Raw genomic sequence first — 72,089 nt, 5'->3', positions numbered from 1 at the left:
CAAAATACAAGCATTCAGATTCAAAGTGGGATTTAGTGTAATTAGGCAGGTCATTCTATAACAGTAGTTTCTTCTGCAGACAATCAAACATATATTGCTTGAGGGGGCTAATAGACTTTAAAATAGGTTTTAAAATATTTAAAGATGCTTTTATTCTAGCCAAAATAAAAATAAAAAAGCCTTTCTCCAGATGAAAAAGATATTATAGGAAATACTGTTAAAATTCCTTGCTCTGTTAAACATCATTTGGGAAATATTTATTTTTAAAAATTCTCTGGAGCGCTAATAATTTTGACTTTAACAGTAATCGTTTTGAATAATCGTGATTACAATTATGACCAAAATAATCGAGATTATGATTTTTCCCAAAATCGAGCAGCCCTAATTCAATGTTAACAACACTACACTGATAGCTATTACTGCTGCATGCTGTACTGTAAGAATCAACAATGTTTTATTAAAGCATGAATAAGGAAGAGCATCTTAAGTTATGTATCTGTTATATAAGAGATTTGGTCATCTTTACTATAACTAGTGTATTTATTTTGGTTGCAAACACCTAGTTTAAAACTATTCACAATATCCTTCATAGGTTGTCTTTGTAGACTATTTTTTAATTACAGCAATTACAGAAATGCAGTTTGGTTAAGACCTTATTGTTTTGGAGTAACAATAACTTGAATTAAAAAGGAAAATGCTGTACTATACTGTGCATGCTGTACTGCAATAATCAACAATGTTATGACAATTTGAAATCCTGTGGGGAGAACCTCATAAGTTATAATATCTAAGTTTTGTTTTTTTTTCATTTTTACTATATTAGTATTTTTATTTTGGTTGCAAACACCTACTTCAAAGCTTTTCACATTGTGTTTCATGTTTATGTTGTCATTGTATACCATTTATTTAGCAACATTTTTGGTGGTTTGTGGTCATTTTTACTATTACTAATGCTAGTTTTATTTTGGTTGCAAAGACCTAATTCTACACTTTTCACTTTATTTTTCATATGTTGTCATTGTATACAATTTATTAACAGGGCTCAACAATAAGGACTGCCCGGTGGCCCGGGGCCAGCGTGAAGGACACTCGGGACAGTAGACAGGATTGTTACTGGCCCCTATCGGCCAGTAACGATGAGCACGTTTTATTTTTTTTTTTTTGTAACCTGGTAACAACCAGTAAAGCGAAAAGATGGCAACATGCCAGCAAAATTAAACAATGAGGCTAAAAAAACATCTGTTTCTAAAGCCTTAGAAGCAGACAATTACATGGGTACAAAATTAAGAAACTGAAAAAAAGAACAAAACAAAAAAAACAGTTGTCAGTTTGGCAAGCCATTTTTATAAAAATTATTTAGAATTGCATTAAAATACCAGCACATTTTTCATACTGCTCTTTCATTTGCATAAAATCTTGACTTTTGCTCATCATACATGTATTAACATATTTAAAATGTTTAAATTCTAGATTCACAGGCATAATTTTGCCACTATTTAAAATATGTGGCTAAGAAATAGCTATTAACTTTTTAGTTTTTTTGGTGGGGCCAGTGAAAATTTTGGCAGGGCAAGTAAAAATCTTAACCAATGGCCCGATTGGACCTGTATAAAAAATCCTTAGCGTTGAACCCTGATTAATTCAATTTTTTGTTGGTCAGTAATATATTAATAAAAAATAAGTACAGTTTGATTAAGACCCTATTGTTTTACAGTAACAATAAGTTGAATTGAAGAGGAAATATTAAATGATGCACTGTAAAAAAAATGCCACAAAATTCATTCATGTTGTCTCAACACAAATAGATTAAGTAAAACTTAATTGTTCATACAAATTTAAGTGGATTGAACATAATACAATTAAGTTGTTCCAAAAGAATCTGAAGAATTGAGTTGCGTTAGCTCATTTTAACTGAGTAGTTTGAAAAAAAAATATTAAAAAGTGTATAAGGGTAAAATTTAATTAAACTGAGTTTTTCTATCAATAGAAAGATAGATAGATAGATAGATAGATAGATAGATAGATAGATAGATAGATAGATAGATAGATAGATAGATAGATAGATAGATAAATCATTTTTAAAAACTGCATTCAATTCCCTCAATTCTGATATTCAGAACGCACCTTTATATTATTTAACGACTGAGGCCAGTAATTACAAAAATATTTGACTAGAAAAGCATTACATGCATAACAATATAAATATTAATGCGTAACATTTAAAATCCTTATCAAGTAAAAGATTCAAATCAGATTGCTTGAAAAGGCCTAGCCTGCATGTCTGTGTGCTGCTAACTGCAAGCATTTTCATCAAATTCACCAAAGACTGAACAGCAAAATTAACCCCCAATGTAGATAATACAGCAAAAGCACAGCAATGCATTTTACAGTCAATATACACACTGATATCTTCCAAACTATGAATATCAACACATCCTGATGCAACATAACTATGTAAATTTTGAAGTTTTTTTAAATTATTATCTGCAGCTCGTGTTTAAATGTGAACTAAACCCACATGCAGAACTCTGAACATCACACTGATTGTGAATGACTGAGGGGTTTCTTTTATTTGTATCTCAAGAATACCAAGCAGTCGACCTAAAATCATCTTATAATGCCCCTAAAATAAGAAATCAATACTTCAAGCATGCGCTGATGACAAAAAAAATCAATGTCTGTGTAGTTAACTCGCTATATTTGAGACACAACCATCTGCTTTTGCGCAAGCAGAGGCTCAGGGTGATGGATGCAGATAATCAGGCCTCCGGTTGTTTATGTTAAGTTTATTTTAAACAAACGATGTGCAAACCACAAAAGATACGAAGCCACTTTACACTCACCCCTCTCCATACTCGGACCGTGCAAGCGAAAGCGTTTGTGGTTTTGCAGATGATGGCCCCTTCTGATAGGCCTCTGCATGCACTTTACACCATTTAGCTTCACAACAAAAGACAAGTAAACAACATCACACCTGTTTTGGGTCTCCTTCGGCCTTCTCTAGCGTAGAGCAGTGTAAATCCTGGATAATGATGATTTAGGGTGTTATTTCTTAACCAGATTTGTGCGGACAACTGTGTGTATGCGTTTGAATGTGTGTGTATGTGTGTGTGTGTGCGCGAACAGATGCGAGAACTTCCGCAAACCTGCAGTGAGGAGGATTTCAAAATAAAAGCCCACTCTCAGACGTCGCTTGGTGCTTTCCAAAAATCAAATTAACTTTGTAACTATTAGAATTATCATATAAGTATAAGTACATATAAGTAGTTAATAGTTACAATAAAAAACAACAACATCATGCATGCGTTGTGACCCCTGGAGTAATGACGTTGTATTAACTTTTACGGCAGTCACATCTAAATGACGTTGAGTTGTTTTTTTATCCCAATGGTTGAGTTAAAATATTTGGTGCTTTGTTGGGTTATTTTTAACCTTTATTTGGTTATTTATTAATAGCCTAACTTGTAAGGTTAAATGTTTGGTGCTTTGTTGGGTTATTTTGAACCTTTATTGCATTATACAGATCACAACTGAACATGGTGGATGATCCAAAATAAATCCAAAATAAATCAAGAATAAACTAGGGCCTATTGGTGTGTGTGCGCCATTGCATGCAATGTATAACCACCTCAGAGCATATTGGGGGTCACAAGTCACTGGTATTGCTATGGCTTGGCAAAAAAGTTTGGGAACCCCTGCTTTATACGATAATGTATTTCTTTTTTTAAAAAATAAACTCTCTTGATACTATAACAAAACTTGAAACAAGCTTTCAAATTATGAATTTGATTATTCAAAAAATTGGGAATACACTACATAATATATATATATATATATATATATATATATAGAGAGAGAGAGAGAGAGAGAGAGAGAGAGAGAGAGAGAGAGAGAGAGAGAGAGAGAGAGAGAGAGAGAGAGAGATAATCTGCTGGTTTTAAACATACAAAATAATAATAAATACAGTTATGTAACAACCATAACATTACCATTATGTCTCAGGACATCTTTGATTAACTTTTTATTACCTACACCAAATATTGACTAATGAAGGTACACTTATAACAACCATTTATTTTTTTATGAAAATAATCCACTGAAAAAAGGTTTTAAAACCAAACAGAGTCCTCTGTCGACTTCGGTGGGACTATAATCTGATGTAAGAGAAGTCTTCTTTCACTACTGTATTGTTTTTAAACAGAGAAAACGTTATACAGGGAACTTTATTCTAAATCTTGGAACTTATTTGTGAAATAAAAATGAGCAATAAAAAGGTGTGAAGCACCAGAAGCGGACCATATTAAATTAATTTTACTATATTTTGGCCATTGTTGATTTCCAGGAATTTTCATATTTTTTTTTTTTTACCAAAGAGACTAGAATAATTCTGAGGAATTCATTATAATAATTATTATTATGTTTTAATTATTATTTTTTATTGAAATGGCCAAATTGTGACTGAGGACAGTTGCATGTGCTGGCAAGTTAGTTTTTTGGCAAATAAATGACAGTAGGCCACAGTTTTTTTTTAACTTTAAAACTTTAACAGATTGCTATTTTTTCCTAATGATATATGATGTAATAAATTTGTATTTTAAAAATTAGTCTTCTCTTAATTTTAAAAATAAAAGCCGATGGCTTTTTTTTGCATGTTGGTTTTTTATGTAAAACTAAACTACTATTTTTTATCTTCTTCAGAATAATAATAAATAAAGTTATGTAACAACCATAACATTACCATTATGTCTTAGAACATCTTTGATTAACTTTTTATTACCTACACCAAATGTTAACTAATAAATGTACACTTATAACAACCATTTATTTGTTAGACTACTTTATTGTCAAACTATGTTGCATACAAATGCATTCAACAGACTTATATGACAGTGTATTGCTGTAAGGGACAAATAAAACACGGGACAGGTGTTTAGAAAGAGTATAGTTTATTTTGTTTGACCTGCAAACTTATCTAAACAAGTTAAACTTTCAGAAAACATCACAGAAACATTATAATGCGCGCGCTCATCAATTTAACCCGCGGATGTCTTCAACTGTTGTCTTCAATAATCCTTCTTTGCTCAACACAGCTGAAAAACAAAGCAAAACATTACAACAGCCAGACACACAGTTAAAACATTACAGTTGCCATAGTTTCTATTTTAAACTATAGTAAACTAAAGTTTGAAACTATAGTTTAAAATAGACGATGAGTGGGCCTCGCTGCTCCCATCCACCATAACCCTTGCAGCGGGGTCCCACTACCGGCCTCCCGTGTTTCGCTGAGGGTCCTCAGGGCTTGTTTGTTCCCTGCCTAGGGCTCAAAAGCGCCTCACCCCAGGGAGTGCTCGAGTAAACCGTGCGCCAGGCCGTGCCACTACAACACAGACGGGCCCGAGTGAAGCTTCATGAAGCGGACTTCGTGAGATTGGCGTGGCTCCACTTGTACCGTCGGTATTGAACTCACCTTGGTCAAGTACAAACAGCAACACCGAGCGAACTGACCACACTGAGAGAACCGACGAGCTTTATAGGAGAGCGGATGCAAATGTTTACAATGCGACGTCACTGCTGTGAGTCTCGTTGTCATGGTGAGCGCTGGAGAGCACCTCTGATTGGAGCACACAGGCTCGGGAATTTCCGTCTAGGCTGTGGACAAAAACATATTAAATATATTGAATATATATTTTTACATTGTTGGTGCTGTGTAATATTCTGGGATGGAGTAGAATATGGAGACAGATGAATATAATTAAAGACAGATGCGGGACATTAGAAAAGAAAGTGAGCCCGGCTAGAACACACTGCTCTCTGACCAGTGACTGACAAACTCCTAGTGGTGGTGGTAAGCTTCTTATTACCCAAGAACGCCATCTAGCGGTCATATAACCTAATAGCATGTTACTTGCTACTAACCACCCCCATGACCAAATGGTCCAGCATTTGGACCATTATGAGGCTCATCTTATGAGGCTCACTTCATTCCTTTTATTCTGATCAGATATCAGATCGTTCAAACCACTTCAGAAGGTGATCTGGGATGCATTCCAGATGAAACTGGAATTTTGTCATTTTTTAGACAAAATTAATACAAACAAAATAAATTATGACCTGAAGAAAATCTGACCTGCGCCTAAAACACCTGTAGGTGCGCTTTTACAGCCAAAATTCTACTAAAACATGTTTACTATAAGCATAAAACATGTTCTAACCTGTCAGGCCTTTAGCCTGGGGGTTCAGAAGACCCACCCCTCACTGACAAAGGTCCAGAATTTGTCCTATACATGAGCTCATTTGTCCTATTTTGACTGCCATGCCATCATAAATAATGAAAATAATCACTCGAAAAAGGTTTTAAGATCAAACGGAGTCCTCTGTCGGCTGTTGCTTCGGTGGAACTATAATCTGATGTAAGAAAAGTATTCGATCTTATTTTTATTTTTTTTTAAAGAAAAATGAGCACTAAAAAGATGTGAAGCACCAGAAGCGGACCATATTAAATTCATTTAAATATATTTTGGCTATTGTTCATATCTGGGAATTTTCAAATGTACTTTTTTCTCCAAAGAGACTAGAAAATTCTGAAGAATTTATAATAATAATAATAATAATAATCATAATCATAATCATAATAATAATAACAACAATAACAATAATAATAATAATAATGATAATAATAATAATAATAATTATTATTATTATTATGATTATGATTATTATTATTATTATTATTATTATTATTATTATTATTATTATTATTATTATGTTTTAATTATTATTTTTTTATTGAAATGGCCATATTGTGACTGAGGACAGTTGAATGTGCTGGCCAGTTTGTTTTTTGTTTAATAAATTTTTTTTTTTCAGTTTTTTTTTTTACTTTAAAATTTTAACAGATTGCTATTTTTTCCTAATGATATATGATGTAATAAATTTGTATTTTAAAAATGTGTCTTGTTTTAATTTTTTTATTATGATATTTTATTATTATATAATAATAAATAATTATTTTATTTGTTATTGCTATTTTTTAGGAAATATTTTTAGTAAATCAAAAAGTGTTATGATGACATCTGACTAGTTATTCCAGCAAAAAAATCACTAAAATGCAGAACTTAAATCTCATAGGTAAATAGAAACTGAGGCGTATAACTGCAAAAAGGTCCACTTTAAAAAAAAAAAAAGAACCACCCCTTTCACCAGGCTGCCTACAGGCCTGTATCACATACAGAATAAATAACACACACCATAGACACACACATATATTATGCCAAAACAAAATTTAATTTGGAAGCGATTAATCTTTGCCCAGCACTAACTTTAATATTTAATGTGAGCACCGTTTACTAACTGCTATTTACTCTGATTTTCTGAAAAATAAGAGTAACAGATGCGTTAAAACGAGGACACAGAAGAAAAAGTATGACTCGAAAATATGTACAGATGCCTCTAAGAGTTTAAATAGAGTAGGTGTCCTTTACAGTTCCAGAATTTCAAATATCAGTAGGGAAAAGGATTAGTGACGAAGTCTCGGTGTATACAGGAGAAATGATTGCACTTTTATTAGCAATACAATGGGTAGATGAGATAAGACCTTTGAAATCAGTCATCTGTTCAGACTCAAGTTCTTCACTGGCAAGTTTACGATATAGTAATTTAGAAAGTAGACCAGACATTTTATTATAAATAATGCAAACATTGTATAGAACTCAAATGATGGGAATAACTGTAATATTTTTATGCATATTGGTGTTCAAGGAAATTGCAGATAAGGAAGCAAAACAAGCTGTTAAAAATAATGAAGTCAGTCTGTAAGTATAGTGCTACCCTACAAAGGTTTTTTTTTTAACAAAAGTTTATTTCTGAAGATTTTGATGTAAATTTCTCCTGTGATCACCAAACTGAAGATCTGTCTCATCTGTTTTGGAATGAATATTTTGGAAAAATGTATTAGGTATATTTAGTGGCATAATTCCTGATGTTATGTTAAAATATGAAAATGTTATTTTAGGATATAATCATCAAAATGAACATCCAGATGCTTTTTTATTTAATCTTATTATATTTTTGGCCAAATATTTTATACACAAGTGTAAATTTTGTAAGCATAAACCTTTCTTTCAGATTTTTCTTGAAGATCTAAATATTTATATGTCTTTGATTCCCGAATGTACGAACAAAAAAGCTGTAAAAACTGTAAATCTGTTTAAAAGATACATTTCTGTTTTGATCCCTGGCATGTAACGTAATGTAAATGTTTCAGTTTGTTAATAAAAAAGAGTGAAGTCAAGAGTATTATTAAGAAAAGAATGAAGGAAAGGTGGCAAAAACAATGGGATGATGAAAAAAGGGCCGGTGGTTTTACAAAATTCAAAAGAAAGTAGGAGAAATGAGAAGTGTAGGAAAAAACAGGAGAGAGGAGATAATAATATCTAGGATGAGATTTGGACACACAAAATTAAATAGTACACTTTTTAAAATGGGTAAACATGGTACAGGACAATGTGAGTTCTGTGGGCAAGAAGAGACGGTAGAACATGTTATACAGTACACTGCATGAAGTATGAAGACGAAAGGAGAGAACTTGGTAAGAATTTAGAAGAGATAAGAGTTGAATTCAAATTAGATGACGTTCTACAAAATAACTCAGGAAATACATGTTTTACCTGTTTATTGCAATAGCTAAAAAAATCTCATTTATGGGAGAGGATTTAATCAAAGAAAGCGGTAGGTGAGGGTTAAGTCATAGTGATCCACACTCCATACCAGTTGGTGGCGGAAATACACCATTTTGTTGTTTGTCAATCGCCATTGAATTGAAGAAGAAGAAGGCACGACTCGGAAGTGCATTGAGCGGAAGTGGTTTTTTTCTCGCTCCTCGTGTCGCTCTTCCTTTCCGCCTGCTCGAGTGCGCCATTCACACACACGCTGCGAAGGTAACGCTAGAAAACATGTTTTAAAGCTTTTATTTCCCTGTTTCCCTCACCAAAGTATATAAAAACGGCTGTTAACAACCTTATCTGCGTGTTTTAACCTAAAAATTGTAGATATGTGTGGTCAAAATGATGAGTTTGAGCGTCTTTATGAGCCGTCCATGAGCCGCTGTCTTTCCCGAAGAAGACCAAGAGCGAACCCGCATGCCTGAGTGCTGAGATAGCTTGTTTGTTTTGTATTATTTAAAGGAATTAGTTGAGTTATATGCATATTTTTGGTCTTCCGCTTGAGTTTAAATGCACAAAATAAATAATTTGTTGGCATTTAGTAATGTCATATAGACGTCAGATTGTAATGTATTTTAATCTCCCTCCATGTAACTTATGCTTCGTTTATAATAGACTTTTGAGTTTTGCTTAACTTTTAGGTTACCGCTAATATAAAAAGCAATTAGACAGTCTTGATCTTTTGTTGTTGCACTGATATATTTTTTGGGAATAGCCAAAATCCATTGTATGGGTCTAAATATATTCGATTATTTGATGCATAAAAAGTATTATAATTTAAAGTAGTGGCATCAAGTTCTTTCCCTAAATTGATCTAAACTGAATAATGACTAACGTAAGTAATGTATATTGCTAAGAATAGGATTTTGACAACTTTAAAGGTGCTTTTTCTCAATAATTTTTTAACCCTCAGATTCAAAATTTTCAAGTTGTCGTAAACGCTCTCCTATTTTAACAAACTACATGAATGGAAAGCATTTTTCTAAATATGAATCTGCATTTCCAAATATGAACTTTTTTACTTTTGTGATCTATTTGCTCTATCTAGCTAATGACTATAAAAGTATTGTTTACAGTCTATCCAATAATGCTAATGTTGTTTTGAAGTCAAACTCTCAGTACATGCGATTTCAGACTGAATATTCAATTTAGCATGCTAAGCATTATAGGGGCCGCTTCACAAGTTGTCACTAAACAAATGAGCGAATATAAACCCAACTGTACCTCAATTTGATCAGTGACAACTTGTGACATGCTCCATATATTGTATAGTGAAATCATATTAGCAGCCAATGACTGAGTACAACATTGATCACAGTCTGTTAAATAATTCTAATGTTGTTTTGAAGTCATACATGCATGTGTTTTCAGACTGAATATTCAAAGTAGTGTGGTTATCAATTAATAGAGGAAAGTTGGTTTTATATTGAGACATTCGTTCAGTGATGACTTGTGGCATGATCACTATATTGTTTATCATGGCACTTTGAAGATTTGGTCTGAAATCACATGTGACTATGACTTCAAAACAACATTAGCACTGTTTATTTGACTGTGAGCTATGTTGTACTTTAATAGTCATTGGCTGCCAATATTATTTCTCTATGTAGAATTAGCAAAAGATACTTAACTGAAATTATATTATTGAGAAAGTCTGAATGGGTGAGTATATTAACTTTATCTCAATTCGTGAATTATGGTCACAGATGTTTGTGAGGGCTTGTGTTAATGTCTTCTTACAGAAATATTCTTTATTTTCCTCTAAAGATGGCTGAAGATTGGGAGGCTGCACCAGCTGTTGCTGAAACCCCAGAGATCAAACTCTTTGGCAAGTGGAGCACAGATGATGTACAGATCAATGACATCTCCCTGCAGGTATGGTGGACAAATGTGATATGAAGTTTTGTCAAGTTTGATTAGGTGTGATAAGTTTGAAAATCGCCTTTTAAAGTACAATTTGTTGAACACTTAGATGAGATATTTATGCATTAATACTTTAATCCTTAAAAATAAGTCAAACTGTTTTAGATTTTTCTCATGCATTTATTGTTGTTTATGTCCTTATTGTTTTGAACTGTTTATTATAGATAAGTGTTTAAACTTAGAGTTATTTCTCTAAACAGGTAATTCTGTTTTGTCAGTTTCATTTGTTTTTGCAGTGAAATGATCTTGCTTAAGAGGCAATTAACTCAAAATAGTCTCATGCATACTTATTGCATTTTATAACATTAAAAATACAATCATTGTTTAAATACAAATTGTATGTTATGCAAGTCAATGAAGATACTGGATAACCTGTTTGTTAGTATTGTTTGAGATTAGGGCTGGGCGATCAAAAATCATATCCTGGTATTTTTAGGAGGAATGACGGTATACGATATCTATGCAGTAGTTTCCCATAAATGGTTACTTGAGAGTTAAAACTTAATTAAACGTTTTTTTGAGCAAAATATAATTCAAACACGGGCTTCCCTCCCTGCTTACAAATAAACAATTGCACAAAAATAACAGCTGCACAGAATTTTTAATAAATAAAGCACAGTGCAGGTTTTTCTCCTGCTGAAAAGTGTTGCACAACATTTTAAATTATAAAAAAATTGTTTGATAAATACAGTTTTTTTTCATGCTTAACACTATACAGAGTGTTCTTTATGTGCGTAAAACAAAGTAAACAGAACCATAGAAAACAGCTACATTGTCAGAGCAAAAAAAGAAACACTTAAATAGTAACACTACAAAAATATTGTAGGATGGAAAAGAACCACAATAAATGTAAATATGAAACAGTATTTTGTGTCACATACAGTGTTATAAGTAATCCTGTATGCCAACAGTTGTGTGATTTATAAACAACAATTAAATCAGCTGTATATGTGCTTTTATTTACGCATTTACATGTATGTATTGTGCACAATTATTAAACAGGGCACATATGGAAAATATCGAAAGAAGTCTTTTTAATCCATTTAAAAACCCGACACATTTTCTTTTGATTTGACTAAACTTGTGTTACTAGTAAATATTAAATAAGTAGATGAAAATGAGCAGACTAAAGATATGAGAAGTAACAAAATAGTTTGAGTATTGTGATGAAATGCTGGTTAAGCATATAAATGTAAACAGTCATTATAACAGAGCAGAACGCAGAGCTAGATGTGTTATAGCGTAAATGTAAAGAAGAGACCATCGTGTAATAGATACTGAACTTATAATCAGTAAATATGAGGTTTCACTTTCAAAATGCGGTATAAATTCCTTCCATTTTGGCGATTTAATTCTTCTGAACACATTCAGGTGCTGCTTTTCAATGTGACAAGGCTTTTATGTTCGTTCTTGCTGTCATTTGCGGATGAAATGATCGATGAAAGGTTTCTGATAAATCGATGTGACATCTGCAGGCTCTGTGTGACGTGTGTGCATGCGAGGCGAGTCAGATTTATCCGGGAGTCAGATTTCGATATGACACCGGCACTGCGTGTTCCTCCATGTCGAGTCACTGATGGGTCGTTCTTGAACGATTCGTTCATTTTGAACAAATCTTTTGTAAGACTCATGGAGTGAATCATTCATTTGTGCATGTGCACATTTGTGCAGTTGGAGCTCGCGTGCTACCTTGGAGTGGTCTGTTTCACGCAAAATGCGCACCTGTGTCCTCAAACCATATCAATATGAACGATATTGGATAATACCGCATCGTGTTGGGGAATTATATCAATATATAGCCCAGCCCTATTTGAGATTATTTTAAATGATTAGCTTTGGATAAATGCATTACGCTGACTGACAAAGCATGATCAAATGTCCTACATTATAACAGTCATCTAAATTAAAAATATGAATAGATTACAGAGCAAACAGGGTCGGTGTAATTGGGTTTGTCAAAAAAAAAAAAAAAAGTAAAATCTTTACAAAGCAAATCCTAGATGTCTACACTTATTCATATTAAAACATTTTGGATGCTCAAAAGTAACTAAATTATCAATTGAATAGTGTAGAGTGTAGGAAATAAATGTGGGTCGTTGATCATGTTGATGAGTTTATAGTCTGTAGAAATTTGTGCATAACTCTACATCGGTCTCTCTTTTAATAGGATTACATTGCCGTGAAGGAGAAATACGCCAAATACCTCCCTCATTCCAGCGGCAGATACGCAGCCAAGCGTTTCCGTAAGGCTCAGTGTCCCATTGTGGAGCGCGTCACTAACTCCATGATGATGCACGGACGCAACAACGGCAAGAAACTGCTGACCGTTCGCATCGTCAAGCACGCTTTTGAGATCATCCACCTGCTCACTGGCGAGGTGAGAGATTTACTGTGGTAGAGTTTACATAATTGATGCGGTGTATAATGGCCTCATAAATGTTTTGTGGATTGAAAGTTTTGGAACTTTTTTTCTGTAATGTTTTATATCTTAACCATTTGTTTTTCCCTTTCAGAATCCTCTGCAGATTCTGGTAAACGCCATCATCAACAGTGGCCCTCGTGAGGACTCCACCCGTATCGGACGTGCTGGAACCGTGAGGAGACAGGCTGTTGATGTGTCCCCCCTGCGCAGAGTCAACCAGGTGCAATATTTATTTGATTATTTTTCTTTTTCTAAATCTTGTAGTGCTCTTTAGCACTGTAAAAATGCAGTGTTCCACACAATTAATTGATGTTTTCACAATACAAATCAATTATCTTAACTGTTAATATTAAATGGGTTTCCCAGTGTTGGGTTGCACCTTAAAGGGCGTCCGCTGCGTAAAACATATGCTAGATCAGTTGGCAGTTCATTCTGATGTGGTGACCCCTGATTAATAAAAGGACTACGCCCAGAAGAAAATGAATGAATAATAAATGCCTTGAACATAAAACAATTAAGTTGTCTAAAAAAAGCTCAAGAATAGTTTCAGCTTGTTTTAAATCATTTGAACAAGCAGGATTTTTTCTTGAATGAAGTGGAAGTTTAAATAAAGAGACAAAAAAGGTTTAAATAGCTAAAGTTTAATATTCCAAATCTTATGTTAGGTGTACTAGTTCTACATTTACTGTAAGATCTGAATGTGTTTCTCAAAAGCATTGTAAACCTAAATTCATTGTGTTGACCATTGGTGGCTGTGTTTTTCTTTTATTTATTTAGGAGTTACTGTGTTTTGGGGAAATGCAGCAGTAAAGTAATTTTCATTAAAGGGTTTTTGTTTGCAAATTTTTGTTACATTGTGAATTTGGAGGCTTTTGGTAACCTAGCAAAAAGTAGTTAAGCAATTTTATTAAAGTCAGCCTAAGAAAATATACTACTCAGAGGAGTTGTGTCTGTTACTGCGCCAGACAAACAAGCAAAGCTAAATTTTCAATTAGCGAAAAAAAAAATCGCTTTCAAGTGGTTTAAATCTGTTTGAAGAAACCAATTTCAACTTTTCAGTATTTCAGCACTTTAAAATGTTCCTTCAACGAGGATTGTATTAACTTGCATGAACTAAGATTGAACAATAGTTGTATAGCATTTATTATTTATTGTTCAACATTTTCTGATGCATAATTACAATTTAATGTTGTGTTTGTCAAATGCACTGAGGTAACAAGAACTACTGACGGTTATTAATTAATGTTATTAAAGATGAATAAATGCTGTCATGTATATTTCATTGTTTATGTTAGTAAGTGGGCATGGGACAATAACTGCTCTTGGGTAAACAGCCATTCGGGAAAGTCAAGGTTTTAAAACCGCCAATATTTTCGGCTATATCGTCCCTATGGTATATATAAGACTTATTTACTTTTTTTAGGACTACAGTATCTCCAGTAAAAAAGATGCCAAAAATGCTTTTAAAATTGTAAAGAAATATGTGTTTTAAAAACTAATGAAGACAGATGCAGAAGTCAATAATTAATTTGAATGATTTTGCTTGACATGTTTAGTGTTCCCAAGTATTTTAAATGTTTTCAAAAGAAAATATATTGTGTTCAAAGGTGGAAAAAAAGTTTAGTTTTTTACCCAGACATTTAAAAAGAATATATTTTAGAGCAATAATCACAATACTGTGAAACCATGATTTTTATCCAAGGTTGTCATACCGTCAGAATCATATACTGGCCCTTGCCTAGTAGTAAGTACATCGAATCTAATTGTAAAATTTTGCTATGTGGTTTACATTTTTCGATTAAGTGTTTGCTTAGAATAATGAAAAGTTAAAATTGTAGGAGCCTATAAACTTGCAACTGCATAAAAGTGCTGATTTCTGAGAAAGTCATCAAAATGTACTTGCATTATAGATTTGGGAGCATATGAAATCAAAACCTACCAAAAAGACAACAACACTCAGTCATATGTGACATGCAGACTGTCAGTTGTTTGCAATTCTGACTTGTTGTTCTAAATTGTGAGGAACAAGTCAAATCTGTGAGAGTGGTGAATCACAGTTAAACATTTCCCCCTGACAGAAACAAGTTTAGTGTGAAAGAGGTGGCTTATTGTGTGTTGTGTTTTCAGGCCATCTGGCTGCTCTGCACTGGTGCAAGAGAAGCTGCTTTCAGGAACATCAAGACCATCGCAGAGTGTCTTGCTGACGAGCTCATCAACGCTGCCAAGGTGAGAGAGATCATCTGATTGGAGCTTTTCACTCTTACTATCTTAACACATTTATTTGTTTATTTATTTGGTTTCTGTTGTAACGTTCTCTCTGTTTATTGCAGGGTTCCTCCAACTCTTACGCCATCAAGAAGAAAGATGAGCTGGAGAGAGTGGCCAAGTCTAACCGCTAATCTCCATTTTGTATAAAATCGGATTACATTAAAAGAGGAAGAGTTAAACCTATTTCTGTCTTCTGGTTTTTATTCTAATTAAGGCAGTGCTTATGTAAGTTACTGTAGATCAACATAAGGTTTATTTCAGATGAATCCTAAGTGCTATGAAGTATTTAACTGCAGGGTTAGTTCATCCAAAACTCAATATTGTTATTTGCTTATCCACTCGTCTCAAACCTGTTTGAGCTTTTTTTCCTCTGCTGAACACACAAGGTGCTTCGAGAAATGCTAAAAACTTGTAACCAATGGCTTTCCTAGTTTTTTCTACTTAAGTCAATGGTTAGTTATCTTAGTTTTAAAAATAGCTTATTTTATGCACAAAAGAAACTCATTAGGTTTTAAACCACTTTAGGGTGACTAAATGAAGCATAAACTCCTTGTAGGTTAATTGGCTGCTAGCATAAAACCGGTTCCCTCGATAAAATCCTGATAGATTTTCCCATATAGGCTTTTCCAAGAAGCTCTGTGTCCCATCATTGGTTATTACACTTGCACGTTTTGTTCAGCCGGATAATCCTAATGAAAATACAACTTTTAGCACTTTTATATCTTTAATACAAACGCAAGAACTGAAAGGCTAACAGTAGGATATAAACGAACTACAGTTCCTTCAGGACGTTGCCTGTGACATCAGCACTAACCGGCTACAGATTTACTTAGACCATATTTTTAAAAAATATGTTTGACATGTCAAAGATTTAATTTGAGTTTATTATATTAAAATACACTGTTATAAACAAATAAATACGCAAAAACGCATCTGTATAGACCTATGTGCCTCAATACTATCTAAAGAGACTTGCTGCACTGGTAAGCTGCATCTTCATACAATCATTTAATAAAAAAAAAAAAGATCAACAAATTAAACTACCTTGACAGTCTTTACAAGTGAAGGTATTATGTACACACATTATGATGTCACAATTAGAAATGCTACAAACTATAAAACACTATTCATGAAAATGCTTAAATAACCGACAAATCCAAATGCTCAATGCAATAACCGATTTAAATACATCAAGAGTGTGATGTAACTGTTTTATGTCGTAGAATAAAACATGAAAGTATCTTGAGTTTGTGTTGGCCACAAACCTTATTTAAGCCTTTTAACCGAAATCCCATTCAAAACCCCATTGATTTTGGGACGAGGGATCTGAAACTGCTAAAATGCTAACTTCTGTGTTATTGCATACAAATTATTGTCATAGTTCCTGTGCTCTCTTCATGGTTCTCAAACTCAATTCCTGGAGGGCCGCAGCTCTGCACAATTTTGCTCCAACTCTGATCAAGCACAACTGATCCAAAGCGTCTCAAACACCTTGATTGTTTGGATCAGCTGTGTTTGATTAGGGTTGGAGCGAAATTGCAAAGCTGCCGCCCTTCAGGATTCGAGTTTGAGACGCATGCATTAATTTAATACTCATTGAATGCTGTGCAGTACATTTTAAGCTGTTGTGTTATCCAAATATGGCAGCATGAAGCCTGGATATGTTTTTCTTTTTTAAATGTTACTGCTTATATGCTTTTTCTGGCATGAGAAAATCCTGCAAGTAGTTAACAATTTTTTTTCCTGAAACCTGCTGTCACAAGACACCAAGTCATTTGACGTTCCATCCTCTGCCCGGCACGTCTCTCATTAGCCAAACATTTTTTTTCAAATTAAATTACTGCTGCTCTTCTAGTCTTGCCAGGTGACCGATTTTACGCTTATTAATCATGAAACCTTTTATAACACGCACAAAGGTAAGCCAGCCTTTTTTAAATGTCTATAATAAATATAACTTGTTCCTCTCTGCATTATTTAATAAAACAGTAATTGGACATTCAGAAACCTAAGCCAATGGATTTTGTCCTCGGAGTAGTAGCAATAAACTGCTGAAGCCTGACTTTGATTATGGTTCAGGGTGGAGACATTTTGATGTTTATTAGGAAGGGTTAGAGGAACCGATGATGAGCTACACCTTACATCTGACCTGAGGACAAGACCGCTCGTGATCGGATGTGCAAATCAGAGTATTCTGACATTGTAAATTGTTTTAGACCAAGAAACACAATAGAAAATGGCTAATGTTTTGAGATGCATTCTCTTCCTTTATCTTCTACCATCAGTGGGTAAGTAAAAACAACAAAAAGGACAACATTGTCATTGTATTTTTTTGTTAAAGAAGTTTTTCTTGTACAAATTGAGTATGAAATATAAGTGAAGTGCATTTCAGGAAAATTCCCAGTTATGTATGCACAAATGTGCATAGATATGAGATGTTTGTGAAGTCAAAAGTATAATGAATGCAGAAAATTATTGTTGGGTGTTTAAAAAATCAGGGTTATTCCACAAAATAACTTCAATGGTATTTGTCTCAAAATTAACTAATAGTATCTGAATAAAAATAAACCTTTTTGGTATTTCAATCAATTGTCACTTTATGCCTTAAATATTTTTTTTAATGTAAAACAAATTGCAAGATCCCGTGGAAAAATTAATTTATTTTTTATTGTTACTGTTGTCTCTTTTCATTAATTACATTTGTTAACATTTCTTAAGGGGATGCATTAAACAAACCTCTAAGTGTGATACACCTTGCATACTTATGAAGCATTTTACAGAAGTAGATAAAGCTAATAGAAATGTGAACACCTGATTGTCTAAAACTAACTTGAGCTTTGCAGCTAAACTTCCTGCGAACAGAGATGGGTTGAAACTGAACAGAATATTTGAGAAGTTGAGAAGTCTTATGCTTTAATGTTGTGCAGAGAATTCGAAGAAAGAGGATGTTTTTTTTCTTCACTCTCCTATTGGTGAAGTTTTTTTCCCTCTCCGCTGTCGCCACTGGCTTGCATGATTCAGGATCTGAAAAGCTACTCGTCAATGAATTTGCTCTTCAGTGTTTGGACTCAATAATGACTTCAAACCTCACTGAACTGAGCTAAACTGAACTGAACTTAAACACTAAACTGAACTACCCTGATCCAGTTACTATGACCATTTATGGGAAGCTGCTTTGACACAATCTACATTGTAAAAGCGCTATACAAATAAAGCTGAATTGAATTGATGTATGTATGTATGGGTGTGGCCAATGGAGCACTGGAGAATGATTGACAAGTGACTAATTCCACCAAGCTCCACCTGTTAATATCAGCTGTGTATAAATTTGAATCAGGAAATGCAGGGGGGTTGCATATAAATAAATTACTATTTTGACGTTAAAGAAAACTCTCTGCTCACCTTGTTTTTAGAAGATGCATAAAATTGATTATATATTCCAACAAATCAAAAGTCAAAGTCAGAATTTTGTAATGTCATTTTTTTCATATGTACATAACCTTTATTAGCTAATGCAATTTTGATTTAATGTGTTTATAGTATGTGTGTGCATATATTTTATTATTTACTTATTTATGTTTATGTTCTGTTATTCTGCCCCTTACAGTTCCTCTATTGTGTTATACCTGTGTTTTTCCTTCAATCTCACCACTGGACTGCCTCAAGTTCCCCACTAAATGTTCACTGGGCCAAGTCTGTCTCTCCAGCAAAGCTGTTGCCCGGCGAGGTGTGTAAATATCCTTAATATCTTTAAAACCTTGACCAATGATTGTCATATTCCTGGCTTTTTGTTTTTTAAAGCAGTCAAATTTTTAAGTTCATGTGGTCATGAGGAGTTGAAGAGTAGTTTTTTTATGTATTGTATTATATCCTTAAGATGTCACTGTATACACAAAAAAAAAAATCTTATTTTGTGATTCAGATTTTTCCTTTTATTTGCACATTTGAATTGCATTTTGGGACTTTTATCTCTGCTCAGTCGACTTTTGATGTTGAAAATTGAATGTGCAATTTAACGGTAACTTTTATTGACATTTTAGTAGTTTAAACAATATATTGTATTATATATAGAGTACTGAGATGGTAAAATAACAGGGAAAAGTACTGGCTGTTTGTTGCCTGGTTTTTGTACCATAATTTGCAATACCAACTCTGACAATATATCACATAAATCACAAAAGTAACTTTTTCTAACTTTTCAACACTGAAGGTTTTAGGAGGAAAGGTCAAGGTACAATTATGCTATTCTAAAGCACACATACATAAACATTGATGACAAAACATGAATAACAAAATATATATTTTTAATGTTCAAGTTTTTTTTATTGCAAAGAGATGCCCCAGCAAGCATTTTTTTTTGTTTAAAAAGATGTCAAAACATTATTATCTTGGCTAAAACAAAGCACAATTTGGGCTGTCAGTGAAAATCTAATAGACGTCTATTAGATTTTCACTGACAGCCCAAGTTTAGCCAAACTGTCTACATTTAGATGTCCAGTTGTCTATTAACAATATTGTTTGCTGGGACAATTTACAGTAGCTGTTCGACTTTTGTTTACTGCAATTTCTCCAAATTAAATTCACTAATCAGGGTAAGAAAGCTAAAAACAATTCCTCATGATAATACCAGAGCAACACATGACTTTACATGATACATTATACTCAATCCTTTTAGACCAAAAGCCAACAAATGTACATTTTTGATTATTTATGTCATTGTCTTCATAATACATATATTTTTAACAATGTTAAAGTTGTCATTGAAAGAAAGAAATATTATTAAAAAAGTGTATTCAACTAGAGTTTTAAAGGTTTTGACACATTAAAATATGTCGCTAAGAAATAATTACATTTGATTTTTATCTTTTTTTGTACAAACCGACCAGGCCATTAAAAATGATGAGTAGTGTCTACACTTTATAAGTCTAAAATATTAAATTCAAACTAGTCTTAAAAGACTCCAAGGCCCCGTTTACACTAATATGTTTTAGCTTTAAAATGACATTTTAGAATGAAAACGATCTGTCCACACTGGCATTTTAGTTAGCGTTTCTGAACAACTCCCTGTCCACACCATACAGCTGAAAACGCATCACATGATCACACTCTGGCATGCACTGTAGTGTACGGGCACTTCTGAGCTCCAAGCAGTCAGTGGGTACTTTTAAGGTCATCTCACCAGATGTCTCTGTTTTCCTCCATCCACACTAACACAGAGCAGCAGCGTTTTAAAATGAAAACAGACTCTTCAGCGTTTTTAAAAAGCTCAGTTTTAGGAGCTCGAAAACTCCAGTGTAATGTGAACGGAGGGCGTAACTAGCAAAACTCATTTTGAAACTAAAACATTAGTGTAAACGGACCCTAAAAAGCTTTAAAACGTCTTACATTTGACTTTATTAAACCTGCAGAAACCCTGCTTTTTCACTAAACAGTACATTGATAATCCTTTATTACACTGCTAACAATTTCCTGTAGAATCTACAGTAACTTACTAGCAACAGTTCACTACTATAAATTAATTACAGCAAGAATACCATATTTGCCTTTACAGCACCATTTATCTTGCTGTATATGCATTTACAGTATTGTATATCTTCACCGTAAAATATACAGTACACTGTCAAAAGTGAAAACTGAAACAAATTACTTTGACTTGTTACAATTAAATGAATTAAGTTTGAAAAACCTAATTCATGACAATCTTCAGTAGTAAATTAAGTTAGTTCTTTTGGGTGTAACAAGTAATTTATCTTTAATAGCGGACAATATATTTGCACTTGCCACAAAACATAAAAGTATTATTATTAATGTATTAACGTGAGAAGGAAATTGTGTACTGTAATAAAAGTACTATTACTATTATTATTATATTACCATGGAAAATGATTTGTACTGTGTGTACTGTTCTGTTCTTGTTCTCTTAAATAAAGTATTAAAACATGCTACACCTAAAAGAACTAGCTTAATGTATTAGTGAAAAGGTCAAACTTCATTCATTTAATTGTAACAAGTGGAAGTAATTTGTTTGTTTTCGCTTTTTACAGTGTAATTTTCACAATGCAACTTTAAAATACAGTAGCTTACTGCATTACTGTCCTACAGTAAAATACATATTACAGTTAAATACTGTGTCATTTACAAAACAACAGTGTACAGCAGGTAAAAGTGTTCTTCTGGTGCAAATTATTATCAATTAATATAGTCAAAAAGTTGACTTGAACAATGTTCTTTACATTTGTTTATCTATTTATTTCTTTTTTTAAACAGGGGATTTGGAGATACATTTTTATGAAAAGAGTTGTGCTCTTCCAGCTCTGTGTGGATTAACAGGAGAGAAGTTCATCCAGGGCTTAAACTTCACCTTTCGCAGTGACTGCTGTGATACTCTACTGTGCAACCACAGCACAGCTAATTCTGCTTTCATCTGGCCCAGCATTCTGCTCTCACTTCTTTTCACATTGTTTTATTCACAGTAAGCATGATTAAAGGACTCAAATTGAAAAGAAAAGAAACAAGGCGGAATTAACAACCACAAAACCTTTGGGGGGAAATGTTAATTAAAATAAGACTGCTTTGTAGGCTAAATTAATCAGTGCATTCATATTCTGTTGAGAGATTAAAGGGATAGTTCACCCCAAAATAAATAAATGAATAAATAAATAAATAAAATAAACATTCTCAAGTGGTTCCAAACCACTCTTTTTTGTTGAACACACACACACAAATATTTTTTTTTTAAATGATGAAAAACTGTAACCCTTTTACTTTTTTAGTAGAAAAGTCATGGAAGTCAATGACTAACACTTTTTCAAACTCTCTTCTTTTATTAACAGAAGAAAGATGCTTAAAATTTTAATCAAGTAAACAAGTATTAGGTGAACTATTCCTTTAAGAGAATACAAGAACGCGCATGTATCTTAATCTTTATTTCAAGTGTCTAACAAGACTGTTTCTATCAGCATTGCTTTCTTTATATATGGATAAATTTAACTGAAAATAAAAACATTTTGGTGTGTCTAATCTCGTTTGCTTTAGAAGTTATTGCATTTTTGGGTAGGGAATAAAAATATATTCACATATAACCTAATATACACCTAGTTAATATTGTTGAAAATAATAAATGCACATATATTTATGTATAGACCATTTCAATAGTGGTCCATGAACAGTTTCTGCGTGTCTTAAAACTTTTTAAGAACTGTAACAACAGGTTATTCAGTCATAACTAGGCCCACATGGAATCTGCGTGCGCAGAATTCCGCAGATTTTCCGCATATTTTCCACAGAATTCCGCAGATTTTCTGCATATTTTCCACAGATTTCCGCAGATTTCTGCAGATTTTTAGCCCATTATTAATTCTGTTTATTTACTTGAGTAAATGTGTAAATTTATTACTTTTTATTTAATATATTAAGGTGTAAGTTATGATACTCCGCTGGATACTCCCAAAATAATTCCGCAGAAATCTGCAGATTTTTACCAAAATTCTCCGCAGAAATAGCAAAAAACGTCTGCAGATTCCATCTGGCCCTGGTCATAACTAGGCCCACATGGAATCTGTGCATGCAGAATTCTGCAGATTTTTAGCCCATCTTTGATTCTATTTATTTACTTGTGTATATGTGTGTAAATGTATATTTATTCAGTTTTTAAATTAATTTCAGTAATTATTGACTAAACAGTTCACATGATTTATTCACAATACAGTTTGTAAAGTAATATTTTCTGTCTTTTAGTAGATATATGAGAGACTTGCTTTATTTACTAAATAAAGTGGATCTAATTGGATTTGCATTGTAAACATTAAATAAAAGTTTAAAAGGTATTGTTTTTTAATTTTTGTATATTAAGGTTTTTAGTTATGATACTTCCAAAATCATTCCGCATAAATCCACAGATTTTTTAACACAATTCTGCGCAGAAATAGCAGAAAATGTCCGCAGATTGCGTCTGGCCCTAGTCATAACTAATGTTAACACTGCTGTCATTATAAAAAGTATCAACATGTGGAACTCTCTGGATTCTCAGAAGCTTTGGAAATGAAAGATCTAAAACAGGAAATACAGGAACATTGTTTACATCCCTCACATGGTGCTCATTCTAAATATATATATATATATATATATATATATATATATATATATATATATATATATATATATATATATATATATATATATATATTTTTTATATATTAATATAAATATATATAATACATAGAACGTAAATCCTTGTTGGAAACATGGGCTTTCTATTTGTTTATTTTTATCTGTTTAAATATATATATAAAAATATGTAAAAAAAGAAGAAAAAAAAAATATATATATATATATACATATATATATATATATATATATATATATATATATATATATATATATATATATATATATATATATATATATATATATATATATATATGTATATATGTATACATACATGTATATATATATATTTTTTTTTTACAATTAACCATATGTCTGCCCTTTTGTATACATTTTAATCGATACAAAATTAGAACAAAATCATTGTATTATTTATCATATTTTTCCTTATTTCTTATTAATTAATTACTTTTTTGTTTATTTGTTCAATTGCGGGTGTGGTTGATACTTGTTTTATACCTGACGTAAATGAGTTGCCGTAGGATTCGCGCCATTTCACGCACTTGTGGGCGAATAACACAACGGAACAAAAACAACCAATATTCATAACGAGTTGCAAAAAACTCAACTAAACACGCCTCGGAAAATTCCCCTCGTATTTTTGTGAAAGCTAGTTGTGTTTTATATCTAAATGTACCGTGTAGCTGACGACAGTATTTTACCACAGCCAGAAAGCAGAGCCCCAAGTGTTATGAATGAAGACGAGGATGGGAGAAACCGTGAGGTAAATTCTAGTTTGTGTTGATAAGCTATCACGTATGAAGATCTTATCCCTTTAATTTTGCTTGTGATGAACACTTACGAGGTCTTTGTGTGTAATTTTAGATTATATTGAGTGTACTTTTAAAGCAGGGCAATATAGGATTGAGTTACTATGACAGTCGTGATTATACACTGCATTACATGCCGGACACTGTGGAAAACAGCGACCTCTACCTGCTGGATAGAGGTAATTCATCTCTCTTTATTACTGTTTACCATGATAAATATAGTTTAAGTCAGGAATAAACCAAATAAGGCCTTCTCTAGAATATATATATATATATATATATATATATATATATATATATATATATATATATATATATATATATATATATATATATATGAATAAAAAGTATTTCATACCAAAAATTTCTAAAATGTGCTGGTGGTTGATTTCTGTGAGTTGTTCTGTAAATGTTGTTCATTTGGTTCTCAGATGTTTGTTTATTAGAAACAGTTGAAACAGTTTACAAATGTACAAACCCTGTCATTGTCATTTTCCTAAGCCCGATTGAACCCACAGCTAAAAACTGTTATTCAGGGAAGAAAAACACAAAAATAGCAAGTTTAAAGTTGTTATCATTCACATCAATCATTTAAAAACATGACATCATAAATAAATAATCCAAATAAATACTATTTTACAATTGTCCCCTTGTTTCTGTTAGTCCTGTCACGTTTGCATTAAATTTAACATAAAATGTGTGGAATACACTACATGCTATGACATCAAATGATGGAGTTTGACAGTGATCAAGGATGCATTTTATCATTGAACTGTCTGGTTTTATGCTTGTTTTGATTAATTTTTAAGGATGACAAGCTCCTGTCACATTTTTTGTAAGTGAAAATTTACGTTTCCGGTAGACTGTCCCACATACTGTACAGTTGAAGTCAGAATTATTAGCCCCCCTTTGAATTTGTTTTCTTTTTAAAAATATTTTCCAAATGATGTTTAACAGAGCAAGCAAATGTTCACAGTGTGTCTGATAATATTTTTTTCTTCTGGAGAAAGTCTTATTTGATTTATTTCGGCAAGAATAAAATCAGTTTTTAATTTCTTAGACACCATTTTAACGTAAAAATTATTAGCCCCTTTAAGCTATTTTTTCCCGATAGTCTACTGAACAAACCATTGTTATACAATAACTTGCCTTGTTACCCTAACCTGCCTAGTTAACCTAATTAACCTAGTTAAGCCTTTAAATGTCACTTTAAGCTGTATAGAAGTGTCTTGAAAAATATCTAGTCAAATGTAATTTACTGTCATCATGACAAAGATCAAATAAATCAGTTATTAGAGATGAGGTATTAAAACTATTATGTTTAGAAATGTGTGGAAAAAAATCTTCTCTCCGTTAAATAGAAATTGGGGAAAAAAATAAACAGGATGGCTAATATTTCTGACTTCAACTGTATAATAATATTAACTAAATATTAATAGTAGAAAAAATATATGTGAAAAAACTGTGCACATTTAACAGTCAACACTTCAGGAGAAAACAGTAATAACAGGGCTTATACGGTCATGGAAAACCTGGAAAAGTCATGTAAATGTGACATAGTATTTTCCAGGCCTGCGAAAGTTTTGGAAAGGTCATTTAAATTAGTTTACCAAATATCTGTAAACTTGAATATAGGTTAGTTGTCTTTACTTCTGTTCTGTCTTTGGCCAAAAACATGGTCTCACTTTATAAATGCTGCATAAGCATTCATTCATTTTCCTTCGTATTAGTCTCAATTTCAGAGGTGCCACAGCAGGAATGAACTGCCATGTGTAAACATTATCTGAATAAATTTTACATACAATAGATAATATATAAAATAAATTCAAACTAAATAGATTTGTTTTGTGTTTTATGATATGTGTAATGAATTTGAACGTGCATTGTTTTTCTTATTATTTTGATGTGTATATATACACATCAATATATATATACACATCAAAATAATAAGAAAAACAATGCACGTTCAAATTCATTACACATATCATAAAACACAAAACAAATCTATTTAGTTTGAATTTATTTTATATATTATCTATTGTATGTAAAATTTATTCAGATAATATATATATATATATATATATATATATATATATATATATATATATATATATATATATATATATATATATATATAGACAATCCATGAAACATTAGGTCATGAAAATGTACTTTAAAGTCCTGGAAAAGAGTTTTTGTAGTAAAAACGTGTATGAACCTTGTAATAATAAATAACAATGATCAATATATTTACAATGATTCATTATAACCATCTAGAGGTGTGTGTGTTTTCATCTCTCTTTTTTTGTGACAGGCATTAATTTAGTGTACTGCTAGAAGAATACAATCAGTTTTTTCCTCTAGTAAACGTTGAAGTTTTACTCTGTTTAACTCTCTCTCTTTCTCTTTCTCTCCCTCCCTCTCCATTTTTTTCACCTACTTGTTCATATGCACTGGTTGTATCTGCCAGGATTGGGGATGCACTTGGTAGAATAATGCTTTCACAGTTGTTGTTTTTTTTCAGTCATACAGGAGCTGAGTCCAACAGTCATAATATCAAGTGCCAAACAAGAGCAATGCTTGGTCCGGTTTTTGGAAAAGCTTGGTAATTTTTTTTGTCTAAATCACGATTTGTATGATATGATGTCTCACCTAATGGGTTTTCACAAAGCTTGAGTAAAAACTGCTACTTTTTGCTAAAATTACCAATTTTGCTTCAATTTCAGAATCAAACTGTGATGAATACAAGCCTGAAATTGTCATTTTTCCAAGTGCAAACTTTGGTAAGTCTGCGCAAATAGCTTAGCTTGGTTTTCTATCACAGTTCAGGCGCATTTATGTTATTATGTGTAAAGGAGATATTTAGCAGAATGTTCATGCTGCCTGTTTTCTCACAGTTAAAGTGAGTTTAAAGTGAGGGCAGTATCTTCTTAGTGGATAAAAAAGTTTTAGGAAATAATGAAGTGTACAGTATATCATTTTAAAGTACATCAAGTTGAAATCAGAAATATTAGCCCCCCTGTATTATGTTTTCTTCAGTTTCTGTTTAACAGAAAGAAGTTTTTTTTCAGCATGTTTCTAAACATAATAGTTTTAATATCTAATTTCTAGTAACTTTTCTTTTACCTTGGCCATGATGACAGTAAATAATATTTGACTAGATATTTTTCAATATACTAGTATTCAGCTTAAAGTGACGTTTAAAGGCTTAACTAAATGTTAATTAGGCAATTTAACGTAATAAGGTATATGCACAGCTAGTGTTTCTTCCCATACAGCTAAACTTCCAGTGAAAGTTTAATGTGATTTTTTTATTTATTTTATGGTTGCTTTTACAGCATCAATGTTGTAATGTGATGAAAATGCAATCGGTTAAATAGACTTCAGCATTTATTTAGTTGTTCAAGCTCAAAACGAGATGAAAAGCTGTTTACACGTACTCACCCGTCAGGATCAGCAGGAAAGCACAGAAACTCCATTGACAATTCATTCATTCATTCATTTTCTTTTCGGCTTAGTCCCTTTATTAATCTGGTCGCCACAGCGGAATGAACCGCCAACTTTTCCAGCATATGTTTTACGCCGTGGATGCCCTTCCAGCCGCAACCCATCTCTGGGAAACATCCATACACACTCATTCACACTCATACACTACTGACAATTTAGCCTACCCAATTTATCTGTAGCGCATGATTTTGGACTGTGGGGGAAGCTGGAGCACCCGGAGGAAACCCACGCGAACATGGGGTGAACATGCAAACTGAACTGAAACTGAACACAGAAATGCCAACTGACACAGCCGAGGCTCTAACCAGCAACCTTCTAGCTGTGAGGTGACGGCACTACCTACTGCGCCACCGTGTCACCCTCCATTGACAATACTGTAGTAAAATAAATGTACATATTTTAAAGACATGGTGCTGGAAAATTCAATTAAATGCAGTTTTCTAAAATCTGAGACCCACTTTATATCGTATATCAATCAGGCAGTGAAGATCGTTGATTTTTTTGAAAAGAAAACAGCCCTTAAACTCTCTGATTTTGTATCTGCATTTAGTTCACCAGATGCACTTGACCCATTTTACTGCAAAATTAAAAGTCCTTCTGTATGGACACTATTTGGTAATTCATTATATAACGATGGTTTATTCTGTAGGCAATAAAAAATGCTTAAAGGGGCTAATAATATTGACCTTAAAATGGTTTAAAAACATTAAAAACTGCTTTTATTCTAGCCGAAATAAAACAAATAAGAAATTCTCCGGAAGAAATAAATATTAAAAGAAATACTGTGAAAAATTCCTTGCTTTTATAAAAAATCATTCAAGAAATATTTGAAAAATGGAAAACAAAATCACTGGAGAGCGTATAATTTTGACTTCAACTGTACATAAATAAGTATTCAATTTTGATTTCATGCCCACTTTAATGTTTCTACTTCTGTGGCACAATACTCAATGTTTTGATTTTAAAGAATCAAACTAAAGTATTTAATTATGAGCTGATCCTCTCTCATCCTCTGCAGGTGTGGAGGTCAGCAAACAGCGACTCATTTCAGCACACCTCCCGCTTCTCTCTTCCACCATCACAGAGAGCGAGAAAATCCTCTATATCTCCTCCTGTATCCCATTAGACTCGGGTGTCATGGTGAGACATCAAAAATGTGTTTGTGCCTGACACAAAACAGTGCTCAGCATCATTGAGTACACCTCATATTTAACATTTTTAATTATTACTCAGTGAATATAGGTAATAAATATTGGTGCATTTGAACTAAACATATTTATTAGGCAGATATATTTATTAAAACATCTTTAAATTCATGTGAAATATTGGCGACTACAACATGTCATGCAATTTTTTTGTTTCTCTTGAATTTTGCTCTTTTTACATTTTTTATTTAATATTTTTTCCCTAACATAAATTTGGGCTACTAATTTTGGACTGTTATCGTGATTTATTTTGTTAGATTAGCTCCAGATTTGGCTTCAGTACTGTCTAATCTAATGTGTATGCACAAATATAATATTGTAAAGCTTTATATATAAAAATATTAACATAAATAAGAGATCTCTGAAGGGTGTACTTATATATGTTGAGCACTGTTAATCTGTTGCATCATTATGATCTTCTCTGTCTTAGGTGCGGTCAATAGGAGGACTGCTGAAATGTGTGGAGAAAAGGAGAATCGGCTCAGAGCTGGAGGACAACGATGTGGGCATCCCAATATTACAGTTTCTGACTTACACTCTGTAAGGCATTCGAGTTGCTATGTTTATTTCATAAAATGTATAACTTTGAGATGAAAAGAGTCTAAAACACTTTCTACTTCGATCTGTAATAACGAAGTGTCGTGCTACACTGAAAAAAATGATAGGTGAATTGGATGAAATAAATTGGCTGTAGTGGGTGTTTCCCAGCACTGGGTTCCAGCTGGAAAACATATGCCGGAATAGTTGGCGGCTCACTCTGCTGTCACTACATCTGAAATAGAGACTAAGCTAAAGGAAAATGAATGAATTTAAACAAATGTAATACATTTAGTAATGTTCAACTTAATTTGTTTGTTTAAATTCAACCCAAATAATTTTTTTGCAATCACTTACCTTAGAAAATTAAGTAAATCCAATGATTCATTCAGCGTACCTGCCTTTGGAAAAAATTGCATTTAGTTTGAAAGAGCGTTACGATTTATTTGTCACATACTGGGGCAGCTTTATTTCTTACCTGGGCCTTACAGGACAGAATGCTTAGATATCACCTTCCAACTTTTGTTTGTTTAATCCATTTCTTTTTTTTTTTTTGTGAACAATTGTTTTTGTTATTTAAATTTTTTTGTTAAATATAGAGAGCATACAATATATGACCATATCATAAAACAACCCTGAATCCCGTTTAATTTTATTCTTGATTTTTCTTGTAGCACTATGGGTTGGAGGTTTGGGGCATGTTTTGGAGTATATTTGGTTATGATAGATCTACTGTACCTTGCTGGATGTTGATGTAACTTGTAAAATCAAATAAGCATAATGTTTAACAGAAATTACCATATTATTTCAAAACAATGTTTTAATTTTTTGCACTGGGCATGAAGGACTTATTTTGTTTCTTGTTTTGCAGGCAAGATGTCGTGTATATTGATAGAGACACATACAGGTATGAGTAAGTCCCTTCCTTCATTGGTTCTATTCATTCAACTTATTTGAGCTGTACAAACCGGTTTCAATTTGTTTCTGTAGTGCACTCCAGATCTTTAAATCTGAGCTACATCCTTCAGTATTAAAGCTTCAGTCAGGAGTGAAAGAGGGATTGAGCCTTTATGGTAAAACTTATGTTTTGTGCGTCATTTTCACTCAAATACATATTTGATGTTTAAGATTAAAAAAGTGAATGTTGCTTTTAAATATTAAGTATTTGATTAACTAAATCAATAAATAAGATGAAATAACTATTTAATTAATTAATTTTATTTCATAATATATATATATATATATATATATATATATATTATTAATGGTGAAATTCAATATGTATGTACTGTGACTGTTAGTAGAAAAAAAACACAACAGAACAGAGTTATGATAAAACCTTTTTTTGTGTTTTGTAAAGTTCATTTATTTTATATGATACACTATTAATAAGAGATATGCATAGAATACAAAGCTGTCTTTTATATTTTTGGACTTGCTTGAAGATGATAATTATTAAACATTATGAACTAAATCAATAAATCTAAAAAACTATAAAAAAACATTAAACTAGTAATTTTTAATTAATAATATAATATATTAAATCAATAGTAATATTTATGAATTGTGACTGAGTAGAAAAAATGCAAGAGAACAGAGTTATAACAGAAACTAAATAATTGTTATATTTTATCAATTAAAATTATTTTATTTGATAAATTTTATTCATGTGAGATATTGATGAAATATATAGCTGTCTTTTACATTTTTGCACTTGCATCAAAAATAAAAAACAGTGGTTCAATAAAGCATTAGTTCCCAAAAAATACTGTCCTAATTTATTCAACCTCATGTCATTTCTATCCTTAACAAAGTCAGAATGTTTGTTCTAAAAATGATAATGATGACAACAGTAGTTCCGGTTTTAGAATAAATACGAAGAATTAAGCTCAGTTTGCAATGTTATGTTTAGTTTTTAAACACTGGCCATGTTCTGCAGGTATTCTAAACCAATGTCGAAGCAAATATGGCTCTCTGCTTTTACGGTAACAAGCCTTTTTATATTAACAGAATGTTTGTATGATGCAATATTTAATTGGATCATACATATAATACATTTTTCTTCTGTTTGTTTCAGGCAGTGGCTCCACAGACCTACTCGAGATCTGAACATCCTGAACAGACGTCAGGAAGTGATCCGTTTCTTCACATCCCCTCGTAACTTTGCTGATCTCTGCACGTTACAGAGTTGTCTGCGCAGTATCAAAAACATCTCGGTACAGATTTGAACATTTTGTTTGCCTGGCGTACTCTTTTGTTTAAGCAGAGCCAGATTAATGTACACAGGGTTCACAGGGTTTTCTGGACTATCGTGGAATTTTAAAAGGTCTATATCAGATATTGAAAGTCAGGAATTTTTTGAATTTTTTGTCTAAGTGTAACCAGTGTTTGCATTGGGTTTATTTTCTTTTTAATAACCAGAAGGAGATCAGTCGTGACGTTTTAATCTGAATCTGATAACACACAGCATAGATTTTACAGTGTGTCTTCGCTCTTATAGCTTTTCTCTTCCATGTGCAATCAGTGCAAAAAGGGATGAGAGCAAGGGATAAATCTCAAACAAAATAAAGCTAACAATGAGTGACAAATCACACTCGATAACACAAATACAGATTTTACAGTGCGTCTTCGCCCTTATAGCTTTTCTGTTAAAGGAAAAGTGCAATGCATTCAACAACACTCACATGCATTCATGAAACAAAAATAAATCAAAACCTCAATTAAAGTCAAAATCAAAATAATTAAATATATATAAAAACTAAAGTTATAAATATTCTTTTAACATGAAAAATAACTTCAGATGGAAAAGATTAATAGGAGCTGATCGGATACCCACTCAGTGCAAAAAGGTAAGATGGGGGAGCAAAACTGAAAATTAAAGCTTAAGTGTTGTTAGAAATTTAAAGGAGAAGATGCACACAATGATAAGCACTTCAGGTATACTTTATAAACATTTTGTGTCGTTTATTAATTAAAATACATATGAAATTATTATATATCAGGTGAAATAATACATCCCATACCTGTTACACAAGTCATGGAATATGTTATTTTCCATTTATTTAATGTAATTGCATTCTTTTCATGCGCATCAATTGGCACTCACTTGTCACTCAGTCAAATGCATTCACCAGCCTGTACCTGTTAACTAACGCTAACATGCCAGGATAAAATTAATTTTTAGAGATTTGAATTTAAAATTGGATTTAAAATAACTTCTTCAAAATTACTAAACTGCATTTCGTTGCATTTTACTTGTACATGTGTAATGACAGAAAAGTTGAATCTAATCTTATCTTCAAATGTAAAGTTTATATAACCAACATCCAGCTAGCAAATATGGAACAGGCAGACATGCATGTACTAGGGATGCCGCAATACTCAATATAATATTGAACCATTTGGTACAACTTCCACGCTTCATTACGCATATGGTTTTGCATTTAAATTAAAACAATGTATTTAGCATTTCCCCCATTGCTTTAATTACTCTCTGTACTTGACTCTAGGCATGTTAGGATGTATATCCATGCACTGAAACAAGGCTCACCACAAGTATGTCCCAACTGTGAGCATTGAAAATGTGAACATTTAAAGTGCCTTGTGCCGCATGTCAGAACATGAGAGCACATGGGACCAAAAGCCCATGCATCTATTCCTGCTTAAATTAAATTCATAAGCTATTGTTAGTTAAACATTGAACCTTAAAGCACGAAGAGGACTCAGAAATGAGATCTGAGAAGTGCTTATATCAATGGGTGAATGAAAATTACGCTCAAATTAAGACTTGCTCAACAGTAAAACTTTATTATGACCAATAGTCAAGTCAGTGTGTCTCACAATGAGTATTCAGTCGGTTTCCTCAGAATGTAAACATTGGAGAAATTATGACTTTCTCATTGTGTTGCATCTGTGGGTTGTCTTAAAGTAATAATTCCTACTGTCTGTGTTTTTAATTACATTTAGTCATATAGCAGACACTTTTGTTCAACGCAACTTATAATTGAGGATTCATTCAGCTCTTCAACAAATGCACGCAAGAAGTGCTAATTATACAAAGGGAAATCTTTATGCTCAGAATTAAGTGCTTGGAAAGGGGAGAGTTTCTATAGGCGCTTTGTCAAACCCTCCTATCTGTGTGAGGCACACTCAGAAGTGATCATGTTTTGGCGTTGTTGGATGGTGAGGTAGGGAGATAAGAAGTGGTCTTGGTTTTGTTCACAGGGGTTCAAGTGATCTTGGAAGCGATTGGCTTTTAGTTGTCTTTTGAATGATACTAGTTAATGCACAGTCCTTGTGGGAATATGATTATTTATATTAAACAACAAAAGACAATGAAATCACTCTCTGCTCTTGCCTAAGTAGCTATATAGTCCACTAAAGCAGTGGTTCCCAACCTTTTTTGGCCTGAGACCCCCCTTTTCCCCCGGAAAATATTTATTACTATATCTAGATATGTTTATGCACAAATAATAGCCTAATGTAAGATGTAAAGCAAAACATAAGTAGGCGTGTTTTGGTGTTTCGTAGGTTGCTAGGTGACCATTAACCGTTTTCTCAGAGGATGACAAGCTGAAAAAACATTGCTGTTGCTCTGATACAATTTTTATTTATGGAGAAAAGTACAAAGCACTGCAGTGTTGGAGTGTTCTGTGTTTGTCTGAGAAAACTAATCTTACCAAAATGTGAATATTCTATACAAGCTGAAGCTGATCGGTCAATTCTTGTCACGTCACTTGCGGTGCGCTCACGGCCTGGGGTTCATTGGTGCGAGCGCATCTCACCGCTTGTGTGCACAAGCCGCAGACCTCCATTGGAAACAACAAACTTGTGCAAACTCTAAAAATACACAATATGCGAACATCCCCTAAAAGGCTGCCGTCATTTGCGATCTCCATCAATTGATCTTCTTGCACAGACATGCTGGATTCACCTGATTTGTTGACAAATGGGTTCCAGATCCATTCCTTGGCAGTTCCTTTACTTGGCCTTTTCCCCTTGGCAAAGAAACTTTCCAAATAAGTCTTTTTCTTACTCATTTTGCTGCTTTTGGGTTAAATTTGGGCGCTAAAGTGATCGAGATGTAAGTGAGAGAATACAGTCACTTTTCAAAATAAAAGTTGTTCCTAATAAAAGATCATTCAGACTTAAATAATAATAAAACAGAAAAAATTAATGATTTCTTGTGCAGCTTGGTACCAAATGATCCACAGACTGATGGTTGAGGACCATTGAGGTAAGGGATAAAATGAACTAAGGCAACATGATAATTCTCCGAATTGTCCACTGCTAAGAAATTTTTTAAATATTACGCGACCTCCACAAAGCTCGCTGAGGCCCACCATGTGAGCCGGGACCCACCTGTTGGGAACCGCTGCACTAAAGGTTAATCTTTATTTAATTTTATACAGTATGCAGTGTTATATTGGTTAAATTGTTTTGTTTTTTACTGAACATATCATGTACCGAACAATACAGAAACTGTGACCCTAAAACCCCCAAAAAAGAACTGAAGAAGCCTGTATTGTTGCATCTTTAAGATGTTCTTTGAAATGTGAGGTAAATTATCCATTATTTTTCTCATAGTGACTATTAAATCATGCAAAATTATATTCAAGCTAAAATAATTTTAATATTATGTTATTATTTTAACATATTATTTGAATACTATAATATTATAGAATATAATAGAAGCACAATATCAGCCTGTTTTTCCTCTTTTTATATGTCATGAGGATGTTTTATATTTTATTACTTTACTATAAAAACTTTTAATAAATACTTTCTAATATTTTTAGTATTTTTAAAATCTTTTTAGTCAGTGTAAGTCAGCGAATTTGACATATGGTTTAAAGTGGAAACCCTGTATACAACAAAAAACCTGGCAAATGAACTGACATAGAGCTGTCTTTGATGTAGATGCTGCTGCATAAAATGTCCCTCTGTAACCCGAAGGTCGCAGTTTGGCAAAGTCTATACAAGGTATGCTCACAACACTTGGATATATGTATTCCATCATAACATGATTGGCTGTTGTTGTTTTTTTTTTTAACTGTGTTTGTCTTATCAGACTGTGTACAGTGCAGTGTGCATTCGAGACACCATTCGCTCCCTGCCACAATCCATCCAGCTTTTCAGAGAAATCAGCGAAAACTTCACTGATGATCTTTTCTACATCGCCACATACATCAGTAAAGTGGTGAGTCTGAAATATGAGCCAATGGATGGTATCATTTATTGTTCTTTTTGTATCTGTTGAGTTATTACTGAATTAATGTAATTGCTTTGGTTTTGTTCTTCGCAGGTGGACTTTGAGGGAAGCATATCTGAGAATCGATTCACTGTCCGGCCGAATGTCGACCCTGTTATTGACGAGAGTGAGTGGTTGTCCAGTTTTCTTGGAGAGTAAAGCTACATCAGTGCTTTATTTTATTTTTGTTTATGACTGAGAAAATTAAATAGTTGTTCAATTATTCAGCTACATTTTCAACACATTCCCAGTACTAGGTTGGGGCTGGAAGGGCATCTGCTGCATAAAACATATTCGGAATAGTTGGTGGTTCATTCCACCGTGGCGACTCCTGATAAATACGGACCAACGGAAAATGAATGATTGAATAAATGAATAAAGTAAATTATTTCCTGTGGATGTGTGAGATTAATGATTCATATTGCCTGTAGAACGGTATAGGCAGAAGTACTGTAAAAGGTAGAACCATTTCTGGTACAAACTAGTGTGGTCATAACCACACACCACATGAAACCACATACCAATTAGCACATACATGTTAAAAAGTACCTGTGTGCTAGGGCTGCACAATATATTGTTTTAGCATCGATATCCCAATGTGACATCTGCAGTAGTCACCCCATAAAACCATAACGTCATGCTTGTGTTGTGTTATATTTTATGCACTCTCATCATCCCAATCCATCTAAAGTTATACATTCTTTGCTAATAGGGCTGTTCAAATATATATTTATATTATTACAATGTCATTTTGTCCACCCAATATCTTGCATTAAGTGCTTATGTGTACACTTAAATATACATTTGAAGACACATTTATTAACCCTCCTGTTTTAAATTATTATTATTTATATATTTCCCAAGTGTTTTTTGAACAGAGCCATGAAATTATTGAAAGTATTTTGTATTATCTTTTTTTATATTATTATTTTTTAAAATTTATTTTTATTTTTTTATATCAAGCAAATAATTTAAATAATTATTTAAAATGTAAAAATAAATGCTAAGGTGAATATTATTAGTCCCTTAGGAATTATTTTCCCCAAATTGCTACAGAACAAACCTATTATCCAATGACTTGCCTAGTTAGCTAATTAACATTATACATATATTTGTGTGTATATATCATGTTTGTTTTTGGTGTAAAACTTATATATTCATGTCCAAAATATTTTAATACTTGCCACTTTTTATAAACATAACCATGGATGAAGGCATGGTGTTAAAATACCAACCAAGCAGCATCTGTAATGGGGTCACAAGTTAATTACGGTTTTACATTTTCATCAGTTTAAATCATAATCATTGTTAACATTCAGCTCTTCACTCGATTAAATAATCTTTTTCTTTGCAGAGAAAAGAAGGATGATGGGTCTGCCAGATTTCCTGACGGACGTGGCTCGTGCTGAGCTGGAAAACCTGGATCCTCGTTTCTCCACCTGCAGTGTCATCTACATGCCTCTGGTCAGGACATAATTAAGGCTGTTTTCCATTCATTACAGTGTGATGTTTAACCTAATTGTTGACACTGAAGCTGTTAGCATAAAGGTTGAGGGGTTTAATTCCATGTTGAATTGACCCAATAAATGAAGAGTCACCGAGGTTGCCATTGCGCCCCTGAGCAGGCCATTTGACCCTCATCTTGCCCCAGGACGGATGTTCCTGTAATTAGTATACTGCAGTGTTACTAAATGACAAGCAGCTGCAACGGCTGCACTAATGACTGTGACATCTGGGTTAGCAAAAGCAGCAAGCAGTGCAGTTTGATTCAATAGCAAAATAAGGTTGTAACTGAAGTAAAACAAATTGGTGCCACCAAACAAATATACTAAAATTATGATTGTTCCCAAACAGGTTTCCCATAAACTTTTATAGTCATTCTTGTTTCTTGGTTCATGCAAACAGCAAGTCCAAATTCATGCTACAGGTGTGATATCTCTAGACATTTTGGGCTGATTAAACAAATTGCAAATTTAAAAGACTGAAAAAGTTTTGCAATATAGAAACATAGACATCAATATTGAATGAATATGTCATGAATATTTACTGAAAGTCATGGAATTTTAGTAGGAAATGTGCATGTACCATGTACAAAGTATGGCAACGATATAACCATCGTTTATTCATACTTTCTTATGTAGTTGCTGGGTTTATTTCTAGAAAAACTTTAGAGCATTAGAATCCATTGCTACTTCACCAACGTCACTTTAGAGCTAGTATTTAAATGATTCTGTAGCGTAAAGTCTAAAGAGTGGCCAACACAAAATATATACATTCCTGATATGTGAGTCTTATCTCACACTCAATACACTACAATTACTCTGGTACTATAAATACAGCACTGTAACATAAAAGAGAGAGAAATCAACTTAGAATGTAATTATTATGTGGTCTTTGTCGCCATCTTGTGGATGGACAAAAAAGCATCTTTGCTCTGCTCAATGACAGGCTGATGAATGCTGACGCACTGTATCTCAGAAATTATAAATATTTAAAATAGGCATTATCCTTATAAATAAACTACATAGTTGCAATCTAAACAGCTACATTCTCGCCTCAAAGGTAAATTATGTTTTCCAACAGCAGCAACATTTGTCAAACTGTAGTTAGTTTATTGATCAGTCGTCATTCTATGTGGGCAGAGTAATACAGAAGGGTGAGGAGGCTGTACGAGTTCTGATATTGCATATTGCAGAATATAGCACGGCTATCAGCCAATCAGATTTGAGAACCAGAAAGAACTGTTATATGTTTATGTGTGTATATATATATATATATACACATGATAACATTTTTGTATTTTGTACCGCTTTGGATGACAGATTGGATTTTTACTGACTGTGCCAAGATTGCCCAGTATGCTGGATAAACAGAGCTTTGAGATTGCTGGTCTTGATTTCATTGTGAGTATGCCAGAATCTTTGTTACAAGGCAACACAGTATTCAGTTGCTCAGTTTTTGGTTTTGGTTTAAACTGGTAACCCAAAGTGTGTATACATTTTATACAGCATTTCATTTAGCTTAAATGACATATGTTCATACTCCAATCAGGCTACATTTTGCTTTTAATTTCACTCTTATGTGTGTCTTGCTAATTTTGGCCCTTGCATGCAATCTAATTACTGTTTAAGATTAAAGATACAGTTTCCTTTCAAAAGAACTGGGCTTAATTGGTCTTATCACAGAAATCTAATATGCACATGCTGAGTAAATACTCCAGGCCTTTTTATATTTGACTTATTAAAGCTTGAGGGTTTGGTTGAAGAACATTTTTGAGTTTGTTTGTGGATTATTTCAGTTTCTGTCAAAGGACCAACTGCATTATCGCAGCACTCGGACCAAAGAGCTGGACAGCATGCTGGGAGACCTGCATTGTGACATCCTAGGTCTTTCTTTCTTGCATGCATTCTTGTTTGCTTGTACACTCCTAACAATTTCTTGTTGAATCTAAAGTAACCTACTGGCAGCAGTTTGCCAGTAACTTACTGTAAATCAATTACAACAAAAATATTGTATTTACATTTATAACACAATTTATCTTGCTGTATATGCATTTTCAGTATTGTATTTATTTATTATAAAATATACAGTAATTTCCACAATGCAATTTCAAAATACAGTAACATACTGCATAACTGTCCTACAGTAAAATGCAGTTCGTATTACAGTTAAATACTGTGTAATTTGCAAAAAATTGTATGCAAAAGTATGGATCATGAATACATTTACTGCACAAAATCCTTTACTGTGTTTTTTAAAATGGTATAATGGTAAAATGGTGTTTGTGTTCCAGATTTGGAGATGGCGGTAATGAGAAAACTTCAGGCCTCAGTGCTTCAGCGGAGTGACTGTATGTATAAGGTCATGTCTCTGTGTGCAGAGCTGGACTGTCTCATTGCTCTCGCTCAGGCCTCTCGGGAACACGGCTACTGCTGTCCAATACTGACAACAGAGCACAGACTGGCCCTGATCGAGTCTCGGTACAATTCTCATCGAATTACTGTACAGGAATATTACTTTTTTCTTCTTCTTCTGTTTATAAAAAAATCTCTATCTTGTCCATTGTTTCACTTTCAGACATCCTTTGCTGGAGTTGTGCACTTCAGTATTTGTGTCAAACACCTACATCAGCTCTGAAACGGAAGGCAAAGTGAAAGTTATTACGGGGCCAAATTCCTCGGGAAAGAGCATCTTTCTGAAACAGGCAAACACAACTAGAAACATTAGAGACATTCATTTAACACTGTGCATTAAACATAGTTAGATACTATAGACATACATATAGATATTTTTTCAGAATATTCAAAGCAAAGACTGTTTATACCAAGACATTTTGCTCGTAGTACTTTGAATGGGGGAAAGTGCAACACACCATATGGCCAATAGTTCCTGCCATATAAATAAAAGGGCAATTCAGTCAACTGTTTAATCCATTGTGTCATTGAACCTTTGATTGCAAAAGGGCATCTGTAGAGTTATGGGCCTACACTGAAAAAAATATTTTCTTACTTTGAGGTTTTGTGTTGCTTGTAGTCCAAATATCTTAAAATAATTTAACCAAAAAGGAAAATGTACTTGTTTTAATTTAATTTAATTTAATTTAATTTAATTTAATTTAATTTAATTTAATTTAATTTAATTTAATTTTATTTAATTTTATTTAATTTTATTTTATTTTATTTTATTTTATTTTATTTTATTTTATTTTATTTGCTTAATCTATTGGCTGATTATTTTGGTTGTTTTATGTCCTAAAACAAGACAAATGTTTTTTTTTTAAACAAATCTTGAAAATGTTTCTTTTTAGAGATATTTGTACTAGAAACGAGACAAATCTCTTACTAAGAATATGTGTTTGAATATGTTTTTGCAGTGTAATATTTTTGTAATAGGGTTAATTCAAAGCAGATTTCTTTTAAATAGCTGAGCTAAAGCATGTTATAAAGGGATAGTTCACCCAAACTGAAACTTTACTCATGATCTACTCACCAAACCTTTAGTTTCAAACCTTTAGAGTTTATTTATTGTGCTGAACACTAAAGAAGATATTTTGATGAATGTTGGAAACCAGTAAACACTTAATTCTATAGTAAGCAAAACAAATACAATAGAAGGCAAGGGTTACAGGTGTCCAGCTTTCTTCATAATATCTTGTTTAGTGTTCAACAGAATAAATAAACTCTACATGTTTGTAGAAATAAGTAATAGTATAGTTTTAATTTTGTGTGAACTGTCCATTTAAATTAGCTGTTAAAAATGAAGTTTTTTTAAAGGAGGTTTTTCTTAATTTAAACTTTTAACTTAGCATTAACATTTATACAGCATTCCATGACTCTTGATAATGTTTTTGTGTTTGGCATTGTGTGTTTTGCTTGTGTTCAAAGGTGGGTTTGATTGTGTTTATGGCACTGATCGGCTCAAATGTACCTGCTAAAGAGGCAGAGATTGGACTGGTTGATGGTATCTTCACCCGCATGCATAGTCGTGAGTCTATATCAGTGGGTCTGAGCACCTTCATGATTGACGTGAACCAGGTGAGATGATCTAAACAAAAAAAAAGCCATCAATACACTTTTTAAAATTTTATAACACCGCCAGATATTTAAATATTACCAAGGTATCATTAGAGGAGCAGCCCTTCACAAATGATACTGATGAAATATTTGCACACGAGGTGTAGGTGAATTGGATGAACTGAATTGGCCGTAGTGTATGATTGTGTGTAAAAATGAGAGTGTATGGGTGTTTCCCAGTAATGGGTTGCGGCTGAAAGTGCATCCGCTACGTAAAACATATGCTGGAATAGTTGGTGGTTCATTCCACTGTGGCAACCCCTGATAAATAAAATTCTGTTTGATCTAGATGGCTCATTCATTGAATCACAGCACTGAAAACTCCCTTGTTCTGGTGGATGAATTTGGCAAAGGAACCAACACTGTAAGTGTGTAGAACAGGACTTTTACATGAGGAAGCATGGACATATTTCAACTAATATTGTGTGTTTCTGATGCAGGTGGATGGGTTGTCCCTCCTGGTCTCATGTCTCAGTCACTGGTTGCGTCGTGGGCTGCAGTGTCCTCATTTGCTTATGTCCACATGCTTCCACAGCCTCATCCAGCTGGGATTGATCCCTGATTCCTCGCTCCTGGCTCTACTGGTGCCATAGAAATAGACAAATACATGTTAAATACAAAGAAAATAATAGTTTATTGTTTCAATTACTAAGATTATCAAACCAATACATGCAGTGTTGTTTTTTGTTTTGCAGACTCTAGAGACTGCAATAGAGGGAGACGAGCTGGTGTTTTTGTACCAGGTGAAAAATGGCATCTGTCAGTCCAGTTGTGCAGCTAATATCGCCACTCTGGCCGGCATTCCTGATGATCTGGTCAGGAGAGGAGTAGAGGTATGACACAGAAATATTCACCCAGTAATTTTTTACTGTGAATTCAAGTTAGAAAAGGCATTATATTACATGCTGTCTCATGCTTTTCACTATAAAGGTGTTCGATTGCCTACAAACTCACTAAATTAGATTATATTAGAATGCTTTCTAACATCAATGATCGACTTAGGAAACATTATTTCTTCATTTCTTTTTGTTAAATGAAAGATATGGAAAACATTAAAGAAATAGTTCAGCCAAAGATAAAAACTTAAGTCACCTTCTACTTTTATCATTCATTCATTTTCTTTCGGCTTAGTCCTTTTATTCATCAGGGGTCGCCACAGCAGAATGAACCGCCAAGCTATCCAGCATATGTTTTACACAGCGGATGCCCTTCCAGCTGCAACCCAGTGCTGGGAAACATCCATACACACTCGTTCACATACACTATGGCCAATTTAGTTTCAATTCACGTAGAGCACATGTCTTTGTATGGGGAACACCGGAACACCAGGAGCAAACCCAAGCCAACACGGGGAGAACATGCAAACTCCCCACAGAAATGCCAGCCACAGTGCTAACCACTGAGCCACCGTGTCACCCTTCTACTTTTTTTTTTTCATATCGAAAAGGAAAATAAAAAATGTCCTGCTTTTGCTCATCTATATGATGGGAGTGAATGGCGCACTTTTAAAAATATATTGCAGTAAATACACATTTTTCTGGGGATATATGACAAGGTTTAATGAAAGTAAAGGGAAACTTAATGCAACATGTAACAAGAATCTTAAACTTGACTTGAATTGTTTTTGGCATGATTGTGTGTTCATGACACTTTTTTCTGAAGAATTAGCTAATCACTGAATTTTAATGCTAATATAATAGTAATACTAAATTTAATTGTTTTAAGGAATATTCAAAACAGCATTTTTTTTTAAGTTTGAAGATTTTTTTTCTCTCTTTTCATGCAAATGTCCTTCAAACATTGTATATATATATATATATATATATATATATATATATATATATATATATATATATATATATATATATATGTATATGTATATATATAAATAATGTTTGAAGGACATACATTTATATATATTTATATAACTATATATTTATATAGTTACAAGCCCAGGGTAGTCTAAGGGAGTAGGCTTGCACACTTGGATTGAGGACAGAAATTCAAAAGAAAACTGTGCTTCAAAGTAAGAACAGACAACAATAAATGGAGTACAAATAATAGTGATTTATTTACAAGTGGTGATGGTGAAACAGTGAGTTATAATATTTACAATTTTAGGAACAATAAAAAGTTTAGAAAAACTGGCTATGGGTGGTGCTAAAGAAAAGAACCGATCAAAACCAAAACTTAGTCTTAGTCTTACTAAAATCTTATTAATATATATTTTTTAAATATCCTGATTTTTGCAGGTATCAGATTTATACAGAACAGGAAGAACCATCAGAAAGATGGAGCGGCCATCTGCGGATGAACAGAACAACAGGTAAAGGATTGTTCCATATATTAAAATATTATTCTTAAATTCTATTGTTCTCCAACTTAAACTGTATGTTCTGATTCAGGTGTGCTGAGATTGTGGAGAAATTCCTCAGCATTGATCTAGATGACCCTGAGCTGGATCCAGATTTGCTTTTGAAAGACCAGATGCTTCCTGCTCTTGAAGAGGTGTTGTGATTTGTCCGAGATTTGACTCTGGGTACACTTGGTGAAGCAAAATACACAATTTTATTCCAAGGTTGATATTCAAGAACACATCATATTACAGATGACGTTTTGGATGATATCATATTTGTTATTGTCTTCCAAATTGGAATAGTTTCAAAATATTTGAAGGATATTAAATTGGAGCAGTGCGGTTTAAAAAAAAACTACTCATTTCCATGAAATTGGCATTGATTTATGTTTTGAATGATTACATAGAGCAGTTAGAATGCACTAGACATATAATACTAGATATAGCAGTTAGAATGCCTACAGTTTTTAATCGTTTTGTGATTTAATAAATGAATCAGTTCTCAAGCATAGTTTGTTTGTGATTTTGATGAACTGATCGTGCTGTAAGTTTATTTTTGCAGCTAGTGAAGCCAGTGATATAGAACGAAAGGTTGTCTTAGCATTACTTTACGGTAAACAGACTTTATCTCATCACCTTTTCACAGGAGTGCTGCCACTGAATGGCGGTGCAGAAAACACAGCAATTATTAACTCTCTAGGGGGCTGACTTGATTTCAGAGGACCGTTAATGAGTTTCTTCAAGTAATTACTTGTCACAACATTAGAAGGAAGCAACAACTTGTTTGGAGTTTATCAAATCAATTAAGTTCTCGAGCCATCTGTTGCAAGAAAATCAAAAAAAAAAAAAAAAGATCTGCTTTGGTTGAATTACCTTCCCTGTGAGAAATTCAGAGCAGATCCAGAACGCCCACCACAAGCACCCTAAATAGCATCCACATCATTTATTGCAGAATCAAAAGCAGAGTAAGGTGAAGTAGGGTCACTAAAATAGTATTGTATCATATACTATCCGAGTATTTACTTACATTTGAAATTGCCTTTTGTTTTTTACATTTTCAGTTTTCATTTTAATTTGTTTTATGATGTTCTTTCTTTTTGTTTTACTTCTAAATAGCTTGTATTTTACAACTTGAACCTGTGAGCCAAAAGCATTGTGGGTTTTGTTTTGTTTTAGAAGTTGGCTTAGAATTGCTGAAGTTTGTTTACTAAAGATCTGTGATTATAACTGTTCCAACAAATGTACAAAATCAATTAGACAATCAGATTTGGCTACAAAAGATGTGTGAGATCCAGACTGCTGTGTCTCTCACTTTTCACAATATTTGATGCTTTGCATAATAATTCAAGCCATCTATTCAGCTTTCTATAGTTCGTCCAATTAAGCTTATAGTGGTGCTATTGTGTCATGAAATGCATCTACATCCACAAGTAATAGTTGTTCTGGCAGAACAAATGAATTTACTCACCACTAATGTGTTTGTTTGCTGTGGAAAAGAAACAATTGATTGAGACTGTAATGATGTTTTTAGAGAGATGCTTCAGTTTTTCTCTACTAAGTGCTGTTGTTTTGCTATAATTGCAAAGCATATGCATGGGAGAAGTCAGCAAATCGCCATGAATTTAAAAAACTAAACACATCAGTAAAGATGTATCACATCTTGAGCATCAGTTTATTAGACACTCAGATGTATGTGACTTAAAACAATACCAAGACTAATGTCTATTATAAAAATAAAGCAAGAAATATGGCTGTTTTTTTTAAAAAACAATAATTTCAAGCAAGTTTTAGGATATTAGCACAAGGTTTTTGGCTTGAATAATAATTTCAAAGCTGTGGTTCTCAAACTGTGGTACGTGTACCACTAGTGGTACGCCGGCTTCCTTCTAGTGGTACGCGGAGGAATAAAATATGTCATGTATATGCTACATATTTCAAAATTTAGCAAAGAATATGTATATAATATTCCATATATGACTTATAGCCTATATTTCTGAGGTAATCTGCCACATTTTTTTAACTGTGCAGAGTTGTAGCTGCTTTACTGGGCCTACTACGCTACTTTATTTCAATACTGCTCATTTTGGTGGTACTTGAAGAGACAATTTTTTTCTGAGGTGGTACTTGATGAAAAAAATTCGAGAACCACTGTTTTAAAGGATATTTTGGTCAAGCTTTATTTTGATGGTCCATTTGTTGAATTTAAGTTACATTGCATCTACATGCTAACTAATTCTCATTAGATTATAAGTAGACTGTTAGGTTGGGGTTGGGTTTAGTGTAAGTTGACATGTACTTGCAAAGTTTTTTATTGTGAGTTAAATGTCTGTTAAAGGAGCAATATCAGCAGATATTAAGCAGACAGTCTACTAATACTCAAATGGACCATCAAAATACAGTGTTATCGTAATTTTAAAAAGAGTACACTTGGTGCAGATATTTAAAAAAAATGTATAGTCCAAACCCTAATGTGACAGAATCAGCCATAAGTTACAGCAGAAAAAGTATTAATAATAAACATTAAATATGCACAGCATTAAAAAATATTATTCAAAATGTCACAATTTTTCTCAGTAAACCTATTTCTGAAGATTTTCTCAGGATGTTGGTAACAACCAAAGAAATCCATATATGCAAAGAAAACAAATCTAATTAGTTTACAAATTAAATTATGCAAAATAAAATAAAATGACACTGGGAAAAAGTTTTGAACTCATAAAAAGAGGGAGTTCCAGAAAGGCAGTAAAAGCCCAGACAGCAGCTGAAATTTCTCAGTAGATGTTCAGTAACCCTCTGCTTTTTGATATTGTAAATTAATATTGATTGCTTCAGTCCAATATCTAAATGAGCAGGATGATGAAGACATTGATCCAAAACACAGCCAAGGAAACGCTCAAAGGTTTTCAGAGAAAGAAAATCAAGCTGTAGAATGGCCCAGCCAGTCGCCTGAGCTCAATCCAATAGAAAATACAAAATAAAGATCAGATTTGATAGACAAGACCCACAGAATCGTCCAGATGTTTAAACTCTGCTGAAGTCTGTGAAAAACCTGAGCAATTCATGTGACTTCATTCTCCATATGAGAGACGTCTTTAAGCTGCCATTACCAAAAAAAGTCTTTTATATAGTATTAAAGTATTAAATGACTTTTAGTAGTTCAGTACTTTCTCCTTGTGTTATTTCATTGTTATTACACTTAACTAATGTTTCAGATTTGTGTTTTGTTTTGTTATGTTTGTATTGTTAGGGTTTTAACCAAAGTCTGGTTCAATTCCATGCTAGTATCTCCTTATCCTCTAATATTATAGGAAAAAACAGGAGGTGTTCAATACTTATTTCCCCACTGTAAATAATGTTTTAAATAGGAATTACTGAAAATAATTTAAAGAAAAACTTTGATCCCAATATCTTATAATACACACAGATTTGAGCCAAAAATTATTCAAAATATTTTCAGCAGTGCATCTATCATCTACTTTTAACAGAAAATAGAAGAACTACATCAAAATAAGAAAAGGCCGTCCATCACATCTTGACCTTAAAGTGCAGTTCATTTGACATTTGGATGACATTATAAATGCATTTAATAATTGTGTCAGATTTACACACAATGAATCTTCCTCTTTTCATTACAAGCAGAATTAGAAGACAGCTTTGTTGGCATTAATGGACCATCACACAGTTACTTTCATTCTGCAACAACAATTAAGTGTTTCTGCTGTAATTTAAGGTGGGTTCTTGTCAAGACAGAGCTCTTCATATTTGCCACTTACTGTCAGTGTGTGAAGGGAGAAAAAGACATTTGACATTTGTGGAGGCAGACGATGAAAGGGTCAGTCAGTCACTCAGGATTTAGCATCTAACGGGGGCTGACAGATTAAGATAAAGTCAACATTTTAAGTATCTTTCTAATGCTTTCTCAGTTTTTAACAGATTATATTTTTCATCCAATTCAAAAAATCTTTTATTAGCTGGCTTATAAGCTTTAGTTTAATGAAAACAGACTACCAATATTTAAACATCTCCACGGTTTTGTTATGCCGGATTAAGCAATAACTAGATGCTAGAGGTTAATTGTTTTATATAGTTGCTTATAATGACACTATTCATTTTCATTGTGTAATATGTGTAACATGGACAATAATGTAAATCCTTCAGTTATAAAGGTCAGTGCCAGACACTGTGATAATCCCTCAGATCTCTTGTTGGCATGCTTTCCTTCAATTAATGAAGCTCCATCAAATAAGCTGTCCATCCGACACTTTATTTGCATCAATCCTGATCCCATTTTGTCCCTTCGCTATTAATCTCTCTAAGTCAATTTACTTAAAGTATAAAAACACTGCTGCAGGAAAGCTGGAGTCTTTTGGGGCACAGGTCAATATAAGCTGTTCTTCATAGTAAATCTGGCCTTTGCAAGCACAATTGTGATCTGCTTTGACTTCACCATCTCACAACTTTGAATACCCACTTCATCACAGAACCAATGAAATGCACCATTAAAGATTTCACTATGACACTGGAGGTGAGATATATAGTTGGTTCCTATCATTGTTATAGATCTTAAAACCATCCAGCCATGTCACAAGCTGATTTACAATGTTAAAGTCCTGAAATGTTCTGATTTCCCCTACAGGTTTGACGTTACACAGTGGTTTCTAAGTGTCAGTACACAATAAGCTGACGCCAAAAACTAGCACTGTTGAAATCCAACTGTGTCGTTGCCTCAAATTGGCTCATATCTGGTTCCATCTGGATAAAAAGCTGAGGGTGAACACACCAAATGGACCAAAGAGTGTCTTTCTTAACTGTTTTCTCGTTCAGGACGGCAAACCAGAACTTCCGATGCACGGTTGCTAAGCATAAACAAGGCAGCGTTCAGTATCATCACAGTTATCTTCACTCACCACGAATGGATTTGCTCCTGAAAATCATTCATTCATTTTCCTTCGGCTTAGTCTCTGTTTTTATCAGAGGTCGCTTCAGCGGAATGAACCACCAACTATACGAACCAGTGACCTTCTTGCTGTCAGGCGACAGTGCTAACCACTAAGCCAATGTGCCACTACTCTTTCAAATATGTCTGTAAAATTACAGCCAGTCTCTTTGTGTTTCTTCTTGACTTTAGTTGTTTACTTACTTCACTATGTCATGCACTCTGACTTGTTGCTGAATAACCAATCAGAGCGCTCTCATCAACCTATGGGCGACATTGATTTAACATGCTAAATTGGACTAACAAGCTCCGATGTTAACCTGATGAGAGTCTACACATGGAACACACCAAACCAACTTGGACTGATAGTCAACGAAGCCCAATGGTCACAACCGTCGACTTTGTGTGTCCCAGCCCTACAATACACAGAGCAACTTTTTGACCATTGTTCCTTAGCTATTTTACAATTGAGAATGGATAACAGAATTGCATCTGGATCTGGTTGCCCTAGTGTCTCCCATGGTTGCGCATTAAAAGCATCATTGCCCAAAGATCCCCAGCAACATTTCTCTAAAAGTTGCCCCATGTATCGTCACACTAAGGCCGGGACACACCAAGCTGACTCCAAACAACTAATGCCAGTGCAAGGAGACAACACAGTTGGTTGGTGGTAGGTGTTTGTCGTTGGCTTTATGTGTAGCAGCCCTATGAGGAGTTTCAGTGTCAGTGCAGGACATGCTTGTAATTTATGGCTGTATTACTCAATGACTGGATTAGGTGAGCATCCTTTCCTCTTAAACTCTTATAATGTATAAATTTGTCATTTTAGAATGTTTTACAAGCAAAAATACCATTGTCTGTTGTAAGCAGAAATGTAGCACCGGTCGCATGGAAGTCAGGCCAAAGCACAGAAGCAAGGTATGCAGTTTTATAAAGCTGATTTCTTTTTTTAAATAAGATTGATTAATTAAATTTTTATGACAGTTAACAAACAAAAGAAAAAAAAGACAATAAAGGTACAAAAGCTGATTTCTGTCATGATAAGAAAAGAGATTTAAGGTTTACAGATTACAGAGTTATGGAGAATGTGTGGTGCTGAAATTAGATTGGCATTATGGCTCCCTCTAGTGGATTGCTTCTATGAGGTGCAGTATTTGGAATTTTAGCTTATTTTATTTTAAATATACTATTGTGTAAAAATGACCACATGTGCACATGTTGGGCTGAACAGAATTGCCTTTTTGGATCTGGAATGTGGCACTGTAAGGATACATACAGTTGCCATCAGTATTATTAAACCCCCTTTGATAGTTTTTTTCTTTTTAAAATATTTTTCAAATAATGTTTAACAGAGCAAGGAAATTTTCACAGTATGTCTGATAATATTTTTTCTTCTAGAAAAAAATCTTATTTGTGTTATTTTGGCTAAAATAAAAGCAGTTTTTTATTTGTTAAAATCCATTTTAAGGACAAAATGTTTAACCTTTATAAGCTATATTTTTTTTCGATAGTCTACAGAACAAACCATCGTTTAATAATAACTTGCCAAATTACCCTAACCTGCCTAGTTAACCTGATTAACCCAGTTAAGCCTTTAAATTTCACTTTAAGCTGTGTCTTGAAAAATATCTAATTAAATATTATTTACTGTTATCATGACAAAGATAAAATAAATCAGTTATTAAAAATGAGTTAATAAAACTATTATGTTTAGTAATGTGTTAAAAATATTCTCTCTGTTAAAGAGAAATGGGAGAAAAATAAACAGGGGGCCTAATCATCTAAGGGGTTTAATAATTCTGATTGCAACTGTATATTAATATTAATATTAAGTCAGCTCACAAGGATTTCAATGGACAGCTGAATATTATGCTCTAAATGAGGATACTACTATTAATTTTCTTTCATTTACAGTAAAAAATAATATCTGTAAACCAGCAGTTGTCTTGCAGTAGATTTTTGATTATTTTAATTTTTTTTTCACTGATTTTAAATTGCCTTATGGGATCTATCCTCCAACAATTTTTAATACTGAAAAGTTTGAAAAAGTGACATTTATTGACATTTTTTTATAGTTTGAAGTGATATGTTGTCTTTATTGGTTTTGTAAGTTACGCTACTAAACTGAGATAATTTGTTTTATGGACTTTTTTCTTAGAATGTATTATTTCTTGATTCATTAATTTTCCTTCGGCTTAATCTCTGATTTATCAGAGGTCGCCACAGAGAAATGAACCGGCAATTATTGCAGCATATGTTTTATGTAGCGGATGCCCTTCCAGCTGCAACTTGAAAACACCCACACACTCTAAAATTCACATACACACTCATACTCTATATACGGTCATTTTAGTTTATTCAATTCACCTGTACCGCATGTTATTGGACTGCGGGGTAAACCGGAGCACCCGGAGGAAACCTACGGGAACACAGGGAGAACATGCAAACTCCACACAGAAATGCCAACTGGCCCAGCTGGGACTCGAACCAGTGACCTTCTTGCTTTGAGGTGACAATGTTAACCACTGCGCCACCTGTATTATTTTTTTATACAACATATTGTTTCAAACTACTAAAGGCTCTATACAAGTTCTTAACAGAAAAGTCAACAGAGCCTGAAATAAACATCTCATAATGCAATTCATCAATGTTAATTAACGGAAAATACTTGTAAATAATAAAATATGCAAACTATTAATTAGCTGTTAAACTTATTATTACCATTTTGTCTTTGATGCAGTATCAATCAACTAAAATAAGAAATAATAACGTTGCACAAACATGAACAGTACAAATAATAATTATGATCATAGAGAAGTGAAGAAGGACATTTCTGAATCATAATAAATCAACAGCAGTGATTTTTATTGGGGAGAAGCCATTCCACACTTCTGCTGTGAGTAATTTAGTTTTTGTGGATGCTTTGATCCTAATAGCATGGTTCAAGATTTGGATTCTGCTCCAAAATCAGCATGAGCAACTTTGAGTACAGACGGAGCCAGATGATGCATGCAGACTAACAGCCCCCCCTGCATTCCCTCTATCTCTCCTGCTGTTTCAATTTGCTGTTTGTTTTTAAAAAATACACTATAATTTTTTAAATGTGCTACCTTGACAGCCATTTCATCACTTGACCATTAAAATTACATACAGTGACGAAACCTAATCAAATTGGGTACATTTTTAAAAATTTCATGACCATTCAAGACTTTTTACATAAAGACAGTTTGGATCACAGTTACTTTCAGCACATTTCTCATTAACATTGTCATCACTGTAATAAATCGTATTAAATTAAACATAATATTTGGTGCAGTTTCATTTGTGCTAAAGTATTAAATTCAAGTTTATCAGTTGAGTGCTTCTTGCAATAATTATCATTCCAAAGCAGCTTCACAAACAATGCAGTTATAACATTTTAAATAAAAAAGATGACATTATTCGTTATGACAACCTGACATAAACACATCACAACCTCTTTTTGTCTTTGGGATGACAACTTGAGATTACCAAGACAAAAAAACGTGACCTCAACAGTACTAGCTACATTCTTGTAAATATTAATGATGCTCTTAAAATTTTTTTGACAAAGTAAAAAGACTATTGATGAGACATTTTAATGACAAATAAAATCTGAAAAATGTTCATAAAACAATTATAATGCCTCATGACAATAATGTTTATGACAGATTTATGACAACTTATGTTGTCCTGATAATGCACTAAAGAAATTCTGTTTGCTGCTGGTTCAAACTATTTATTTAAAATGAGCTGAAACAATACAATTCTTGAGTTTTTTGGGACATGTTCAATCCACTTAAATTTGTGAAAACTAACCAGCTTAATTCCCTTTCTTTGTCCCATTTGTTGTCTTATTTTTTTTACAATGTGTCAAGTTGAGATGACTAAGATAAAGACCATTTGTGATGTATTTGCTAATGTCAAGTTGTCATAAGACACAATATCATCTTTGGATTTAAAATGACACAACTGGGCAATTGACACTGAAAAACAGTTGTCTTTAGTAAACATAATAAAGGATCGTTGCGTCATGGCATGACTATAAAGGTTTCATGACAGTCTTATAAACACCCCTTCAAGTAAAGTGCTACCAAAAGGCGTATACCCAACTTTTGCTTTATTAGAAGGATGCAAAGATTAAAATATACATTTGGATTTCAAGGAAAATATGACTGTTCGCGAAGGAACGTGTAGTTTGGTACATTTGTCAAGATATTAATAAGTCAAGATATTACAGAGACAAAATCAAATAATCTGACATATATAGTGACTTTCGTAGCCAACAAAAAAATAGTGTGATCTGACCGGGGCTTAATCAATATACAAGTTCATCTTTCTCAAAAGGATTTGTTTGTCTTTTGATTCTACATTCTTCTTTCCAGCTTCTTGTGTTCATAAGACTGTTATAAAACCTTTATACTCATGATATAACCCATCATGAAAGTAAATGAGATTTTATACTTGCTTATAAAAACTGTCATTAAGTTGCACAATTAGCTCTAATGTGAAGTATGGAATATTCTTATATATTAGTAATGAATAAATGCTTCATACAATTAAGCTGAAGACAATGAGTTTGTGCAATTCAATTTTGTAAACTTACCAAATGTATATTTTCAGTGCACATTTAAAGCTGTTGTGAAATTGGAAATTGTAGCTGCATTACTTGGCAACCAAAAGAACCTAAATTTAGACTTAGAGAAACACACTTGATTGCTTGTCAAAATAATGTGTCAACGTGTTATATATAATGCATTCTAAAAATATTTGTGTAATGCATTAATTATGCCTCATAATTAAAAATAGAGCTGCTCTGACTAAAGATATTAGAATCAATTAAAGTCCAGTGCATTACCATGCATTGCAGGGATCTTATCATGTGAGGGCTATTTTAATATTTCAGCCCTTATAAAATCTCTGTAAATACAACAATTGAGTCCTTTATTTCATAAAATGGTGGCAGCAGTAATGTGATTAAAAAGTTAATAAATAATGCATTACTGAAAGATATAGCTCAGCATAAATGAAAATGAAAACTCCTTTTGAAAGTTTGAACAGTTTTATCAAGTTTTGCAGTGAATTTAGACAATAAATGTTGGTGCATTTATACAAAACATTTTTATTAACAGCTTTATTCATTAAAATAGGAGTTTGGTCACCTAACATCTTTAGTAATAGAAAGTTAATAGATTTAAATTCAAACAAGTTATTGAAAAAAAAATACCAACATTCATTCATTCCTTTATTTATGGTTTAGTTCCTTTATTAATCTGGGGTCCCCACCGCGGAATGAACCGCCAACTTATCCAGCATATGTTTTACACAACAGATGCCCTTCCAGCTGCAACCCATCAATGGGAAACATCCATAAATACCCATTCACACACATACACTACGGACAATTAGGTCTACCCAATTCACCTTTACCGCATGTCTTTGGACTTGTGGGAGACCGGAGCACCTGGAGGAAGCCCACACCAACACATGGAGAACATGCAAAGAGAACATGCGGTTTCCCCACACAGTCTCAAGACATGCGCTATAAATGAATTGGATAAACAAAATTGGCCGTACTGTATGAGTATGTTTTTATAAATGCGAGAGTGTATGAGTGTTTCCCAGTACTGGGTTGCAACTGGAAGGGCATCTGCTGTGTAAAACATATGCTGAAATAGTTGGTGGTTCTTTCCGCTGTGGTGACCTCTGATAATTAAGGAACTAAAGCGAAAACAAATGAATGAATAGTTCCAGTTTTGGCTTTTGCTATAAGTCTAATGTATATGCATTAATATATTTTTGTAAAGCGTCCTGTAGAAAATATTAATTTAAAAGAGGGATCTGTGAGGGGTGTACCCATTTATTCTGAGCACTGTACATTATTCAAATAACTGTAGTCAAAATGCATTTTAATATTGTAAAGCTTAATATTTAAACTTTTTTTTCTGAAATAGTTTTTTTGTCATATGTTGTAATGCATTATACTTTCTAACAGTGTAAAAAGGAACAGTTATGCATTATATATTACCGTTATGGATGAGATCAATACATTATAAGGCACATTACTACCTAATTAATGCATTTAAATGACATACTTATATAATAAATCATGCACATAATCTAGAGAAGAATAATTTTCTAGCTATATTAATAAAAATAATTGAAGTGTAAATACATCAACAGAACATTAGTGTTTATATTCACCACAAGTTTTTAAAACATGTCTTCGAAAGTCTCCTCTTAGTCTCCTAAAACCTTACAACACCCTTCACAAATGTTAAACCGCTGAATAGTTTCTAATGCAAGGTTTTAATCAATTCTGCACACATCGCATCTTCAGTCAGAACAGTTTTATTCCAATTAAACTCGCATGACTGTTAGACATTGGTGGCCTTTCCTAAGTCTTGGTTTGTTTTCGCAGAGACTGATGTTCAACTCATCTCTCAGGCTACAACAGGAGAATGACAGAGTAATGTAGACATGAAAAGGAGACTGGAAGGTTGCAGCCCATTCTGAGTTCTGGTTAATGAGAGGTAGGTGGTCTGTCATAGAGGAGGAGGAGGCGCCATCATGGCCTTTAGCGTTTGGCAAAAAAATACTCTCATGTTTATTCATGCAGGCTTCTTGTGGAGCCCAGAGGAATAGGTGTATTGCGCCGTAATGAAACCAAGCTACAGGCATGCACGATATGCTCGAGTAGAACTTTAATTGCATTTGGCTCGCGCTAATTTATCATTTCTGGATGAGCTTTTAGTTGTTTTAGTCCTCGTATAATCATCCTCAAGTTGGCTTTTGTGAATATTTTAAGGGTCTGTTTGGAATGACTCTTTGTTAGATTTATATTATTGCACCGGTGTCAGCTTTGTTTCATGCATATAAGCAACAAACGGGATTCTCGCTATTCATAGTCATGATGTGAGTCGGGTGTGCTTCCAGAGGTAATGTAAACATTGATTCATGAGGAGAGATTTGAAATTCTAATGTTTTTCAGGCATGAGACAGAGCTGTAAATATATATATATATATATATATATATATATATATATATATATATATATATATATATATATATATATATATATATATACAGTTGAAGTCAGAATTATTAGCCCCCTTGTAAACCTGTTCCCCCAATTTCAGTTTAATAGAAAGATTTTTTTAAAACACATTTCTAAACATAATAGTTTTAATAACTAATTTCTAATAACTTATTTTTTATATCTTTGCCATGATGACAGTACAAAATATTTTACTGGATATTTTTTAAGCATAGTATTCAGCTTAAAGTGACACATAGATATATACACTAGATATCGCATAGGGACCCTGAGCATGCGTCAATAGCGCCACCACATTGGTACAGTGCTCCCAGGACAAATGTCATTCAACCGCACTAGTCAAGACAGTGTTATTACGTGAAGATGCGGGACTTTAGTGCTTTCTACGGGTGTAGTAACGAGCAAACAAAGAAAACAAAGTACAAAGGCAGAACATTTCATAGGTAATATTAAGTTTTTTTTCTGTTTTTGTATGTTCTGAACTTTTGTGCTAATCAGGTAACGTTATTGATGATAACAGTCACTTACTGCATTCACCATACGGCAGCTCCAACTCGCACTAAACACTCGGCATATGCTAGTTTTGTTGAATAAAATCAGCAAACAATGCAAAAGAAATATGACATCGAGATGCCAGATACTTGTATTCTTGTCGGCTAACGTTAGTGAAAGAGTCGTTCAGGGGATTCATTCACAACCGATTCGCTCCCTCTGTCAGTATGAGAAGTGAAAACAGGAGAGGAGGTGTATTTCAGGACACGGATTAGATTAATTTTAACAGGGAGGGTGAATAGTACATTTCTGTACACACAAACACAAGCTTTTAGTCAGGAATGCCCGTGCGGTCACTGATCCATCAATGTAGAAAAGTGATATAAAATTATAACTTTCGTAATTAGAAAAAAAAAAAATTGCATACTAACATCCAGGAAAACTCCCGATCACAGATATATGTGTATATGTGTATATCTCTGGCTTTGGATGGCCACAGTCCTCCACTGTACCTTGGTCTCGCATTCATTTCAAAGGACCGCTACCCTGTAGCAAGATGGCGGCGCTATTGACGCATTCCGTCCAATAGACAACAATAGGCCAGGCGACATCTAATGTATATATCTATGAAAGTGACATTTAAAGGCTTAATTAGGCAAGTTAGGGTAATTAGGCCAGTCATTGTATAATGATGGTTTGTTCTACACTTTTAGAAAAAAAGATACACGGTGGTACAATTAATTTTATTTATAATGCGCTTTTCTCAGTCCCAAAGCGCTAACAGGCATACAAGGCAAACAATGCAGAACAGTAAAAAGAGTCAAACAATAAAATAAATAAAAGACCACAGTAAAATATAGTTGATTCAATACAATTGGATGATAAAATAACAGAAATAATCAATCTAAGTTAAAAGCAATGGTAAAAAGGTGAGTCTTAAGAAGTTTCTTAATACAATCCAGAGAAACAGCATTCCTGATGCATACCTTTGTAATCCCAGCATACCTTTGTAAAAGTTGTACCTTATATGGTACAGAAGACATTAAGAATGTATTTGTTGTTTGAAATTTACTGAAAATAAATTGATGCATTTTGGATAAACCAAAATGACTTTAAATAGTTCTTGAAGGAACACATTTGACACTGTTAAGGTACAAAGTGTCTTGTCACAGTAGTGGTACCTTCATGGATCACATTTATACCTTTGATGAAGGTATAATATTGTATCTGCTGGTTTTAAAAACCAAAGGTATATGTTTTAGTTCCCCCTGGGACAAATCATGTCCTTAAATGTACAAACAGCAATGGTATAAATTTATTTCTTTGTGTTAAGGTACAGTTCTGGTCCATAAAAAGTTACTGCCCTAGTGACAAGGACTTGTACCTTCTTTGGTACAACATTGTACCATTTTTTTAAGAGTGTATAGACTGTCAACAAATAGACAAATATAAGTTAAGGGGGCTAATATTATTGACCTCAAAATGTTTTTTAATAAAAAACTGTAAATACTGTAAATTGAATTAAATTAAATACTGTAAATTACAGTTAAGTTACTGTAAATGGAAATACTGTAATAGAATTCTTGCTCTGTTAAACATCATTTGGGAATATTTGAAAAAGAAAAAAAAAATCACAGGAGGGCTTCAACAATATATACAGCGAGAAAAAATATGTTTCTAAAGGTGCTGTTGACTTAAAATTTTCAACAGATGTTGAAAACCAAAGAAATCCATATATGTCAAGAAAACAAATCTAACTAGTTTACAAATGAAGTTAATAAAATGAAATGAAGCAGAGTAAAAGAAAGTAAAAGCCCAGACAGCAGCTGAAATCTCCCAGTGCACTCCTTGAAATAAAGGTACAAAACTGGGGTGGTACCGTTTTCAAAAGGTACACTTTTCTCTTGGGCACATATGTACCTTAAAGGTATAAATGACTACCTAAAAGGTACAAATTTGTACCTCATAATACTATCAGGATACAAAAGTGGACCCTAAAGAAACAGAATTGTACCCTTTGAAAAGGTACCATATTAGTGACAGGTTTTGTACCTTTATTTCTGAGAGTGTAGTTGTTCAGCAACCCTCTGCTCTTCATTATTGTAAATTAATTTGAGCTGCTTCAGTCCAACATCTACATTACCAGGATGATGAAGATGAAACCAGGGTGGACATTTCAGCAAGACAATGATTCAAAACACAGCCAAGCAAACTCTCGAATACTTTCAGAGAAAGAAAATCAAGGTGTGGAATGGCCCAGCCAGTCATTTGACTTGAATCCAATAGAAAATACAAAATAAAGATCAGATTTGATAGACGAGAACCACAGAACCTTCTTGTGACTACATTCTCCATATGAGAGGCGTCTTTAAGCTGCCATCATCAAGTATTAAATATGTTTCAGTTGTTCAGCACTTCTCATTGTGTCATTTCATTGTTATTCTACAACTCATTTTTCAGATTTTGTTGTTTTGTTTTATTTTTATGTTTGTATTGTTTGGGTTTTTACCAAAATCTATGTCAACAGCTCCTTTAGAAATATTATTCCCAGGAAAAAACATGACATGTTCAATGCTTATTTTTTTCTGCTATAAAACCAACTCTGCATGTTGTCTACAGCAAGAGTCAGTGATAATAGGATTCATGTAGATGATGGGGTTTGTTCGGGCTTTATGCGGTGGGGGTTGGTCCTCTTTGGATGAATTTGATATCTTTGGCATCGTCTCGGCATCTCTTCAGTGCAGTGGGACAGCGGGACAGCTGTTTCCAATGACCAGAGGAAAAACATTGATTCCTTCTGTTTCTGTCGCGCTTCTCTCTGAGAAGAGATGGGGTGTTGCCAAAACCACTTCTAATTGGCTGAAGGTGCATATAAAGAGTTCTTTGTCTAGACTAATAATAGAGGCAATGGGAAAATGTGTGGTACAATCATCTCTCATAAATTCATATATTTTTATGATTTAAAGAAGACACTATGTAATGTAACAATGTAATGTAATTCAGTGTAACAATAGTTCATATGCAAAAAAGTTAAATAATAATAATGTCAGGCATGTGAAGAATCATTTGGTGATTCATTAAAAGATTCATTAAAATATTCTTCACCGGTATTCTTTAAACTACTGTTTTAGCCATTTTTCATCAAGAAAATTCAACATATTTAAAATGTAGTATGATTGGGTGGTTCATTCCGCCGTGGTGACCCCTGATAAATAAGGGACTAAGCCAAAGGAAAATGAATGAATGATTGCTTACATATTCTTTTTTATATATATTAACAAGTACAGATCAAAATAAGTAATTTAACTAGTATTTTTTTTCATTTGTCATTCTAAAAATTTATTTCACTCATATTTTGACATTTTATTTTCATAAAGTGCATTGATAGATATTTGACTTGCTTTTATTAAGCTTTCTATGTATTCAAAATCACTTTTGTGAATTTAGTGTGATGTGGTCTCTGTCAATATTTAGTTAGAGCATCAATGTATTTGGTATGCATGTTTACACTTTTAATTAATTATTTAACATATTTAGCATTTATTTAACATATTTAGCATATGTTTAACATATTTAGCATATATTTAATATATTTAATTTACATTTCACTTTGCACATAATATAGCTATACGTACAATATAGTATAGTAATATACCTGGACAAAAATTTGCCAATTTGTGTTATTAAATTCTCTATTTACTACTACTTCTTTTAAAAATTCCTTTATTATCAGTGTTTTTGTCCTGTCAATGTCATTCTGTTGCTCTGTGGAAACTCCTGTCGCAAAAACAAATTCCTTGTATGTCTAAACATATCTCATAACTCATTTTACTCAATTGAATTTAACTATTTTTGTCATTACATTCAGAAATAAAGGTACAAAAATTGTCATTTGTAATGTGATGGGGACGCTGAACAACAGAGTGCGGATCCAAATGCAAGTTTATTACACAGAAATGGTCAGGCAAGCAATGGTCAACACAGGGGCAAACAGATGTATACAGGGAATCCAGTGTTGTTGTCAAATAACAGGTAAATAGTCAGTCCCAACGGCAAACAACATAAACAATAAACATTCAAAGCAAAGATCAGTACATGACAAGACAAGGCAAGGTTTAACAAGAGTGAGTGCAAACAACGGAATCTGGAACAGGTGCGTGTGAGCGGTGCATGACTGGAATTTGTATTCCATGTGATGGCGGATTTGTGGTTTGTTAGCGATCTGCTCGTTTACTAGCGATTTGCAGCCACTCGATCGCTGGTGATCATAACATCATTAGAGTGGTATTTTTTAAACGCTACATGTTTATACTTAAAGGGCACATACTGATTCCTTTAAGGCAATGTTTCTCAACCACGTTCCTGGAGGACCACCAGCTCTGCACAGTTTCCCTAACCAAACACTCCTGATTCAGATAAACAGCTCATTAGTAGAGATTGAAAGACCTGTAATGGGTGTGACAAACAAAGGAGAGATCCAAAACATGCAGTGCTGGTGGTCCTCCAGGAACGTGGTTAAGAACCACTGCTTTAAGGTACATAATAGTACCTAAAAAGTCCAAAAACATATTATTTAAAATAATTATCTGCCATGTAGCTTTCAGATACCAATGTGGAACCTACACAAACAGCAAGTGGCAGCTGTTTTTGTAGCTTTATTTCTGTGTGTACAAATTATATTACAGGCATAACAACTTAGCTTGAATTTAAATGTTTATGTGTAGTCTGGAATTATTACCTCTGAGCAAAGGGAAAGGCGTTTATTGAATTCATTAAATGAAAAAAAATAGACTTCTGAATAGAGGAGCGCGTTCATCTAATCCTGTCAATCACAATGCAATATCAACCGCCGCTTATATCATTCTTCTTCTACCCCTCCACCACCCAGAGTCCAGCTTATTTTCAATGCCTTTCCATTATATATTCTGTAATTTATGTAGTCGGGGGGAATCTACAGCTTGTGAATGAGCATTTATTATAACAAATACACATTGCATGCATATAGATGGAGCGTTGGCAAACAATGTGCAGATTATCATCAGACATAGCAGGCTGCATGGCTTAAACTGATGTTTATTTATGTATATTTATTTATTTGTATATATATACAAATAAATAAATGTGTTTTCTTATTTTTGTATATATATATTGTGTTTATTTTTTAAATGTAATTAGAGGTGTTATTTATAGTTTAGTACAACCACTTTCATCTTTCTTTTTCACAGTGTGTTTTTTCTAAATAAAAAAAATAATGTGTACTTTCATGTCAGAATGTATTAAAATATTGACAAGTCTAGAATTCAACTTTGAACTGGAAATACGTGATGGTTTCATGCTGACTGTCAGCTCCGTTATTGAAAAACAAAATGGAGAACTGACAGATTGTTGACAACCATATATGGCATGGATTAAACTAATTGTTTTGTTTTTCTGGCATTGCTAGCTAATAGGATCCGATGTTTATAAACATTAAACATAAAAAATATTTTATATTATATAATGAAATAAAAAATATTATAAAAATAATTGTATTTGTGTATCAGTATTTGTTTTATTTATGCAACAATTTCATTAGCAGTTTGATTAGCAGTAAATAATAACGGTAAAAATGAAATTTTACATTTAAAAGCATTTTATTGTATGTATATATTGTAATAAACCATTTACTATTGTTTTTTGTAGTATTATTTTTAGAAATAAAAACTAATATTTTAATACATAAGATTTTTTATATTTGATGTATTTAATCTTATTATGAATGGTGAGTTTAGATATTTTTATATTACAGTGTAATATAAACTGACAGTTATGTTGTTTTTTTTCTACTTCCCCACCACCCAGACTCTCTTTCTATCCATTTGGATTATATGTTTGATTATTATGGCAATTTATAAAGTATATTATATTTTAACAATTACACTATTTCACACACTATTTAATAAATTTGATATAAGCAATACTTTGAAATAAAAATTTAATTATAAAACATTGAGTTTTTTTAAAAGCATTTTCTTTTATATTAAAACATTACAGTGTAATATTGTTTAAAAAAATTAAAACAAATACATTTATACATAAGATTCTTAAAAATAATATACAAGACAATATCTTAATATGAAATATGTTGAATTTAGATTTTTTAAATCAAAATGCAATATTGTCTTTATAATTTTTCATTATTTCCCATATTGTAATGTACCATGTACTATTGTTTTTTGTAGTATTATTAAAAAAAAACTAATATATTTATACATAAGATTTTTTATATTTAAGATACACTATGATATCTTATTATGAAATATAGTGAGTTTACATATTTTTATATTAAAGTGTAATATAAACTGACAATTATTTAGTTATAAGCAATATTTTGAAATAAAAATTAATTTATGAAATATTAAGTTTTCTTTAAAGCATTTTCATTTATATAATAAAACATTACAGTGTAATGTTGTTTAAAAAATTAAAACAATTGCATTAAATAAGATTCTCAAAAATAATGTACAAGGCAATATCTTAATATGAAATTTATTGAATTTATATGTTTTTTTAAATCAAAATGCAATATTATCTGTGGCTTTATAACTTATTATTATTCCCCACTGCCCACCACAAAGTCCACCTACTTTTCTAACAATTTCAATTAAATATTCTGTGCATTTAGTATCTTTGTGTACGATAAATGCATTGTATACGATGAAACCATTTCACTAGAAAATCATCAGTAAGCAATTATAGTTAAATTAACCAATACCTTGATTTAAATTAACATTTATATGTATTAAAAAGGCATCACTGCGGTGCACTTGGTAGCACAATTACTTTAAAGCAAGAAGATCGCTGGTTCGAGCCCCAGCTGGGTCAGTTGCCACTTCTGTGTGGAGTTTGCATGTTCTCCCTGTGTTTGCGTGGGTTTCCCCCAGGTGCTCCGGTTTCCCCCACAGTCCAAAGACTATGCTATAGGTGAATTTAACAAGCAAAATTGGCCGTGGTGTATGTGTGTATGGGTGTTTGCCAGTGTTGGGTTGCAGCTGGAAGGGCATCCACTGTGTAAAACATATGATGGATGAATGAATGTATTTAAAAAAACATTTTCTTTTATATACAATAAAATTTGTGTAGTCTTGCTTTTGTTTTGTTTTTTTAATAAAAGCCAATATGCTTATATTTAAGATAACCTATATAGTACAAGAGAATATCTGGATATGAAATATACATATTTTAAAGTTTTTTTTTTTTTTTTTTTTGCATACAGACACTGGAAAACGTGTTGCAGTTGAGTTCAGCAGCACTGTCCTCATCTATAAGGTCTAAGAGTCTTTCATTTGGAAGAATCAAGACCTCACACTCTGAATTCATGAGCTTATGTCTCCGAGGACTTCACTCTCTATTTGTATCAATCACTCTTCAGAAAGGACAATCGAGAGCATTAGACTTTTTGCGCCACCGGCTTTCAGTAGGAATACCAATCACAAGCAAATCTCACTTTGACATGCAGAAAGCAGAACTTAGCGAAGCACATGCCAGCTTCAAAGTGTCTGTCTCTACTCCAATTAGTCTTACTTTCTCAGCATCCATAGCTTGTCCCAAAGCCTCCATCGACTACAGTTTTTTTTTTTTTTCCAGAAAATAATTGGTAGCAACCAAGACAATATTCAATGCATTTTAAAGGAGAGCTTCACTGAAAAACACCCGTAAATTTGAGGTCTGTCCCACAAGCTGTCATGTTACCAGTCACATTTTCCTTTTTAAGTTGTGGGTTTCAAAATAGTCAGCTAAACCGATTCATCTCGCAGGAATTATCAAGCCAGTATTGGTGGAAGGCCACATTTGCATTCCTTCCAACAATTATTTCACTGTTTTTGCTCTGGAGACCCGTGCACCAGTGAGAAACCCACATTCATTCATATCAATTAGCCGCGGGTCTGTCACGGCTGTTTACGCGGCCAGTGTAGCGTCACGGCATAAACTAATGAAGTGACCATCTGGATCCAGGGGACCAAGAGGAGGTTCTGGAACACCAGCAGTCATGGCCTGGAAGAGTAGTTTTACAATTTTTAGTTTCAGTACAGCCAAACTGAATGCACTCAAATGCTTTATGCTTAGAGTGGCATCTTAGAGGAAACTGGCACCAGATTGTCTCTGACCATCTCCAGCTGGTGACCTTTAACACTTATTAAAATGCACAGTGAGTTGTGTACAATCACAACTTAAAAAGGCATTCGGTTTAATGATGAAGCACTCACTTCAACATCAACTGCTGACAAAAAGGTCAGTTGAATAAATTTTTTTAGCAAATAGTTAATAGTTTGTTTTTATTGCGATTTAAAGATCAATGCAATTGTAAGCTATTCATATCTGTTCTTATATGTTTTGAATGTCCATCCATCCATCCATCCATCAATTCCATTATGGATGGGCGGGTGGAAGGACTGTGAAAGGATTGACTGACTGTCTCTCTGTTCATCCATCCATTACTATCCCCCATTCCATCCACCAATCTATCTATCATTCTCCTTTTATCCATCATTCTCTGACCATCCATCCATCTTCAACAGTGACCATCTATCCATTCATCTTCCCCAGTCCATCCATTCATTTCTTTGTCCATCCATCCATCCATCCATCCATCCATCCATCCATCCATCCATTCATCTATCCATCAATCAATCAATCAATATTCAACTGTGACAATCTATTCATTCATCTTTCACAATCCATCCATCATCCATGCATCCATCCATTCTTCCATCCATCCATCCATCCATCCATCCATCCATCAATTCCATTATGGATGGGCGGATGGAAGGACTGTGAAAGGATTGACTGACTGTCTGTTCATCCATCCATCTATCCATCCATAACTATCCCCATTCCATCCACCAATCTATCCATCATTCTCTGTTTATCCATCATTCTCTGACCATCCATCCATCTTTAACAGTAACCATCTATCCATTCATCTTCCCCAGTCCATCCATTCATTTCTTTGTCCATCTATCCATCAATCAATATTCAACTGTGACAATCTGTTCATTCATCTTTCACAATCCATCCATCTTTCATGCATCCATCCATTCTTCCATCCATTCTTTCATCCATTCTTCCATCCATCCATCCATCCATCCATCCATCCATCCATCACTATCCCCTATTCCATCCATCCATCTTAATTTTTTGTCCATTCATCCATCCATCCATCCATCCATCCATCGTAATTTTTTATCCATTCTTCCATCCATCCATCTGCATTGTTTGTCCCTACATATATACATCAATATATCCATGTTTATTGTTTGTCCTTACATATGTACATCTGTACATCCATCTATCCATCCATCCATACATACATCCATCCGTCCATCCATCCATCCATCCATCCATCCACCTTCATTGTTTGTCCATCCATCCATCCATCCATCCATCCATCCATCCATCCATCTTCATTCTTTGTCCGGACATCCATCCATTAATCTATCCATGTTTATTGTTTGTCTGTATATCCATTCATCCATCTTAGTTGTTTGTCCTTACATCCGTACATCCCTTAAAAATAAATACTGGGTTTCTCAGAAGCGAAAGTTTTCATAGTTGAGCAAAAAGAGTGTGAAAGCGATAACAGCAGACAGAAAAGAACCTTAAATTCACTGTTCCACGCAGAGATGATGTATTACAAACACCTTACATATATGGTAATTAATTGTTCTTTTTTTTAGTTAAATATAACTTCATAAATGTAAATTTTTTTCATGGGTTTAATTTTTCTTTCACGGATTTAATGTCGATGATCCTTAATTGCATCATAACTGTCTGGTAAAAAGAGTACATATGCTACTACAGAGTTTATAGATATAGATGTTTTTATGGTTTGAAGATAAAGCAGACTAATCACTTTTAGTTTTTTTCTCATCAGTCCTCACTTGCCATGAAAATCTAGATGAAGGTTTCCATTATACCTAACTTGCATAGTCAGATTACTAGTAATTAAAAACATGTATGTAAAGCTATTAATGCAATGAATATTTCATGACTTCTTTCTCTTCAAATCCTCAAGCCATGTAGCCTCTAGGGACAAAGTCCATGCAGAGTAATTGAATCATGTCTTTGCTTAACAATGTAAAATCCATTTAAATCTCCTCATCATGTCATGTTTCTCTGAATTACAGGCGGTTGTAATAATTGAATGAAGGTTTTAATAATTTTATGACTTTGATTGTTTCCCAATAGCTCATTGAAATACATTACACATCTTATCTTTGGTGAATACAATGAGTATGCATGTTTAGTATTATTTATAGGTTTTATATTTTATTTTTTTGTAATATATTTAACTAGACATGAGGAGGATGAAACTAGAGATGGCTTCTTTGTACAGAAAGACACTAGATATTTATTCAGAAATGGATCTAATGTGTTATCTACTGATTATCATTTAGGTTGACACTCTTGCAAAGCTCCTGCTAGGATGATGGTTCAATTATTTGATGACATTATGGTTAAACTTGCCTTCCTACAGTGATTTTTCTCCTCATAGGCGCTGCATCAAAGCAGCAAATACTGAGAGCTTTTAATTTGGCAAACAGCTGGCATAATGTATTCATTTACATATGAATCATGGGAATTAAAGTGTCACTCGATACATTTAATGTAGATCAAAAACAATAAACATATTGTTTAACATGATTGGCAGACACAATAGGAGCTTTCCCAGCCCATGATGTGCATTACTTACAGTGTGCATTAATTTTCAGTAATTTAGTGGGCCATAGTTAATTATTTCTTACATAAATTGATTTAAAACGGAGTACTCAAGCGAAGTGTAATATTATCTACACAGACCATAATTCAAACCTCTTCTAATCTGAGCAATATTCCCTTCAAACAGGCTCTCCTTTAATAAAGCACAGCATTACAGACCTATAAAACCCATGAAGGATATTTCAAACAGTGATTTTGACCTGAATGGAAAAGCGTTAGAAGCGCCACCTGTGCCCAGTTCCAAAGGTCAACATTGGGGGGGCAACCTTGTCAATCAAACCCCAGGACCACCCCTTAACCAAAACACGAGATGAATTTCACATGTATATTTTAGATGCGCATTTAAGATGTGACATGTTTGGTCTAAATATTGACGTGGGCTTATCTTTCTATCAGGGCTGGGATCATATTTAGCTATCAGACGTTTAGAAAATCAGGGACAACATTGTTAAAATGCTAATACAGATCTCTGGTATTTGACATGCCATTAATAATCGGCATGGTGACCTTTTCAAATCCGGCTTGTTCCTACTGCCTCATCTGTGGTGACTCGGACCACTGGAGCATTTAAAAGCAGCAGTAGTGTTCTAGATGTGTGAATAACAATTTATGGGCTTTCGCAATTGTTTTTGGATGTCCAGCCGAGCAAAGCTTGAAAATTGCCATTCTCTTAGTTTCTGGCTGACTGCTCCTGCTGTCTTAAAAAGATTAAAGTTTCTGAGGCCAAATTTAAAACTTATTGTCTGTTTCTTTTTTTGTTCCATCCATCCATCCATCCATCCATCCATCCATCCATCCATCCATCCATCCATCCATCCATCCATCCAACTGTTAATCTATCTTGAAATCATTATATTTGTTCATTCATCCATCCTTCCATCTATTTACCTCCCCATCCATCCATCCATCCATCCATCCATCCATCCATCGGTTATTTTATCTTGCAATTATTCTTTTTATGCATCCATCAACCCTTTATCTCCCTACCCATCCATCCATCCATCCATCCATCCATCCATCCATCCATCCATCCATCCATCCATCCATCCATCCATCCATCCATCCATCCATCCAACTGTTAATCTATCTTGAAATCATTATATTTGTTCATTCATCCATCCTTCCATCTATTTACCTCCCCATCCATCCATCCATCCATCCATCCATCCATCGGTTATTTTATCTTGCAATTATTCTTTTTATGCATCCATCAACCCTTTATCTCCCTACCCATCCATCCATCCATCCATCCATCCATCCATCCATCCATCCATCCATCCATCCATCCATCCATCCATCCATCCATCCAACTGTTAATCTATCTTGAAATCATTATATTTGTTCATTCATCCATCCTTCCATCTATTTACCTCCCCATCCATCCATCCATCCATCCATCCATCCATCCATCCATCCATCCATCCATCCATCCATCCATCGGTTATTTTATCTTGCAATTATTCTTTTTATGCATCCATCAACCCTTTATCTCCCTACCCATCCATCCATCCATCCATCCATCCATCCATCCATCCATCCATCCATCTCTTGATCAATCAATCCATCATTGCAACTCAGTTTTCCATCCATCCACCCATTCATCAATCCATCCGTCATCCATATGTCCATCCATCCATTTATTCATCCCTTTTTTGATCGATCCATCCATCATTGCAACTCTTGTTTTTGATCCATCCATCCATCCATCCATCCATCCATCCATCCATCCATCCATCCATCCATCCATCCGTTAGTCTATCTGGCAATTATTCTGTTAATTCACCCATCCATCCTTGCACTCTTTAACCAGTGCATCCATCCATCACTTGTTTTTGATCAATCCATTCATCCAACTCTTGTTTTTAATCGATCATTGTTTTTTACTGTCATTGTTTCCCATCCATCCATTCACTTATTTGTCCATTCGTCTTTGTAACTTTTTGTTCCATCCATCCATCCATCCATCCATCCATCCATCCATCCATCCATCCATCCATCCATCCACCCAACTCTTGTTTTTGATCAATCCATCCATCTTTAAAACTGTTTTCCATCCATCCATCCATCCATCCATCCATCCACCTATTCATCCATCCATCATTGCTACTCTTTTTCCATCCATCCATCCGTCCATCCATCCATCCACCCATTCATCCATCCATCCATCCAACTCTTCTTTTTCATCGATACATCAATCTTCAAAACTGTTTTCCATCCATCCACTCATCCATCCACCCACCCATTCACAGATCCGTCCACCCACCCATCCGTCCATCCACCTATTCATCCATCAATTATTGCAACTCTGTTTTTGTTCCATCTGTCCATCTGTCCATCTATCGTCCGTCCGTCCGTACATCCGTCCGTCCGTCTGTCTGTCAGTCCGTCCGGCCATCCGTCCGTCAATTCCTTTATCCGTTTCCTCCATCCACCTGTCCATTCCTCCAATCATACATCCGCCCATTCCTCCATCCATTTGTCCATTCCTCTATACATCTGCTCATTTCTCTGTCCATCCGTCCATCCATCCCTCTGTCCTTCTCTTGTTTTCGAACGATCAATCCATCATTGCAATGCATGTTTTTGATCAATCCATCCATACATCCATTCACCTATCCACCCATTCACCCATCCATCATTGCTACTGTTTTTGTTCCATCCATCCATCCATCCATCCATCCATCATCGCAACTTTCTATTTGCACTTCAATTATTTTCATTAAATAAATGCATCTCACGTTTCAGTTTAAATCATCTATTTTCTAGCTCTGTTGAAGTTCAAAAGTTTAAAATTGAAGTGGAATTTAATTCTGAATGCCTACAACCCTGACAGGCCGGTTCTACACTTTATGAACTGAATGTGGTGAGCCAAAAATCATATTTGTTTGTTGGACACTTGCTTGTTGGACACAATCTCTAAACCATGTGCATCTCTCTAACAGCTTCCACTATTTGAGAAACGATTTCCACTAGATGCTGGAACATGTTGCAGAGATTTGCTCCTATTCAGATGCCAAAGGATCACCAGGCTTGGCTCAGCAGTGTATTTTCAGGACTGGGCTTTGTACAGGCAAGTGAATTACTTCTACACCACACAGTAAATAACTTCTTGTTTTTTAAAACCTCCATTTTAAAACAGAACAGGATTAAAAGAAGAAGCTGTCCACATATTTTTAGTCCAGTGCTGTACTATTGGGAGGTAATGATGAATATACATGTTATTAATTCATGTTGTTTTGGCCCATATGAATAGATGATAAACTCTGCAGTGGAATATGATCAATCATGCAAGAGATATGTGAGGAGAGACGCTAACTAGTGAGTTTGACAAAGTATACTTTCCTTTTCATTCCAAACATTAAGGTTGTGAATTTCCACATCAATGATGCCATATGGCAACAGTAAACTCTCCAAAGACAGTGTGAACTTGAATGACAGACAACAGAAAATTTAGTGCCTAGAAGTCAGAATTTAAATGCAACTCTCCCCACAATAATCGTCTTTTGATAATTGTTATTTTGTCGGATAATTTGCCTTTAAAAAAAGAAAATTCAGTCATTGTTTTTTCACTTGAAACTCTAAATATGACATTTCCCCCATGGATCAACACTGATCTATGATGCAAATGTCAGCTACTGTTTTTGCAATTAAAATGCATGTTAATTACTTATATATTAAGTTGCAGTTTTACTTGGTTTATTTATTTTCACTTGTATAATTTTCAACACAGGCTCATTGTGGATACGTACCCATGGCTACATATCTGGAGAGCGTAAATTATGTAGCCAGAAGTATGTCTGGCTTGTCTGGCTGCATTTTGTCTTTGAAATGAACAATACGGTGTGTTATGATGGCGCTGACAGCTTCGGTTCATTCTGGTAATTTTTGGTGTTGCCAGTTTGCCCTGTAGCTTGGGACTTGGGACGCGGAGCAGAGTTGACTTCGACAACAGGATTTAAGTCCGGCTAAGAACGGTTCCAGAAACTAGGTAAAACAAAAGCAAAAAAATAAATGAATAAAGAAATAAAGAAATAAACAACAGGTTGAAAACATAGGGAAATCACATGGCCACAGTGGCTTTTCTTTTTCTAGATTGCTTTTGAAAACACTATTGGTTAGGTTTAGGAAAGGAGTGGGTGGAACAGTCAGTCAGTTGATAGTAAGCTGGCCAGGGGTGAGTTTCCAAAAACCAAAATCTAAGGTCGCAAGTTGCGTCATTACAAAGATAGTTCTTTGATTTGGTGTTTCCCAAATCCCTAGTTCCAATGAACATTTGCAAACTGCGTCGCAAACTTGTACGCTTGCAACTACACCTCTCGAGCTGTAGTAAGAAACATAGGGCTCTATTTTGACGATCCATGAACAAAGTGCAAAGCGCAAAGCCCAAAAGCAATTAGGGCGTGTCAGAATACACTTTTGCTAATTTAAGGACGGACAAATCTGCTTTGCGCCATGGCGCATGGTCTAAAAGAGTTAAGCTTATTTTATTAATGAGTTAGAGGTGTGTTTTGAGAATAAACCAATCAGAGTCTCATCCCCCATTCCCTTTAAGAGTCAGTTGCGTTGCGCCATAGCGCATTTGCTATTTACATGGCGGACTGTAAGTGGAAAACCTGAGCATTTCACTAGCAAGAAAACAGTTAAACAGAACATCTGCAGGCAAGAATGAATGATAAGGCCTTCTCATTATCTACTTTCACTTTCGCTCTTGTGGATAGGGAAACCTTGTACGCACAGACATCAGTTAGCCTATAAATAATTAATTTTGTTTGTTAAGCACAAATATTTATTTTAAAACTATTTCTAAATTCAGTTCTAATATCCAGCAAACAAATAAATGAACAATAATAAAAAAGTGTGGTCAAAAAACTGAGTTATATCCTAAAACACATGCTGTGCTTACATGGTCTAAAACCTGACAGGTGGGCAAATCAATTTGTTTTTAATAAACAAATAGAAATATGGATATAATAAATAATACTGCTAATAATGATAACATTATACAAAAGCAAATTGTTATGAATAAATTGAATAAACCCTCGAGATGAAGAAGTTTGATTTTTATTTTTATGTAGTCTAGAAAATAATATGTTTTGTAATATTTTAATCCTTTATATTTCTATCATATATATC

General features: G+C 33.6%; 4 protein-coding genes across 7 annotated transcripts in view; 3 read left to right on the top strand and 1 right to left on the bottom strand.

The window, feature by feature from the left end:
* The window catches only part of cab39 (calcium binding protein 39), a 25,470-nt gene extending 22,328 nt beyond the window's left edge, over positions 1 to 3,142 (bottom strand). The window contains 1 exon segment of the mRNA NM_001002145.1: positions 2,975 to 3,142. The gene's annotated coding sequence lies outside the window, so the exon portion shown is untranslated.
* A 5,761-nt stretch (positions 3,143 to 8,903) lies between these two features.
* Positions 8,904 to 15,516, top strand: rps5 (ribosomal protein S5). The gene is given in 6 exon segments (NM_173232.1): positions 8,904 to 8,936; positions 10,488 to 10,595; positions 12,811 to 13,020; positions 13,157 to 13,285; positions 15,193 to 15,291; positions 15,396 to 15,516. Coding segments are annotated over 5 exon segments (615 nt in total). The 5' UTR covers positions 8,904 to 8,936; the 3' UTR covers positions 15,465 to 15,516.
* A 1,820-nt stretch (positions 15,517 to 17,336) lies between these two features.
* Positions 17,337 to 22,353, top strand: lypc (ly6 domain containing, pigment cell). Its single transcript, NM_001386300.1, is given in 3 exon segments — positions 17,337 to 17,618; positions 18,938 to 19,057; positions 21,598 to 22,353. Coding segments are annotated over 3 exon segments (381 nt in total). The 5' UTR covers positions 17,337 to 17,566; the 3' UTR covers positions 21,807 to 22,353.
* Positions 22,354 to 23,772: 1,419 nt separating this feature from the next.
* Positions 23,773 to 44,197, top strand: msh5 (mutS homolog 5). Of its 4 annotated transcripts, none has more exons than XM_073923979.1 (24): positions 23,773 to 24,220; positions 24,346 to 24,445; positions 26,791 to 26,871; positions 26,993 to 27,049; positions 28,792 to 28,913; positions 29,409 to 29,518; positions 30,387 to 30,422; positions 30,506 to 30,588; positions 31,455 to 31,500; positions 31,593 to 31,731; positions 35,435 to 35,497; positions 35,586 to 35,714; positions 35,820 to 35,892; positions 37,120 to 37,229; positions 38,588 to 38,668; positions 39,064 to 39,151; positions 39,559 to 39,745; positions 39,843 to 39,969; positions 41,150 to 41,299; positions 41,628 to 41,702; positions 41,779 to 41,922; positions 42,034 to 42,171; positions 43,591 to 43,664; positions 43,744 to 44,197. In XM_073923979.1, the coding sequence occupies exons 1-24, from the start codon at positions 24,128 to 24,130 to the stop codon at positions 43,853 to 43,855; spliced, it is 2,418 nt and encodes an 805-aa protein (XP_073780080.1). In that variant the 5' UTR covers positions 23,773 to 24,127; the 3' UTR covers positions 43,856 to 44,197. The 4 variants fall into 4 exon arrangements, with proteins under 4 accessions (XP_073780080.1, XP_073780082.1, XP_005157849.2 ...); XM_005157792.6 differs by having other exon boundaries at positions 23,775 to 24,220; positions 24,322 to 24,445; XM_073923981.1 differs by lacking the exon at positions 35,435 to 35,497.
* Positions 44,198 to 72,089: the final 27,892 nt, after the last annotated feature.

The sequence above is a fragment of the Danio rerio genome, chromosome 15, assembly GCF_049306965.1.
Source record: "Danio rerio strain Tuebingen ecotype United States chromosome 15, GRCz12tu, whole genome shotgun sequence".
Lineage (NCBI taxonomy): Eukaryota > Metazoa > Chordata > Actinopteri > Cypriniformes > Danionidae > Danio > Danio rerio.
Note: the sequence above shows the minus strand (reverse complement) of the source record. Positions and strands in the feature narration are given on the sequence as shown.

Coding starts and splice junctions, on each gene's coding strand:
- msh5 (XM_005157792.6), top strand. CDS start 24,128: ATGTACCGTGTAGCTGACGACAGTATTTTACCACAGCCAGAAAGCAGA. Junction 35,498..35,585: donor TTTGGCAAAGTCTATACAAG/GTATGCTCACAA, acceptor TTGTCTTATCAG/ACTGTGTACAGTGCAGTGTG. Junction 41,300..41,627: donor TCATGATTGACGTGAACCAG/GTGAGATGATCT, acceptor TGTTTGATCTAG/ATGGCTCATTCATTGAATCA.